The sequence below is a fragment of the Varanus komodoensis genome, unplaced genomic scaffold (genome assembly GCF_004798865.1).
Source record: "Varanus komodoensis strain SLA01 unplaced genomic scaffold, ASM479886v1 scaffold43, whole genome shotgun sequence".
Taxonomy (NCBI): Eukaryota; Metazoa; Chordata; class Lepidosauria; order Squamata; family Varanidae; genus Varanus; species Varanus komodoensis.
Genome location: NW_025335985.1, coordinates 1,541,520 through 1,613,608, shown reverse-complemented (window position 1 = coordinate 1,613,608; position 72,089 = coordinate 1,541,520). Strand labels below are relative to the sequence as shown.

Here is a 72,089-nt window from a genome sequence, read left to right as displayed (position 1 = left end):
GCTGCAAAGTTTTCTAAGTCCATGCACAAAGTTTAAGGCAGGTTGTGGAAAGGGTGAGGCAGTACTATCAAAGTCCACAACAGAACTGTGTGTGAGAAGGCCAAGCGACATTGAATGTGTCTTTGTACCTAAGATGCAGGGGATTTAAAATGGGATCAAAGCAGACTAGGAGGGGAACTGCCCCTTTTCTGTTGCAGCCCTGAAGAAAATCCCTATGATGGAGCTAATATTGCCACTGGGAAGAAAGTTCTCATAGGCACTGGCTGTGCCATTTGTCATGGCAATTTCCCCTCAATCTGTTTTCTTTTGTGTGATTAAAAATGCAGCATTATCTTTCTTTCTCTTGCTTTTATGCTAATGCAATTTAAGGGGTATTTGGGGAAAAAATTAAAACAGGGAAAGGGGGGAAACACAAGAAAAAAGCTGCCATTGTAAGCTCCCACTGCCCCCTAAACAATTCAAAACATTTTCTCTCACCCTAAAATCACACCCTTGTTTTGTGCAGAAGAAATCCATCCCCCTCCCCGCCAAAATTGAGCAAATTCCCAAGTAGCCCAGCCTCTAGGGCAACTGTGTTTCGGAAGGAACAGACTGAGGGAACCTGTTACATGCAAAGCAAAGCAAAGCAAAGCAAAGCAAAGCAAAAGACAGGACTGCATTTGTACAAGCTGCCTCTTGCTTCCCTCATGTGCATTTTCAAAATACGTTCTTCAGTTGTAAAGTATGTGGAAAGTAAATAATAATCCCCCATGGCATTATTATTATTTGCACCTACTTCTAGCACACAGCCTGAACATGCATCCTTTTTATGGGATGGAAATTAATTCAGCATCAAGCAATCGGCCTTTCTCTGCAGATTTGTCACAGAGAAACACCGGCAGCAAGAGGACAACGCCATGCAGCTCTCTGCTGCCATTCTGCAGCTTGCCCAAGGACAGGTGTAATTGATACACCAGATTCTTTCTTTGTAGCACTTGCTGATTTTTGACCGTGGAGATCTAAACACCGTCACGGCAAGAGGCGTGATTGGACTGCTGGGTGGAGAGCTCTGCGCCATTCCCCCGGGAACCAGAAGCCGGGCAGCAAGTGATCCCTGCAGATTTGCAATTGCCTGAGCAGGGATCCATCACATCTGTCTCTCCCCTCAGAGAGAACCTGTTAGATCGCAGCTACCTTACCTTTTTCCTGTTAGCCTCCGAGCAGAAGCCCAATTTATTGCTAAATGCCTGTCAACATTACTGAGATGTAATGGCACAGGCTCGCCTGCGTTCTTGTGTATTCCAATGCATTTAGCTCCATATCATTAAGTCTTGTTAAACATTTATACACAGAGAAGCCCTGAAGGCCTCACATGTGCTAAGGCAGCCGCTGTGTAAAAAAGAGAGCCTGGTTATTTATTAGTTTGTGTACTTTACAACTCTGCAGGTGAAAATACAGTGCCCATTAAAGGAATTATAGGTTTGGATATTTTTATGGCTTCTGAGACTCATGGTCAGTTGATCTATTCTGCAAAAACAAAAATGGGGGGCAGGAGCAGGTGTGCACATTTGAAAGCTCATCCATAGAAGTGGAAAAAAAACCCCTCCCTGAAGGTACAATGTTATCATGCTGATGAGAAAGTTTTTAATCTAGCTGACTCCTTGGCATTCCATTTTTCTATGGGGAAGATTCAAGCATATATGATCTTAGCCTCTCTTCTACACGCAAGCATGCACATCCATGTGAAATTTAAAAGTCCCAGGAGAAAGTTCTATCTCCTGATTTTGGTGATTACTTAAACTGGCCACAATTTAAGAATATACTCTTCTATTATATAGTGCTCTCTCACACTGGCAATCTCTCTCTCTCTCTCTCCCCCCTTCTCGCTTTTTTTTTCAAGCCACTAAAATCACAAGCAAGTTGCTTATGATCTGCAAGACCTCTTGGGTGACACCAATGATGATCTTCCTTGCCAGTGCTCTAGAGAAGCCTTTCTTGACTTGGTGTCCTCCAGAGTTGTTGAATAATGACTCCTCATGCCACCTTGGGGAAAGCTGCTCTACTGTTTCTGTAATCGTGGAATATTCAGAGGCAAGCTCCCATGTGTTTCTTTCCTTCTGGCCAGCTGCCTGCTTCTTTAATTCACTCCTGGATAGTCCTATGGGTCTCACAGCCTTCCCTTCAAAACAGAGTCAGCACGTTAGGTGTTTCCAGATGCACCTGTCACCCTACTATTCCCCAGCCTCATTTGTCGAGGTTTATGGGGGTTCCACACAGCTTGAATTTGTAGCCCTCCTCCATTTTCTCACTGTTTCACCCATCTTTTTTCTTAGTACAGGGAATCCACTAAGGGAGAAAGACTAGGACCTCTCCCCTCCTCTGGAAGCACCTATAGAGAAGAACATCAGAAGAGCAGTCAGGGCTCCATCCATCTTGGATCAGGTCAATGGTCCATCTAGATCAGCATCCTGTCCACACAATGGCCGCCCGGCCACCTGCAGGGAACCCACCAGCAGGACAAGAGTGCTGCAGCCTCCTCACGCCCACATTCCCCAGCAACTGGGGTATGGATGGCTCTATCTCTTCTCCATTTCCAGGTGATTTATCTTTATTTCTTTCCACTCATCATCATTTCATTGTCCATCCAAAACCATTCCTATCAGACATGATCCCCCCTCTCCAGCACTCCCCATTTAGCCATGGAAAGACTCACCTCGCTGCACGTGATTCAGTAAGTACATTTTAATAAGTAACTTCGCAGAAGTCAACCATTCTGCAAAAATTATCCCAATTTCTAAAAATCCAGAATAGTCCAGAGGAGGTCAAAAAGTGTTTCAAGAGACAACATGCACTGTCACTGTTATGTTTCATAAACCCTTGACATTTTCCACTCAGAAATGGAAACTTGTCAGGTTTCCCAATCCTATCAAGTTATTTTTTAAATCCTTGCTCTGTCAGTTTAAGTGGGAGTTTGATCAACACTTTGATTCTGTTTTTAGTATTCCTCCATTTTTCTCAACGCTTGTCTGTGGGTAGTTTTGTCAGGAAATCATAAATGTTTATTCTGTGAAAGCCTTTGTGTGTTCCTCTTCATATTTTATGAAATTCTGTACTGAGTCACTAGCACCTGAGGGACCAATGAAAAGACAGAGAAAGTAAAATGAAGTAGAGGTGACATCATTATATTAATTTAGGAGGGCCAAAAAATAAAAATAAAAATCCTATGTTCTGAGACTACATGCAGAACAGCTGGGGCTGAGATCTGTTGCCAGTGAAAGGAAATACAAAAATCATAGTAGTCTTGCTGGCCATAAGCAAAATTCCAGTAGACCAGATGCAGGCCAGACACAAGGGAAAATCTCCGAACTGTTGGAGCAATATGACAGTGGAACCAGTTGCCGACAGAGAACATGGCTCTTCCACACTAGAGACATTCAAGGTCAACCTGGACAGTCATCTGAGTGGGATGGTGTGACTTGGCATCCTGCACCAGCAGCGGGTTGGATCAGATGGCCTTCCTGGCCCCTTCCAACCCTACTATTCTATGAATCTATGAATCTGAATGCTAGAGCCTTATTTGAATGTCTACAGATTCTTCATCCTCCACTCCATCTGAAGGGCACACCATTACAATGATTTCAACATGTTAGGGGTGCATTGTGCTTTTTCCTTTCCCCCATTTTCTTTTGATCTGGAGGATCTTGAGAGTTTTCCATTGTCACTGACTTATTTATTTGGCTTCACCTAATAAAGGTATCACACTAATGCAGGTGTGTTAGGTGCCAATCAGATTAGGTGGGAAAGCAACTCTCTGCCCTCCTACCCCCTCATGAACAGCTGGTTGGCAGCTTCTTAAAGAACTCTGTGTGTGGCATTCCAATTCTATGAAATGGGTGTTTTCACTTTAAGGCTACATTCCTTTTAATTTTCTGAAAGTTGCAGCAGTTTTACAGGGGAGTTGACAAGATCAATTTCAACTGGAAACATTTGCTTAGTGTGCAGTTTTCTCACTGTTTTCTGTGCGGTTTCTTCCCTAGAAAGGGTGTTAGGTCCACCTCCTGAAGTTGGTGTCACTTTAAATCTATTTCCAGCAGTGTAGGCTGGTTAGTCTGTTGGAGCAGAAACAACAAAGGGTCTTGTGGGACCAAAAAGACTAACAAATTTATTATGGCATAAGCTTTCATGGATTTTACATCTATAATCTCATAGACTGTTGGAAACTGTAGGCAGAATAAATAATTCAAACCATTCTGTTATTGCATTTGTAAATGTAACATCAAATCACAGTATTAAAAAATGTTAAGACTAGAACTAAACCCATCAAAATGTGGATGCAATTTGAAATAATATGCTGCATTCAGAACTACTGACTTCAAGTGTCTATTCACTGGAATATGCAGAAGCTACCATGAAAAATGTAATATTTTCAGGAAAATTTAAAATGCAAATCTGTGGGATTATTGCCTATTAGAGAGAAGTCCCCCCCCCCGAAAATCTTACAGCCCGAGGAACTGTCGCTTGGAGGGCAGGAGGATGGAGACTCCTCCTCCCACACCCAGAGCTCACCTCTCTTCTCTCCTCCACCCACCAAAGCACCCCCTTTGACTTCTGCATGGATCTTGAAGTCGCTGTTGCAGTTTCAAAATAGAACTGGCACAGTTCCTTCTGTAACAACTGCAAGAGAGTACAGTAAGTGGAGGAATCTGATGTTGGATCCTCTCTCTTGAGGTCACAGAAGTGTCTATGGCTAGAGGAAAGGGAATCTGACATATCCTATGGTCCCTGGCCTGGGATGCTGTCCCTGGACCATAAGTTTGCTTTGCAATCTATCATCGATCTATCTAATTTTTATCCTGCCCTTCCATCCAATGGTGCTCACTGTAACAACACTAAAATACAGTCACAATCACATGCACCCAAAGAGTAAAATAAAAAGCAACTCCCTCCATAAAAACAAATCAGGTAAAACAACCAGCTAAAATCGTAATAGCATATTTACATGTCAGCTTATGGGCCCAAAACCTATGTAAATAAATAAGTCCTTTGACTTGGGGCCAGCTTTACTATTTTGAAAATATAACTTGGACCTGCAGCACTAGTAACTGTTGCACTTTTGTAATTCTTTATTCCTGGTAAAAGTGAAAGAAGAAAGTGCAAAAGCAGATCTGTGGGTGAATGTTAAGAAAACAAAGCTCATGACCAGAGAAGAATTACAAAACTTTACTGTCAAAATTGAAAAAACTGAAACTGTGGAAGATTTTGCATGCCTTGGCCAAGTTATCAGTTCAAAGGGAGACTGCAGCCAAGAAATTTGAAGAAGGCTGACACTTGGAAGAGCAGCAATGAGGGACATACATAGACACGCTCACTGGGCCAGTTTCACTCTGCCCTTTCTGGAAAAATTGAGGGGCAAGTCCAGCCCCGGGAAAGCACTGTTTCACGTTGCTGGGAACATCCTGAAGCTGCAGCTTCCCAGTATGGGTATATATTGATTCGTCTGCAGGTCCACGGCTCCTACAAAAGAGAATAGTGGTACATGTTAGCAGGAACTGAAAGAGTACATTGGTACATTAAAAGAGTTCACTGGTATACCATAAAGCCACGGCCATCCCATTCATGAAAATGAAAGGGTCATAAAACAATTTGAGTTTGGAAGCAGCAGACAGGGCAATGTGATATCACTTCCCAGTAACCTTTCCCAATGCACAAGTGAATCCTTGATGAAATGTCACTTCAGGTTGCTCACTGCATCTTGAAATGATGCTCTCCCATCCGGTGAACCAGAACGGGAAGGCCTGGCAGGCTGCATGTGACCCAGGCCTGGCAGTTCCCCCTCCCTGCTCCAAGAGGAGCTCTGACCTGCAGTCTTGAGCTCGAGTCTTGAGCATCAGTCTTGGCTCCAGCTTTTCTCCAGGCATGTACAACTCATCTCCCCCATCTGCTCCATGGCTCCCAGCTCCCTGCAATGCCTGGCAACTGGAAGAGCTGTATCCAGAGGAAAAGGATGTCAAGGAGTCATTAGGTCTACCGCCTGGGCTCTGGCCACGCTCCACAGCGTACTCCAGAAAAAAGGAAGGATCTGGGAGTGGCTGGATCAGCTCACACGTCAGAGTAGTAGCAAGGACCAGAGAGATTCTTTCAAGCCCCATGTCTGAGCACTCTGCACATCCGCACATTGCTGCTCATGCTGCATCATCAATGATGGTTAAGAAAAATCAAAGCACAGCTCAATGGGCAGGATCATCTTTTGCATCAGAGGACTGGGGAAATCAGAATTTTCCTGCTGAATTGCATCCTTCTGAAAGAAGAATCGGAAAAACGCCACAGTGTTTGTGCTGCTGGATTGTATTTGCAGAGAAAGGGGCAGCACCTTTCCTTCTGCCCTAATACCAAGTTCTTTCCTGTTTCAGAAGCCTAGAGATTAACATCTGAAAGCATTTTCATACAGGCAAACTCTTCCAATCCACAAGATAACAAAAGTGCTCACAGTGAGAATGTCAGTATATGATGGGAGCATCCACATCAAGTGACTGCAGTCCCCATGCTCCTCAGTACTCAGAGGAACATACTGAGCTCCCGCCAAGTGGGAGAAGAGTCTTCTGTGTGGTGGCTCCATTTCTGTGGAACTCCCTGCCTCTGGAGGCTTGGCAGGCTCCAATTGTACATTGTTTTTGAGACTTTCTGGAAACATCTTTATTTCAATAAGCCTTCCTGCCATGGTTTCAATCTAACCATATGTTTAATGCATTGTTTTTATTCTTTCATCTTTTTTCCCTTTTTCTTGTTCACCACTCTGGAATCTGTCTGGATATGGAGCAGTATACACATGCTGTAAGTACATGAATACTAATCAGGAGCTTTCATTTTTATGCGACGGCATAATGTTTATTTCTTTCCATTGCTGGATCGCCTGCTTGAATGGCAATGATTTGCTTGGAATGCAGTTTTCAATTCAAGAGCACTCTGAGACATAATGAATCTAGTTTTGTGCTATGTTGAGCCTTCACCAACCAGGTGCCCTCCAGATGTTTCGGAATACAACTCCTGTCATCCCCAGACAGCAAAATGAGGGTTCATGGGAGCCATAGGCCAAAAGTCCCCTGTTGCCGTGATGTGCCACCAAGTCACCTCCAGCTTATGGTTACCCTGTCTAGGAAAGCTCTCCAAAACCCCATCCATGACAGCCTTGCTCAGCTGTTGGAAATTCAAGGCAGTGGCCTCCTTGAATTGGGCCAGGGAGAGCTTGTCCTCAGCAGTGTGTTTGTTTTGGTTTCTTCCAATGAAAGTTGAATATTTGGGGAAGGGCCTGAGATATCTCTGAGTGGGGCAGCCCCACACAGTCTTCCCTCCAGCTCATACCACATTTCAGGCTGTGTGCCAAGACCAGCCCTGCCACACAGTGGAGTGAAACTGCTTGCTTCAGGTGGCATCATGTGTTGGGGAAGTGCAGGAGAGAGCTGGAGAGGCAGCTCACGTTTCAGCAAGGCTACTTAGAGTGAGGTGCCCCCCCCCACCATGGAGCCTCAGTGCCTTGCACTGAGTCAGACTTATGGGTCCTAGAGGGGGGCATTCACACAGGATTTTTCCCTAGCCCTACCCAGAGATGCCAGGAAGTGAACCTGGAACATTCTACATGCAAAACAGGGCTCTTGCACTGAGCTGTGCTGTTGGTTTGGGTGCTTCCTGAAGGTTTTCCTTTCCAGGCAAGCATTTCCTGACCAAGTAAATATTAGCCACTATTTTATGGATCTACAGGTAAGCCTCAGGTTAAGAACAAGTTCTGTTCCTGAGAACATCCTTAAGTCAAATTTGTATGCAAGTCAGATCATATGAGTAACCAAACAGTGTGTGTGTGTGTGTGTGTGTGTGAGTGAAACCTTTCTATGTATATAAACACTAAAGAAACACTTTCATGTTCACTAAAACATCTTAAACACAAAACAGCATCAGCATCATAATACAGTAATAATGGAGTAATAAGGATGACATCTCACCTTTCTCTGGTCGCTTTGTTATTTCCACTTTAGTTTTGATCATGATTGTTTTCCTTTTCTTCGATGCATCACCTACATTTGCACTGAATTTATGCTTTGGAGGCATAGTTACAAGGGCAAATGCTAAAGAAAAACCAAAGGAGAACTACATGTCTTGCATGTGCCCCCTGACTCCCTGGTTTGGGTACACTTGAACCAACACCACAGAACAAAAAGCCACAGATCTGTATCTCTAGGGAACTATGTGGCCACTGAGAGACATGTCACCAAACACATTGCATAGTTTCCTAAAGATAGCCATGACTATCTCTAGTGAAAATGGTGAATATCTTTGTTGTTGTTAGTCGCAAAGTCGCATCCAACCCATCGCGACCCCATGGACAACATTCCTCCAGGCCTTCCTGTCCTCCACCATCCCCCAGAGTCCACTTAAGCTCACAATATCTTTAGTGAATATCTTTAGTGAATCATATATATCTCTAGGGAACTATGCAGTCACTGATGACATGTTGCCAAATACATCATATAGTTCCCTACAGATATTCATAGCTTTTCTCTAGAGATATTCATATAGGGTTTAAGGCAGTCCACATGTTTGTAAGTACAGGTTGTTCATAACTTGGATGTGTGTAACCTGGGGACTATCTGTATTTGCTTTTACTGCAGCCTTTGTGCTTTTATTTGTGCATACTGCTTCAACACCTTTCAACATGGAGTCATTTATAAATATTATACTAAATGATGAATAAATAAATCAACATAGTGTTATTTCTAATGGGAAGGGGTACACCATTTGAGTTCCATTTCAGGCTGCAATTTGTTTTGGGCCAGTCTTGCTCTGGTCACATTCATTCATACCTTCATCCAAAGATTCTCATTTTGCTGTAGATGCCTTAAAATAAGGGTCTATTTTAATATGCCACCCACTGCACAAGAAATCCTGCTTACCCTACATAAGCATGCATATAAAATTGATTTTAAATTTCAAAAGCAATTTAAATATTTTTCATCCCTTGTATTTTTATTTCAGGCTTTTAATACTTTTCTTTTTGTACATCGTGGAAATCAATAATGCATGGCCCAAGAACAGATAATAGAACTATGAACCTGCTTGTGGAGCAGTTTCTCCTTTCATTGCATAAACAGTATTATCAGAAGAGATGATAAGATACAAACAGACCTTTTGCTTATAAAGTCAATCTTCCGGTTTGCATCTGATGGCCCAGTACAACAACGACCTTCAGCAACAGATGCTGAAATGATAAAATTCTTCTGTAGCATATTATAGAGTATCTACCAATGGCGAATACATTCAGCACCGGTCCTGATGAAGCCAAAAGCAGAGGATAACACCCCAAGACTACCAGCCTTCTGAGTGAAGATATATGTACAGTGGCACCTCGGTTCATGAACGCCTCAGTTCACAGACAAATCAGTTCAAGAACAAAAACTGCAGAAAAATGTTGCCTCCGTTCGTGAACTCCACATTGGGTAATGACCACAATCGCAGCCATGTTCCCTGCACGTACGCAATCACGATTGCGACCATCTTCCCTGTATGAGGACAATTGCGATCGTGCCCATCTTCCCCGCTCATGGTCACAGACAGACCTGTGGTCACTTGCTGTGGAGCTTTTTTGTGTGCATTTTAGCATAAACGGTACTGTAAGGTATTATTCAATAATAATATTGAATAATGGCTCCAAAGAAAGTGCAGAGCAAGTATGGTGGTAAAAAGAACGTGCAGAGCAGTAATGAAGGTGACCAGAACATGCAGATTTTTCACCAACATTCACCCTGCAGCTAAGAGACAAAGAAGATAGGAAACCCCTGAAGGAGATCTCCCCAATGTCTTTATGGAGGGGGACTCTGCCTCCATACAATAACCTCCCCCACACCTATTGTACTTTGTTGTTCTTTGTTACTTTGCTTCAAATTTTTGTGATTAAAAAAAATATTTACAGAACAGATTAACCTTATTTACAATGAACCTTATGGGCAATTTTGACTTGGCTCATGGCCAAAATTGGCTCGCGCCCCCGTTCATGGGGGTCAGAATGGATAAACTTTATTTACCTTGAACCTTATGGGGGAATTTGACTTTGTTCACGGCCAATTTGGGTAGTGACCAGAATCGTGGAATGAATTAAGTTTGTGAACCAAGGTTCCACTTTACCCGACATTGTTTTACACAGAACTAGCATGGTTGCATGTCAGAAGCATTCCATTGCAGTCATGAGGGATACAACCTTTCCAAAGAGAAATAAAAGCTAAGATGGTCAGGGCTGTAGCAAGTCTTTGAGGACTTCTGCTCACAATCTGCAGCTAGTAGCTTGTTTTGGCATAGGATGGCCAGCTGGGGATCACCAAAACAGAGGGTGTGCATTATCAAGAAGAGGATGCCTAAATGCATAAAATTTGACTGTGATAACTTAAAAGCATAGGTGCACATTTAGAGATGTTCACTACAATTCTAATAGAAATACAATATATCACACCATGGTGTGGAAGATTGTGTGTCTTGCTCAGCTGTGTGCCTTGCTCAGTCTACTGTCCAAGTGCTGTGGATGAGCAACTTCAAAGCCCATCTCTTTCTTCTGGTGGTTCTTTTTTTTACATACCAGACTTGGAATGGACGGTCTTTCAAGGATGCTGTCTGGCAGCCCTTGAAACAGAGAACTGTAAAAGAGGACACATGGCCACCCTAGCAGTTGCCAGAAATTGTATGTTGCCTTTATAGTAATCCTACCATATTTTACTCCAGGTGTATTTTAACAGCCAAGTTCCGATGATTCTGCTTGTTAGAAAGTCAGGTTGGTGACACTGTGTCATTGGCCATATGATAGCCCCCATGGGCCCCCTTAATAGGTTCACCTTCCTGCAACCATGCTTTTTAGGGGTAAAAAAACAATCTCTCTGCATACATATTATATATATATATATCATTATTCTGGAAAGAGAAATGATCATGGCCACCCTGTTTCTTTGAAAGACAAATTTGTACTCACCAGTGCGAGCACACACACACACACACCGTACTCCTGCAGAGGTGCCTAATCATCCATGATGGGATTGGATTGTTCTGCCCCCCCTGATCTGCATGGAAAACAGAAGGCGGCTGCATTAATATCGCGGTACATTTCATTTAGCTTAAGAATGTCTTTTCCTTTCCATATGAAATGGAGTAGCTGTTCAGCATTGAATATATTTTAGGGGTCAGGAAGGTGAGGACCTCGGTCTACTTGCAGGAGCAATCAGTTTGGACTGCCGGCAATTTGTGCCTCCACCTGTGGTCCACTGGGCAGAGAAGACAAGAAAAAAGGGGGCATCAAAAAAAGAGATGGGTGAAGAAACAGGGTTGACAGAGGGAAGGAGCCGGGAACTTTGGCTCAACCATCACTGGCAGGTGCCCTCTGAGAAGGTCATCCCTCAGGAGATGTTGCCTCAGCAGGAAAGGAAACCTGATATGGTCTGTGCCGGCTGGCACTTTCATAATATGTTTGCTTCTCTCTCTTCACCTGCTGGGAGAAACACACACAGAGAGAGCAGAAGCAGAAGCAAGGAAGATGCTGGGTCAATGCAGCTTGACCAAGGAAACAACAGAGCTCCCGTCTCATTTGTATCTCATGTCAAATCAGTTTCACACATGAGCATCCCCCTAAAGAGAGAGAGAGAGAGATCACTCCCTTTCTTGACAAGATGTCCTTGTGCGTGAACACAAATTATGATTCAACTTTAGTTTTCACAGCTGTGGCTGGATGAGCCACAAGCAGAATACAAAGTGGAAACAATCTACTGAGCTGGACAAAAGGAGAAGACTGAGCTTTGCTCCTCCCGAAAGGGCCTTGAACTACTTCTACTCATGTTTGTCCCTGTTAGCCTTTCTCCACCTTTTTCCTTTCATTAAGTAGGGCATGACCTCCTACTTCCCCTCCCTCTTCTATTTCTTCTGCATGTTCCTCACCCACACTCCACTCTCAATGTTTGGATGTCAGCTCTTTAAGGAAGAAATTTTATATTACCCTATAAACAATCATGGCTACGGATGGCACAGAATACAAATTTATTATTAATTTCACGTCTATACTGTCTGATAGCTGAAGCTCTGTGGGCCATTCAGAACAACTCATAAAATGCACAATAATTATCTGATGGAGATATCTCTAGGCCACTTCCCAACACTGCAGGGATGGGGCACTTTGTGGCCCAAGGTCTTGGCCTACAACTCCCAGCATCCCTCACAATTTGCCATGCTGCATAGAGTTGCAGGTCAAAATGTGGGGAGGCCACACCACCCCAGCTCTAGTGTGAGCAACCAACTGAGCCCAGGTCTGGTTCTAGGTGACATTTTTCTGTCCAAGTGCTCTCTTTTACCTGCCAGCAGCTTGAAGGACTCTCCCCAGAGATTTTAATGGCACTGGGAATGGAATGGGTGGCTGTGAGCTGCCCACCACGGGGACAGCCGCAAGGACCCTAATGTAGCATTACTCTGGAGGAGGGAGCAAGCCACACAAATCAGCCGACGGCCTGAGGGACCCCAGACTCACACCAATTGAGAGACTAGAGATGCAACTATGAGCAAAGATCAACCTTTATTCTAGTGCACTGAAGAACAAAGTGGAAGACAGTGAGGGTGAGTGCCAAAAGCTATGTTTTGCCCCCCAAAACGTGCATCATATACCTATGTAAGCAACCTAATTATCTAATGCACGTCTGATCCATCCCCCCTTTGCCTTGTTCAGGCGCTCCTTTCTTCTTTCAAGGACTGTCCATCTCCCATGTCTGTCCCTGATCTCCTTGTCACTCAAACTAGCCTGCATGGCATACTCCCTATGATTAGCAAAACATATTGCAACTTTTAGAATGGCAACAATTAATTTTCGCTAGTCTTTTCAACACTAACTTGAGGTTATGTTAGCCTGAATGCTGCAGGTTACACAAAGTTCTTTCCTGCTCTTATCCCTGCTCCCTTCTGCAACAGGAAGTCCAGTATGACTCTGGTGTGATTAACTATGGCTGCAGTAAGGACAAGGGAAATGTAGGCAACAGCCAATTTCGACAACAGTCCCGTTTGTTTTTTGGATCTGTGGGCACATGGGGATTAGAGAAAGGGCTGGAGGAGCACCATAAAATGGCTGCCATGAAGAAGGAGGCTAGTCACAAAAGAATTGCAGTGGAGGCCTGGCTAGTCAAGACGTGTGGGAGGGAGAAATAGTGAGGCCAAGAAGGAGGGAAGGGGGATAAAGCCCCATGTAGGTTTGGAGGCATGAGAAAGAGCAAGGCTAGAGCCTAGGAAGGGGGGTAAATTGTGAGGTAAAGAAGTCAGGGAGAGAGATAGCAAGTCTAAAGGCTGGGAGTGGAGACAAATAGCTCATGAAAGGGGTGAGTGGGAGAGAAAGAGCAAGGCTCGGGTCTAAGAGGGGAGAGAAAGGAGGAGGCCAGGGAGGGGGAAGATACAGAACTAGCAAGGCTATGCACAACCACTAGAAAGCTATATTTTCATCCAGAGACATCTTGTATGTGTTTGTTGCTCTGGATATATGCAAATGCAAATCTATATACATATGTTGGAGGGGCAAATTTTTAAAAATGCATTGCAGGAGCCCATGAAGACCATGCTGGAAACCCCTTTACAGACACCACTGGAGGCCCCACAGACCATCTGAGTCCCAAAGCTCAGGGCAATGCTTCGAAACGCAGTTCCTTTACTGACACTCCACAGGTAACAGAACAGTCTCAATAGCGTTCTACCAAGGCTGGAAGCAGAAGCCTCTGCCCCTGTAAAGAGTCGAATCTGAACAGGTAACCTCCGTTCAGTTCCTCCCTTTTGGTAAAGCTTCCAACTCCCCCCTTGGGGTGACTCTTGCTGCTGGAGGGCAAGACAGTGGGCATGCTGGAGACCCTCCACCCTTCCCCTCCTGAAGACACTTCCACCCCTTCCAAAGCAACCAGTTCTCAAGCTCTGCCTGCGAAGCTTCACTGAGCAACCCTGAAGGAGCGGCAAAGGGCTCAGGCCCCGCTTGCCCCCGCCTCTCCGCCTCTCGTTCAGAATCTGACAATGACTCCCGCTGCACAGCCTGCGATGAGCGAGAGACTGGCCTGCTCTCTACGACGTTGGCATCCACAGGCCCCCTCTTGGGGACCCAGCACTGGGGCGCTAGGCCGCTTTAAAGGGGCAGTTCCTCAGCCCCCCACTGCTTCTGCTCGGTCAGGGAGAACAGGAAGCTGCAGGTGCTGGGGACTGACTGATCCCAAAGTGAAGCTACATAGACGGTGGAGGATTGCTTCTCAACAGAGCAGCCAGGTGTCCTCTTTCACAATGGACAGTCTTCTACTGGAAGGGACCTCTGGAACAAGTCAGGCTTAAAGATAACCCATAAGATGATGGAAGAAGGGAGAAGAGGGGTCCTGAAGCTGTCCATCAGCTCTTCGCACCTGGACATAACCGGGGCACAGGTAACTCCTTCACTCTCCCCCCCCACCCCTGGTGGTGTACTGTATTTTTATTTAAATTATACTGCTTGTATCTCTATTTGCATATATATTCCGTATGCACTTTTTGTATGACCCTGTGTTCACGTTTGTGGCCATGGTTGTGGTTTTTTTTGCTAGCCTTTAGCCTTTGCTAGCCTTTAGCCTGGTCCTAAACCCAGCCCTCCCTGACAAAGGATGTGTGTGTCTTTGTGCCCCTGTTTCTTTGTGTACAGACAAAAGACAGGTGGTATAAAGGAACCCCTGTAATAAACAAGCTCTCCACAAACACGGTCTCATCATAATGATGGGCGCTTTGCGAGCAATAATAATACTAATGATAATGTTGTGCATGCAGTGAAAAATGCCACCTTCAGACATCTAGATTAGTCATGCTTCTCTGCGATTACATCTGCAGTTTGATGTTCCCTACATCAGCATCTATGCAGAGAAGTTCTCATTAATAGGAAAGAAGTTGTATAAATAGCAACCACAGATGATCTCAAATAAGAGTCAGTTGGGACCAAAAAGAAGGCAAAAATGTGGAGGTCTAGGCAGCAAGTGCCCTTCATGAACTAGCTCTACCTGTGATAGGGAAGGTGATCAGGTTAGATCCTGCACATCACGGATTGGAAAGCTCTCAAAGCCGCGTGGGAAACAGGTAGCTTTGTACCTTTATACTCCAGATAAGGTGCCAGCAACCAGGAGCTTGACATGTGAGATCAAATCCATGGGCAGTTGGGCCTCTGCAGTTCCTTGCCATGCGCCTCTTTCTCTTCTTCACCCCCTGAGCTTCTCCTGATGCTGAGAGAGAATTCCCCATACCAAGACCTCTCTTTGCAGCTTTCCAGGTTTTTAATTCCTAGGGCAGTCTTCCCCAGCATGGTCCCCTCCAGATTGTACAGCTCCTTGGATTCCTCCCCATTGGCCATGCTGGAAAGGGCTGTTAGAAGTTGATGCCTAAAACATCTGGACAGCATCAAGTTGAGGAAGGCTGGCAGATTGCCTTAAACAGCAAAACACTAACATGTAATTTCAACCATTAAAGATTAGAATGATCTATATATACCTCTCCTATAGGTTTTTCTCTCCACCAGCTAATGAATTTTAACTGCCCATTCAAGGAAGACTCAGTATTGCAACATGGGAAAATAGATGGTTGCGGGGAAAATCCTCACTCCCCGCACCCCCAGTTGTGATGCTTGCAGCTAAGCCCAGTGGGAATGGGGAACTGGGTGTGTATGTGGGGGGAAGGGGGGGTCCTCCCATGAGCCCTTGCTCTGCTACACCACCTCATTATGATACTGCTGAACAGGCACTATTCAGTACAGAGAACAATTGATCCAGGAATTTTTGTTTCTTGGTTTGTTTGTTCATCACTGCTTAGTACTTCAAGCACAATCCAATAAATGAAGTCCTACAATACTTTGACCCTAATCAAGTATTTGTACCACAGAATCCAAGAGCTGTACAGTTTTAGTGACTGCACTAATCAGCTGTTAAGTGGGGAGGGGGAATAAGCATGACCCCCCCATCCCTATTGTGAACAGCTGGTGGTTTTTGCCAATTTTCTAACAGTGCACAGTCATGGCAGCTGGATTGGCAGGTGGTGGCAAGCAGGAAGAGAGGACTGGCAGGCACAACAATGACCTGCTCCTTAAACAGTGGGGAAATGTGTCTGGAAAACTGCTGTGAGACACACACGGTCCCTCATATGATTTGGACTAGAGTGTGACACATGCAGTATTTTACTGTAATTGCTTTGGGTTGTTTTTAAAGTTTAGGGTGCAATTCTGTTGCCCTGCCTTCAGTGGATATACGCCTCTGAGCATAAAGGTTTACATGCATCCTACCAAACAAGGTGTGGTGGCAAGAATCTCCACCACTGCTGTGCCGTGTGCCCTGATTTTTCTCTAGAGAGCTGTTTTAGGCTATCTGGATAAGGTGCTGGAGAACAAGATGGAAGGGAGCTGGGATGCCAATAGGAATCAGCATTAATTCCTTGGACCCAGCACCTGGTCTACCTCATTTTTCTCCCATCTGAGGTACAATGGTAAACAAAAGGAGGGGCAACTGCTGTATTTCTTCCATTTGGCCCTTTGGCCTGCAGTTCCCAGCAGCTGCTCTACGTTATTAAAAACAACAACAACAACAACATATTGCATAGGGTTCTAGCCTAGCCTTCTTCCTGGTAAGCTGGCTTACTACATGTAGGGACTCTGTGTGTGGATGAGCATTCAGTCATGCAGTTTCCCATCTGTGGTCTATGCAATCCAGGGACAAATTTTTCATAGGATCTGCTGTTTGTGCAGGACTACTAGAATCTTGTACTTCTGTTCCAGGGATCTAGAAAACTGGTTATTGTGCTAATTAGGCCACATGTTGCATTTATTCCCCCTCCCACAAATGTCTGGCAATTCACTGGAATTCTACTTGCAGATTTGAACAAGGGGAGCCAAGAGACCTCTCACTTCTGGGTGCACAAAGAGGAATACATGAAGCTCATTCCATTCCCTTGATGACTCTGTGTGCAACAGCAATGCCTCTGCCAAAGCCGACACACAATTGGCTGATTCTGAAGGGACCTTCTCATTGGTGCACTGAGAAGAGCCCTAGCCAATCCACATCCCTGATGAAAGTATCCCCAATGTTGGGGAACCTACCTGCAGTGATGGCGCCCCTGTCAAACTCAGCCAACCACATGGTTTAGAAGCACTGTCAGTATGTGCAGCGCCATGGAGGAGGCAGAGCTAACCCTGCACATTTCCAGAGGTCCCATCACATATTCCAAGGCAGATATATCTGAAGAGGGCAAGAGCCAGTTCTCTGGAGGGAACTGATTCCCACAAAGTTAGGGTCAGCAGTTACTGCTCTGCCTCAAGTTAAAATGCTTTCCTAAGATTGTGAGCACAGCAATGATTTTGAAACACATATACTAACACAACAAAGGGCATGTGTTAGCCATGGGCAAAACAGCTTGCAATAGACAAATGTGGATCCTACCAGGTGGTGTCCTACTTGCAGTAGTTCATGCTGAGAAAGACATCTTATTGACTGCCCCCACCAAAATGTTTTCCTATAATGTGAGAACAATGCAAAGGCAGCCACAGCAGATCTTGCTGAACTGTCTGACAGTCAAATGCCACGCACTGGTCTGCATTACTAAAACAGCAGTGCTTGACTGCATGAGCAGCAGCTTTACATAATCCCAAGTGGACAGTGTCTCCCATTCATACCATCAAAGGTTAACCAGCAACTTCCAAGATGGAACCTTCTGCACTGAACCTGGCACCAAGCAATGCTCCTTCCATGCACAGTGATGGCTGGTAACAGAAGAGCCCTTCCTGCCACGTGCAAGTCAACTTTGTGAGGAGCAAAGAAGGAGTCTCCATTGTCTCCAGTTTGCTCAGCGCTTCCTGGGAATCCATGCACACTCCTGCACATGGAGCTTCTTTCTGACGAAAAGGAAAATGTGATCTTCCCCAACAAGGGTAAAAAGAGAACCGCCCAGATGCTGCTGCTGAAGTAGACGCAAGAGCGTGGCTGAGTCAGCACTTAGAGAACACTTCACCAAGAGTGCCCCCTGAGTTGGCAAATGATACACGACAATGAGACAGATTTCAAAGTTCAGCCAGAAGTGAACATCACACTGTGAGAGAGCTGTAGTTAATACAGATTTGCATGCTCTTTTGCTTCTGAACTGGCTACATTCTCTCTATGCACACTATTTCACTATGGCTGATGTAGAAAATCCTTTTTAAAGGTACATCTGGAACATGCCAGATAGCAAAATAGATCAAAGTACCTCTCAATGTCAATAATAAACAAACTTGTCAATAGAATAAACAAAGGAAACTTTTAAAACCCTTCTTACGTGCAGAACTATACTTTATCTTGCTAAAGACACTTTCACATCTGTTTGTGCCAATGTGACAGAAACCCAGCATGTTTGCATTCATCTCTTTAGCTATACATTCTTACAAGACAACTTACAAAGTTAAATATGATATATAGATAAAACAAATCAATAATAATAACAACAGCAGCAGCAGCTAAAATTCTGAATCAGCATCATCCCAGAGATTAGTGCAAGCAAAAATATCCCAAAGAGTTAAAACAATAACAAAGCCAGTGAAACTGGGGAAAAACACAGCTTTTTGAACTCCATCTTCAAGAATAAATCTGATTTCTGAATAATCAAGGTCACTGTTGCTGTACACCACTTCAATTGCAAGTATTCATTCTGAAAAATTTATTGCAACAGTTTCTGTGTATAAGTGGTCTCCCAATATGAGTCAGCCAGAGCCTACAGGGAAAGGTGCATTAGAGGGAATTTATATTGTTGCTAATGGATTTATTATTGCACTGAAGCAGGAAACAGAAAATTGTAACATAGAATAGGACTCTGAAATAATTTCAGCAACCGGGGATGTAACAATAGCCCAAACAAAACGTGGAAGCCATCTTGTCAACTCACTTTATTTCATTTCAAAATGTTCCTCACCAGAGAGGAAAGAGGCTTTTCAGGAGCTTCATTTCAATCATCCCTTCACAGATCAGGTTGGAGGCTGAAATTCACAAACTGTGACTATTCCCTTGAGGAAAACCCTGAGCCACATGGTCCATATTGGATACTAGAGAGGAGAGATTTCTCTTCACCGTTTTCTAAAATTCTCCCTATCATCTCCAAAGTTTACTCTGGATATTCAGTTAATTCATGCTGCTGACTGTAATTCATCTGTTTGGCTACTGTCTGAAAGCAAGTTGAAGCCAGATGATTTTTTCAATGTTGAAACTAAAGTATGACATTGCTTCAGTTTGTTCCCATCTTTATCATTTTGATATTATTTCATAATGTACAAATTCCAATTCATTAAAGGAATGATCGGAAGGACCCCAGACATTATATTTCCCTAGAATAGGCTCACTAGCATGGAGCACCAAGAAAAGCTCCTATAAAGCTGAGAATAAAAGCTGCACAGAATGAGAAGCTCCATTCACCTAGAAATTCCCAGCCTTACATACTTAGCTGTAATTTCCTGGCATTTGGAGGCTTGAGTGGATACGAAAAGCTATTAAGAAAACATGTCCAACAGAAAGGCATTCCGTTAATTAAATTAAATTACATTTTGGGAGGTCTGTGCCTCAGTCTCTCTCACTGGTAACTCTGAAATTGAAAATGAGAAACTCTGTGGAAAAGTGGGGGGATATCATAATTCATAAGAAATCGGAGCCAGTAGACATTACTTGAAAAATATTTTTATAGATTCTTTTTCCCATATTTACTCTGGAGAGACAGAGGAGTTCCAGTCTGAATTGGAACCCTTGCATGGAGAGAGCGAGAGAGCCGCAATTTTCCTTGCAAAATAATGGTTTGTCTGTTTTAGGAATCTAAAAGAAAAAAAATATAGCTGTTAGGTCCATCTTTAAAGTAATTGTCTCTTTTGGCTCTGCACACCATTTAGAATGGTAACCACTTACACATAAGCACTTCAACATGCATTTTTCAAGCAAACATTTATTCCAACAGGGCCTGGTTGTCTAAGGGAATGTCTCCTTCCATATGAGCCTGCCCAGACCTTAAGATCATGTGCAGGGGTCCTTCTTCGAGAACCCCCCTTGAAAGAGGTGAGGAGGGCTGTTCCGAGGAGAAGGCCTTTTCTGCTTAGCATCCTGATTGTGGAACTCATTCCTCAGAGAGGTTTGCCTGGTGCCGACACTTTATTCATTCCAATGCTAGGGCAAAACCTTTTCATTTTTAAATTATTAAATGATATTTTAATTATTCCTAAGTAGTTTTTAATTGTTTTATTGTTGGGATTGTTTTTAAATTATGTAAACTGCCATGAGATTTTTAATGAATGATGGTATAGAAAAACTTTAAATACATTACTGTGTTGCGTGTATTCTAACTAGTTATTATTTCAGGAAATGTAGTGCTACTCTATAAATGTCTGGAGTTCTAAAAGAATTTTTATTACACAATCCCAGAGGCATTAATCTCAGATAATCGGGAGAGGCTGGTGACTTATTCATTTCTATTTTTATTCCGAGCTTTATAGGAGTTCTCCACAGTGCTGATCTCTATTTGCAAAATAGGGTTTCCCACCATGAAACACCATGAATAGCTCCTGTAAAGCTCAGAATTAAATCCATAGTGGCTAAATGTCCTGCTGAAGGGCTTATACCCTTGGAAATGAAGGTCTGTGTGTAGCTTCTGGGCTAGAATTATTTTTCTTCTTTGGAGGACCCATACATTTGAGGCCTTTTCTTTTGGAGCCATCTGAGACCTGTAAATTTAGGAGCAGAAATGGCAAATACACAAAAAATAACCAGCATGAATATCTCCCAGCAAGGTACACTACTATCTCTCTCTGCCTCTCTCTCTCATTCTCAAAGAAGAAATCCTAGTGTTTCAGTAAATAAATATCGTTCCATATATGATCCTTGAGGAATGCTGGGTCTCAAAAACCACTGCGAAGGCAGGATTTCAATTGTGTTAAGTTATAATTTTAAAAGTGGTTTACTTCCTCACCTCTGCAGTATAATAAACAGTGAAATAGACAATTTCTATTTATTAGAGTTTCCTGCCCCCCACCCACAAAAAAAAAAAAAAAAAAAAAGAACCCACAAACTTTATGAACTGAGAAAGGACTTTATGAACTCCAGCTGGGTAAAATGGCCTATCATCATCAGGATTATGACATTAAAACAAACAAGCAAGCAAACAAAGACAACAATTCAGCATATATAACTGATAAAGCAGTTTAGCAGTTACCCAATGGATGCTATATAAAGAGAGAAATTGCCTGATTCCCAGCCAAATCTATGAGAAAGAAAATGGCTGCACGTCACTCATCAGACTTTGTCTATAAATATCCCCTTTCTAGCCCCTCAATACTTCCGTATCAGCATGGGCCATACTCAGATTGACCTGTCCTACATGGCCAAGTTGCAGTTCAAACCATTCTTTTCTTTATATACCATAGAAGCTGTATTATTCCCACCACTCCACCCCCAAATTACTGGTTATAATGACAGAATGGGATTCGTCCAGCTCACCTTTAACAGAGGGCCAATACTGTGGCCATGTAATTACAAAAAATAAAAATCCCTTTACATAGATTTTTAATCATTGGTCTTATTCCTGACTACTTTCACTGCTTCAGCTGAATCCACCCTGAAAATCCAGCACATACAGAATAGCGATTGTTTTGATTATTCTCATACAGTTCAATTAGAGAACACATGTCCTATTCATTACTATTACCCTTACAAAATAATTATTATTTATACGCTACAGTCCAGAAGAGTTCATATTTCTCAGTGCTGCAACAATACATATTTAAGGAAAGTTATAGGGAAGGGATGGCACAGAAATTAATCCACATTCTCCATCTGTGTTTATCTCTCCTTCATTGCTAGAGAACAACTGTTCCTTTTTCCTGGAGGGTTCATTTATCTTAAATTTGATTTAAAAGATATTTGCACTTTGATTACTAGCCAGAAATAAAATTATATTTCATCTTTGGCCTCATGAATAAATGAGGCTCAGTTTATTTAAATTCTGATGACTTAACAGGTTTAGATTCAGTTATTCCCACACACAGGAGAGCTTAGAGAATTCTCACTTTTGGGCTTCATATACTGCTTGAAAATATCCCTTTTTCTGCTTTAAAGTATTTTACTTTCTTAGTAATGCAAGCACAAGATTTCTCGAACCTCTGAGAGTTAAGGCAATCTTTTTTCTCAATTAAAACTGGAAGCCCAATAAATTAAAAGGGTTCATTTTTAAAGCATTTGCTGAAGCAACGTTTCCCAACTGTTGGCCTCTAACTCTGGTGGACTCACTCCCATCACCCCAAACCAGTATAGCCACTGGCCAGGGTTGATGGGAGTTATAGCCCAGCATCATCTGAAGACCCACAGTTGGGGAAAACTGGAACTACCTTGCAGGCTGGCCAGGTGCTCTACTTTACAGAGGAGAGTCATCTTTTTGGGAGAGCTGGCTGTGGACAGCTCTCTGTGTGATGGAGTCTTCTGTCTGAACGGCTGACCTGGCCAAGTCCCTCTGAAAGTGAAAGAGCCTTGAAATTGTCCAGCAACAGTTTTCACTGGACACCAGGCTCCACAGACACAAAGCTCACTTACCCAGGCTTCTGTCCGTACTGAGAAATGCCCCCTTTCTTTGTCCACCATCATTATTCCTTTTCTAAATTTGCAGCTACACTGATAAATTTACACATGGAAATATTTTGCACATCGGTGTCCTCTCTTTGGGCAGTGCTGAAGTGGCCACCAGACTGCCTGTCCTCAGAAAAGCCCCCAGCCTGTGCATCTCTGCCATGAGCAAATCTGGACCGGTGGCTGATGTGGAGTCTCAACAGGGAAGCTCCTTGACTGGGTCATTCAACCCCATCTAATGAAGAGACACAGCATACTTGCCAACTCCCAGGGAAGACTGACTGGAAGTAGTGATGAACCTGCTCCCCCGAATCCACCTCGGCAAGCTAGTTTGAGCTCAAAGCATATCAAAATCGAACGAACCACCTTAATGTTGGTGCAGTCTGAGATGGGTTTTTGTCACTTCCCCACCTTGCAACCCCCAGGTGGGACATTAGGGGCCTGTGTTTGGTGCTAACGTAGTATTCAGATGTTCCACTGGTGTGCAAGACACCCAGGAAATGCAGTTTGCATGGTTCCTGACATTTTATTGAGAAATGGAGGGGTCTCCTGAGAACTATTTTCCCTATCTGTCCTTGGTAAGCATGGACTCTGGATCAGAGCAGGATGCAGAAGTATGTGGAGCTTAACAGAAACCACACAACATTGGCATTTGCTCTGAGTACCGCTACTTCTTTCTTTTCAGACTCAACTCATCACTACTTAGAAGAGGACAAGTCCAGAGCAGTGATGCTTACAGAGATCTTGCAGGCCAACCTCCTGTGTCGATGGGCACTTAACTGCAGGAGTGGGCAGAAGGGAGATGCCCAGACATGTTGGACTTCAGCTCCCTGCCTTCCTGGCCATTGGCCCTTCTGGCAAAGGCTCCTGGGAGCTGAAGTCCAAAACACCCTTCCACCCTTGTTTCAGATTATTAACACTGCTAGTTTATTTTTTCATAGTGTACTGCCAGTTCTCTCATCACAGCGTCCTAAAATGACTATGCACACCATCTAGGAAGTAGCATGCCAGAAAAACCACATTTTACAAAAATGGGTGTGAAACAAGCAAACAAATAATAGTCTGAAGCCTATTTGATTACACACACACACACACACACACACACACACACATGCTATGTAGCTGTTAATTGTTATACAGTGTTGCTTCATTCATTTCAAAGCATGTGTTCCTCAGTAGTAGTTTTGACTACATCTTACTCAGCAGCTATTCACCAACTGAACTGGTTGACTCTAGAGTTGTCACTTAGCTCTCTCAATGGTAGTTCTTTGTAGACATGGAGCCACTTCAGCCCCTATTTTGCAAGAAACCTGAGTCTGTCTCTTCAGAAAGAACATACAACCAGTCCTTGCTCTGTGGTGCACACATTGTGCATGTTTACAAACACCTGATTGCTGTATTTATATTTCATAGATTTAGGTGTGCATTTTGAACAATTACACTGCATGTAGTGGGAACCTTAAAACCTTAGGGAGCAATCCTATGGCCTCACAACATTGGAAGGGCCATAGGAATTTTCAGAGTCCCAGATCCATGGTCCTGTGGCCTCCATGTGGGGACTTCCAAGGCTGTTTCCCCAACCCAAACCACTTGCAGCTGGCATGGAAAGAACTGTGCTGGCCACCACTCCAAGACTAGAACTGTGTCTTGGAGGAGACCAAAAGGGACTCCTGGGGGGCAGAGAGGGAGAAAGGCTGGGGTTGGGTATTCATTACCAATTCCTATTGGCAACCCCATGCACTCCCCTTCCTTGGCACTTGATCTGGGTGACCCAGAATGGCCATCCAGATGCAATAGATTTCATGAGGCATGGTAGGTACAGAGAACACCATTGCCACCCCCTCTGCCTTTTTCTTGGAGTAGGATGCACATAGCCTCTGAGCTCAGAGCCTTAAATGCAGCAAGGGAAGCAGGTGTGGAACTGTGCCCTTAAACTTCTATCTTTTCCTCTTCCTTTTCTAGTATAAAATACCACATAGCTTCTAGCTGGTTTGCAAAATGATGTTCTTATTTAAGTCCTTGTTTAAGTTTCAGGGCATGGTCTTCACAAAGCAGCTCACACATGAGAAATGTCAAATATAAGATGCAATATAAAAATCCCACTACAGTGAATAACAGAACAGAACTGCACTTCTTACATCATTCTCTAAGAACCTGTTAAAATATTAAGCCCTTGGATGTTAGTCTACAGTGTAATTCATTCAACAGAGCTCATGCTTGTCTTTCTTTTGTACTATTAGTGATGATTTAAGCACTGATGGTCCAGTTATTAGGCCTTGTGGATGCCAGAGATTGTCACAGGCCCAGAGAAGACTGTGGACTTGCTCCATCTTCCTCCTACTGTAGGAACTGTCCTTCTCTCAAAATGAAGGAGGAGGCATTGGAATGCATTGCTGAAATGTCAAGTTTAATGAGAGAGATGAGCCAATTGGCTGGTGAGAACCAGACCACCTCTGGTTTGGAGGACACACTGAGCAACAAGGAGTCAGGAGAGTGAGTTAATCAATCCAATGGAGTTAATCAATCCAATGATTTGTCACTGAGCCAGATGAGCCGACCAATTCAGCATTCCTGCTGTCTGGTCCACAAGCAGCACAAACCTCCCTGAGGGTGGAGCCAACCCTTTTTGGAGGAGAAAGGAAGAGGGGAGGGCATTCAGTTCAGAATCAAATCCTGACATGGATAAGAGCTCACTGCACCAATCAGAGGGATCGCTACTTTGTTAGATGCTACTTGTTAACAACTTCATTATTACTCACTCTGTATTGCAAAGCCAGCCTAGCCCAAGAAGACCTGCATTATAGAAGCCTTTCACCTTGATCTGCTGGAAAGGAAAAATAGACATGCTTATGACACCTACACCATCTCCCCACTGCATTTAATGTCTGGAGTCCATTGTGGATATTTACTGAGACAGAAAAAAGACAGCAAGTACAAAAAGGAAAGCCGGCACAATAATTTACCACGATTTCTAGGAAGAGCTGTTTGACATTTCTTGCTTTAGAAATTAAGCACTGAGCATAAAGTAGCCACAGCATTCCCTTTGGAGCTACTGCACACACTTCATGTTTTATTTTCAATTTTCCTGCTTAAAGAATGCCTCGAGCTGCCAAATGAGCTTGAAATCCAATGGAGAAGCAGTTCCAGATCCATAGAAGAGTGCAGCTGAGTTGGCCAAATGGCGTCTCTCTCTTCATACGTATCTCAAATCCTCATAACAGCACAGCATCTTTCTGAGAACTGGCTGCCATAAATAAGCCTCCTGTCCCCAGTTTTGTGTGAGTTAATCTCTGGAGAAATTAATTACAAACTTCTAAATAGCCCTTCTAAAAAATATTATTCTAAGTGACAAAAGAGAATAGCACAATTAAAACAGCAGAGGAGGAGAAAATATTAAAATAACAAAAAGATTGGAATAAAAGTAATATTTAAAAACCAGTGTAAATTGCCCTGTCAGAATTTTAAAGACTGATCATCCAGCTGTAACTGTGGTCTGATATGTGTGCATGCATGTTTATAAATATTATATATCTTAGAGTGATGGCTAGAAAAGGCTGAGCAGACCTCTCTAGAAAGGGAGGCCTTGAAGGTGACTTCCAGCATGCAAGTTTTGCTTCAGATCTTAGCAGAATCACACACACACACACCCCTCCAAAATGGAAGAAAAGAAAGATGACAGGGAATGGCAACATTGCAGAAACCCCTAGGGATGGGGAAAAACATACAGGAGAAAGCAATCCTTAAGAGAAAATCTCTAAGGCCCAAACCAAGTGCCAATGGACTCTTGGCTTTTTCCAGAAGCAACTGGGATAGATTTCCCTCAGAACTAAGCAGGGAAAAAAGAGTTAAATGACCTTTCCATGCCTGTGACAATCAGATTCCTACCTACGTTAGGGAACTATATTTTCACTGTTTTTAGATTGAACATTTAAAAGGAATAAATAAAGCATCCTTAAGCTATCTGATTGTCTTTGCAATGATAATGAACATGAGACTAATATAATTACCTCCTTGTATGTTTTTTGAAAACTTGGCTTTCTGAGGTCATGGGCTATTCTGGGCTATTTTTAAAAAAATTCCTGGGCCTCCATCACCAGCTAATTCATTAAGATATGAGCTGGAGAATTGAAATGGATACATGTGTAGATGAGAAAACAGGATCAATTAGGAAGGATTTTGAAAAGATGGTGCCTTAATATTTCTCTCAACAAAAGAACTCAAAGGACAAGTCACATTATCACCATGGCTTAAACAAACATGATTGTCCAAACCTGGCTGGTTGCCCATGGTAATTACACAAATGAGGTCAAAGCAGAACCTGAACTGGTGAAGCTACTTCCACACTTGCTAGAAAACAGAACTTTAATACTTAACAGTTGCTTGAGACCTACTCAGATATTTCTTTCTGGGGCATTAAAATAAGCTTTCCTTGGTGCAAAATTTGGGTTACCCTAGAGCAAAATTAATTTTAACATATATGTTTAAAAAAAAACATAGAGGATATTCATGAGAAACATTTGCTGCAGATTTATATAAGTACTGTGCTGATAGGCGTAGGCAGGCAACTACAGTGACAGAGAGCAATGTGTGAGCAATTTGTTGAGAATCTGTTGGAATTCTTCAACTGGCTCCGTTGATCCTGGCCTACTTTCGCTCTAGCCTAAGTCCACCCTGCCTTGAGTGTCCTCCCGGGCGCCCAGCAGGAAGCAGGTCCACAAGTCCAGCTTGTGTTTGCTTGCGCTGCCTGGCCCCCATGTGCTCTCTGTGTGAGTGGCCTTCTGCATCCACACACATGGCTTGTGGACTTTGTCGACATAGTGCACTTTGATCAAAGAAGGGGTCCACTAGCATTTCCAAGCATTCATAGACTTGATCGCAGCTTGGCTCACTTCTGGCCAGGTCAGCGTGTGAGCACAAGAGAGTCAGGTTTTGGCCACATCTTCCTATCCCTAGTGACAGATCACCAAGATGGCTGGAGCCAGGCCTAGCATCAAAGGTCAACACGGATGGGCGCTAGTTGAGAGGACACCCTCAACGGGGCCTGCCAACAAAACCTCACTCGAGTTCCCGCTCCCCTTCACCCTTGCAGTCAGCTTGCTCATCTGCTTCTCGCTCTGGCCCAGATAATTGAGGTGTTGAGAAAGAGTGGCAGATGTCCCTTGGTCATGGGCTCTGCCTACCAAGCAAGTCTGTGGTAGCAATGAGGAGGACGAGGAGGAAGAGAAATGAGAGCACTGGGGACAAAACAGCCATTTCGCTGGGAGAGGAGGCCCACTATGTGTGCCTTGCCCAACCTACGCCCGGCACAGCTGGAGCCTGTCAAGCCAGAGAAACAGTTCAAGCACACTTGCACCACCAGAGTGCCACATGGCAGGTGCTGCTAGTGAGGTGTGACAGCGCATGGCACGTGGACGCAAGATGTGTCATGGCCAGGGGCTTGAGCAAATCTTAGGAACATTGTGAGGAGGATAAAGAGGGGAAGGTTCAAAGGCACTGTAGGGGGAAAGTCTTCTTTACAGAGGTCAAGCCAGGTTGATGCCAGCTCTTTTCAATCATGTTCAGAAGGTGCCCGCAGCAACCTTATCACTCCGACTGCAGACTTTTGTCCATAGGCAAGCGAGGAGTGGATACTGTTCTGTTTCCCCTGGAAAACTCTGCAGACACTCTTTGATGGGATGAGCGAAGAGGCAGTGAAGCTCAGCTGGATATGACAAGAAGCACTTTCGCTTTCTGGAAATCCATAAAAGCCAGCAAAGGTCAATTCGATTATCAGGTGTCCAAATCCACAACAGGTCTGCTAACCTCTCGTGAATTTTTAATCCAGTGGAAGCCTTCTTTCTTCCTAGTTCTGCCTTTACCTGACTGTACCTGTATACAAGACTGATTCCATTATTTGGTTAATCAGATCACGGTCATCCATCAACCATGTCCATCAAACAATTGTACATATGCCCCCTTTAACAGCCCTGCCACTGCATCAGGCACCCAGTTCTGAAAGTTAGCAGAGCCAGGCCACTGGCAACTGGAAAGCCTGGCCAGAAGCAGAGCAGGCAGATTGGGATGCAGAGTGTATTTGAGGCAGGAGGTCAAGGAGAACAGCAGGAAGCAAGGCAGAAACCACCCAGAGAACTAGCCAGCTGTAGAGGGAGGCAGCTGTGAACCAGCCACCTGGAGGTTCCAAGGTCCATGGGGTGGTGTATCCATTCTGGGTTCTAGGCTGAACTTTAAAGGAGCTCTCCATCATGTTGAACCTTATCCTTATGGCCGAGTGGGTTCAGCACCATGGAGAGGTCCTTGAAATTTCAAGCTGCAGCTTGGAGTAGTTGCATCATCCCACTGATATTGGAGTTGCAGCCTCTGTCACCTGGCATGAAGGATGAATCAAGCTGAAGGTTGCATCAGATCTTGGAGCCATAGGAATGGCCCCTCCTCTGGACAAGTCTGCTACAATCAGAAGGCCTTAGGTTCATGGCATCTGCTTCTCCAACCAGCAGCTGTGGTGATACCAGGAGGGTGTTGTTTATTTTTAAATTCTGCCCCCAGCTTTCAATAAGAAAGGCCTCCATCACAGCTGCAGCCATTTCAAAAGACAATATATGATAAAACCACAGGAATAAAATATAATTAATAAGCAACTCCCTGTGCCTAACACTGATCGGTGGAGGGGGGATTTGTCATTAGAAGTCCAGCTGTGAGCTGCAGGGAAAATTGAGCTTGTCTGCCTACAACAGACAGTGATCAAAAGTGGCAAAATCTAGGGGATACTTTTTCCTCTACTACTATGGGAGTAGAAGAATGTTTAAACCCTTCATGCCCCCTGGCTTTTTAATATACAGGCATATCTCAGAGATATTCTGGGTTCGCTTCTAGACTACTGCAATAGGTTGAATATAGCAGCAACTCTGGTCACATGTAGTTATACTGTCGGCTGACTATTTGGTGCAAGGGGCCTACCTTTCAGCCCCTCTCAATATTCGACATGCCTTCCTCACAAAGCTTAACCATTTCTAGCTTCCCCTCACTTGAACATTTAAGAGCCATTGTAGGGCTAATACAGTAACTGGCCTAATTTGCAAATGTATTTTTGTGTCTTGGGGAATACAGAGGCCTGAGGGAAGGGAGAGAAACACCCAAAAACAAAGATCACAGTAACATGAAAGATCACAGATAACTTAGCAAATATGCTGTGCAATGATGAAAACGTATTGCACAGAATTGTGAGAATTACATCGCTAAAGTGGGGCACAGAGGCACAGTGAGCGACTCCTGTTGGAAAAATGGCACCAAGAAACACGTGTGCTTGACGTAAAGTTGCATCCAGGAAGTGCCTTCATGGCCCCTTCCAACTCTATATCCTATGATTCTGTGAATAACCGAGAAGCACAATAAAATGAGGGACACCTGTATTGCCGAAGGACAGGTTTGCAGGACATGGAAAGCCAAGGTAGTTTGGTCTGACATGTTGTCCAAACCCTGTTGCAGCATTTCAGTATCGTCTGCCACAATAAGAAACTACAGCCTGTTCTATGGTCCCCATGCTTCACCATGGTTTCTCTGGTCGCCCAAATCAGCACTGTGCTTTCCATGGTCCTGGTATGCAGCTACCACAGAGTCCCCTGGAAAGAGTGGCAGTTTCAGAAGCTGCTCCAGCCATCCAGCCTTGGGACTGAATTTCAGGTGTTGATGGCTAATGGGATACGTGCCAATAGCAGGCAGGGAGGATGAAAACCATGTTAATGTGGAAACCACTTGATCATGTCAGGCGCATCCAGAAAAAAACCCCCCCAAAAACTCCCACTCACTGTGGAAACCATACAAGGTTTGCACACTCTGTGGCTGAGGTAACTTTACTGTTTGGTGGCATTGACTTTAGCATAGCGTTTGACTGCTATGCATTGGTTGTATAGCGAAATGATACTTCTGCTCAAAAAGGTGACTGAATCTTATGAACATTATTTGAATTTTCTTCTGTAAGTGCCATTTCTAGTATTTGGGTGTTCAGGCAGGGCAATCTAAGCATCTTGTCCTGGAAGAAGTTGCAGCTGAGAAATTTCTCCTGCTACTTCAGCCTTTGGACAGTGGCCTCTGTGAAATGAGATGGCAGTCAATACTGGAGAATGGACCATTTGCTAGTCTGGGGGTCCCTGGCAAGACACCCAACTTGCTGCTCGCTGGAGCCTGTCATTCTAATTTCTTTTAATTCAAGTACAGGTTCACCCTTACCTTCCTAAAGCTTCAAATACACGTTGCCATCTTCACTGCTTGGTGAAAATAATTGGTCTCCATACTTTTCATCTCGGAAGCAGCCATTTTGGCGTTTATAAATATTTCTGTCTCACTTCAGCTCTCTTTTCCCCTGGCAGAACACTTTCTGCTCTGTTCACCTTTCCTTGTGTAGTTTGCCTCATTGTCCAGCCATCTATCACTTTCATTGCTGCCGTATGAACTTTTCCCAATTCTTGCCTCTTTGCTAACAAGCAGCGGACATAAATGAATTCTCTTTGAGGCTTATCAGTGTGAGAAACTGATTTGTTTTAGGTATGTCCAGTTCTCCCATTATTACATACCAGTGCATCATTTTTCAGCCCTGTAATGTCATTTGTCAGTTTGCACCTCATTTATTTTCCACTCCAAAATACACACACACACACACACACACACACACGCACACACACCGGTGGGGGTGGGGAGAGCCACATAATGTTCTAATCAATTTGCTGATATGTGTGGCCAAACCTGAGCTTGACTTTGTCGGCATGTATTTGGGCCATTTCATATTACTGAGTTCCACACCATCTTTGCCATCCAGCATCAGCATTCAGACCTCCCTGCACTTTCGGGGAAAAAGAAATACAGAGGCTGTGGTCACACAGCAAGGATGCTCATCTCCCATGCGTAATGTGGAGACAGAGGATCAAGTCAGTGATGCTGGTTCCCAGGTACCAGTAATGCAGCCCTAGGAACAGCACGGCAGGGAAGATGCTCTCTCAGACAGAGGCAGAAATCTGCTGCTCCCCCTGGAGGTCTTTCATTTTCTTCACCCACTAAACTGACTGCAGTTCGAGAAAGACAATACCTGTTGCTTCAGAAGCAGGGACACTGTACCTGGAGAGCAGGATCACCGGGGGAAGGTGGTCTTCTCCTTCATCACCTGCACAAGTGCCACTTCTTGAGAGGGTCCCAAGGGAAACTTCCAGCGGCCCCAAGGCACCAGGGGCCATTCTCTGAGGCAACCGGAGAACTGGAGCAACAACCTGAGAGTAGGGCTGCTTGCTTCCTGCCTGGCTGTAGGCTCTGAGTCTTCCAATCTCCACTTCCTGAGCTCCATTTTGTAGGCTCTTTTCTGTATTTGCTCCAGTGAGTTTTATGGACAAGGGGGTGGGGGGCAGGCAGGCAATCAGGAGAAACACAGATGCAAATGCCTCACCCTGCAGTGCACATTCTGTGGCGAAATCCTCCCCCTTTAGAGGCATCCCAGAATGCCCAGTTATTCCCAGTCCATCCCCTGTGGTAAGGAAAGGAAGGGATGGTGGGGTGGGCTGGGTGTCCACCCCACGTTACATGCCACCCCTCTTTGTGGCTTCAAGTTATTAAGGAAAACCTGGTAGCTTGAGAAATTCCTTTGCCACACGATTTCACCTATGCAGATGCCAGGTAGGTATATTCAAAGTGCATTATAGACTTAGGGAATACAGCACAGAAGTAAATTGAAATTCCTGTGGGGCAACAAAAGGGCAAATTTTTTACTGGTTTTAATATAAAAGTGCATAATATTATGCAGGGCTCCCCTATGAAAACCTTTCCTTTCACCCTCCCGCAATGGCAAAATCTTGGGAGGTTTTCTTCGACCTTTGCAGACTGCATGGATAATGAGAAACCTGTTGTTTCTTAATTATAAGTTGGTTTATATAAACATGCATGGCAAGATCTTCTATTCTCAGAAGTGTCCAGGGAAAAGGCAGGCAAGAGCAAACTGACTCATTCATAAAAAGTGACATTTGAAGCATGTATGAGTGTCACAGCATGGATGGTACCATGCACCATGAGAAGGGGAGAGGAGCAAACCAATTAACTGAGCCCCCCACATCTACCTTTCCCCTCCTGTGCTCCTTACTGCAGTCACCAAATTAACACCTTATTTTTGCTGGCTGCCATCTGGGTTGTGACATTTGGGTTTCCCCGGTCTTCTTTGCAATAGCAGCCAACTCACTCTATGAGATAGAATTAGATGTGCTGCAAAAAATCAAGGCATCAGGCCAAATTTAGTTTTTATGATAAGTTTTAAAAGATGGAAATATAATTGCGGTAGCTAACTGCTACATGAAAAAAACCAGAATTTAAATCAGAATTTAACTGTAAGAGCAATGAGACAATGAGAATAATTTAAGGAACATGTTTTTTTCCCTAAACCTAGATGGCTTTCCTATTTAATCCAGGCCCCAGTAATGACATTATTTCCTTCAGCTCATCCCAGCCCTTTGGCAACAGTGCAGATTCCAACCTGAGTCTTTTATCCCTGGAAACTGCGTCCTTTGTCACTCTTTCTGTTGGCCTTTTTCGGCTGATTTCTAGTTCTTGTACTGTCTTAACCACCCACTTCCCATTGTCATTTATATGATCTTTTCCAACACCCCATGCTAACCTTTTAGTCAATCAGAAAAACAGACTTTTGGTCAGTTTTTGATTATCCTAATAATTAGGTTTTTTCCCCAGCACAGACTCATATGTTCAGCTTCCTGGGTAGATCATTGTTCCTTCTGTCTCCTCTCCCTCCCTCCCTCCCTCCCTCCTTTCCCCCCGCCCCCCCCAACCCCATAAAGGACAACCTTTAAATTCCAGATGTCCTAAACATGGGAGATATGTCAGATATGCCAAATTGCTTTTTTTCAAGAGGGAGTTAAAGATGTACCTTTCCTGACAGACATTCCTCAGTCAGTTCCCAGATTAGCTTTCTGCTTGGTTTAAGTCAAAATTTGAATTACTGCTGATTTTAATCTCCTGTAAATTGCCCAGAGCCTATGGGAATGGGGTGGTATATAAAAATCAAAATAGTAAATAAAATAAAAATCACCAGTGCTCTATATTATAATATTCCAATTCTATTCCAGTGGTATAATTAAGAATAACAACAACATGGCTATACAATGCTACACATTGGGATTTTAATACCAAAGCCATATTATTGGCAAAGCATAGCCCTTATTAAAGGATCCTTTAAACACGGGCATCTCCAAATATGTGAACTTGCTCCAAGAGGATGTTCAGTAACAGTATGTACTGTGCCTTTGGGTTTTTTATGTTGCCAAATAGGGATGGAAGAGTTTTGCATCATCATGGTCTCAGCATCAGGTTTTTTTATATGCTGGTCTCCCACAAGAGTAGTGATGTACAACAACAAACTATAAATTCCAGCATAAGGAAAAAGTGCCATAGAATTTTGTATTATAAGGATGGCAATATAATCTTACTAGAGACCTGTTGTCAAGGTTTTTGCTGGTAAATTCTCCTTCAAGCACATTCCCTAGCAGTTTAATCTTAGCATGTTTACTCAGGAGTAAGTCCTACAGAGTTCAGTGCACAAAATCTTAGTTTAAGGCTGTAATCGTCTGCACTTTTACTTGGAAGTAAGCCCCTCTAGACATAGTGGGCCTTGAGCAGGTAATTGTTTGCTTTTACAGAATCCACTGCTGTGGGATTACTACCTGTTATCTTTCTTCCAACAGCAACCAAATAGACAGAAATGATTTGCTGGAACAAATAACAACTGGATTTCTTTTAAAAATAGTTGCATGATTGGAGTGGGGTGAGTAGCAAGGGCTGTGGCTCTTTTTCCATTCACAGAATGCAAAGCGAGCAATGCCAGTGAGTGTGTGCACAACTGGATAAGAGAAAGCATCAATACACTCAACTGGACGTCTGACCAAACATGTGTAGGCTCCATTATCAACACACATATGCCAAAGCAAGTAGTGTTCATAAGAGGGTTTCACCATCCAGAACACCACAATAGGTCCAGGACAATCATTAAGACTTACCCCAAGACAGGGTTGACCCTAAAACAAGCTCCCATCTTGCTCATTGGCCTCATCCTCTAGCACAAATGAAAACTCAGAGGCTGTCTCAGAGATGCTTTCACCCAATGGGCCATAGTCTGCTACTCAAGACCTTCTAGGCCAGAGGACATAGCTTTACCACACTCCAAGAACAGCCCTCCAATGTAGCTTCCATTGTCCCTGTGCCATAGGAGCCCGCAAATGCAGAACCGGGAAATGGGCCTTTAAGAAGTACCGTTCACCAGAAAGGTTACCGGCAGGCCCACACCTTCTGAAGGTCTCTGCCTCTTGCCCTTCCTGGTTGAGTTTTAGCAAGCAGTTGCCAGGGATCAGTCCAGGGTCCGGGCACACCCTCACTTGTTGGGAACCTGCATTGCACAGTAAGGCAAGGTTGATTAAATGACAATATCACCATCTTGAGAATCCTCCAGTCAGTTAACACACACCCCATTGTGGTTTCCAGTGTTGCCATACTGTATGGCTTCTGCAGAAACCTAGCAAAGGAAAGTTGTGCTCCATTGATTTTTAGCTTGAACAAATGATATCGAACTAGAAATTGGGGGTGGGTAGACACACCGTGTTTCCCCGAAAATAAGACCTATCCTGAAAATAAGACCTAGTACTATTTTTGGTACTTGCTAAAATATAAGACCTACCCCAAAAATAAGACCTAGCTGTGTTTATTTCCAGAGCCAGTGGGGAACATAAAGAGCCTTTTTAAACTTAATTTTTTTAACTTCACTTTAACTTAATGCACTGTGTAGAGGAAACATGCTTATGCAGCTCTGCTCCCTCCCTCTGTTTAAGCCAATGCTTCCTCTATAGTGCCAGCTCCTGCCACAGGCAGAGAGATACCAAATGTACCAAATGTACATGTATTCATGCTGTTGTACATGAATAAGTGTGGATTGTTGTACACATTAAAAAATAAAATAAAAAATAAGACCTACCCTGAAAATAAGACCTAGTATGTTTTTGTGAGCCAAAAATATATAAGGCAGTGTCTTGTTTTCGGGGAAACTCGGTACTTTGAAGCTAATTGATGGAAGTCGGGAATTGGGGAATTGCCCCCTCCTGGTTCTGTTGACAGAGCTGCTTCCATCAGTGGAAGGATAGCACTGGATCCAACGCCTCTCAGCTTCAAGGTTTGATTTGACCCACTGTACCATGGCAGCTTGTGAATCCTGACAATGTTCTGAGATGTAGCTTGACCTACGGGATGTTGTTGGGGATCTGGATGGGTCAAGGATGAAGAGAGGAAATGGTCAGCAACATAAAAATCTCCAGGGCTGGCAGCCAGACATAATTATGAATATTTGCTTCAACGATAACCAGAATAAAATTGAAGCTTAACTGAGCCTTGAAGTTGCTGGTCTTAAGCATGTTAGCTCCATCTCCACCTTTACTGACACTTGAACCCTTAAAGAGGCATGGACTTTTTAGCATCTTCGGGCCACAGCAATGTTGGAATGCTTGTGACATGCTACTGTTTTGTGGTCAAGATAGTAGTTTTGGGACACCTTTCCATGGCCAAGTTGTCCTCATAGGCTTTTCTGAGGATGAAGGATTGGAATCGGCTGAGGATGATGCTTCCAGGTGACATCTAACATCTCTAGTCCCATTGTCACCAAGAGGATTGATCCATAATAGAAAGATTTTTAAAACTGTGTCCTCCAGAGATGAACTTCAAGCTACACAGGGCCTAGAGGGCACACTTCAGCTTATCTATCTTTTCTCATCCTCCCATCAAAGGCTTGTCAAAAGGAAGAAACAATAATATCGAGGCACAATTCAATCTCGTCCTGCATTTACATAGGAAATAAATGTTCAACTATAGGTATTATAATTTCTATTTCTAAAAATGCATCGGTGTCTGTAGGCTTCTGGGTTATTTATATGCATAGTAGTTAACACAAAAAGGATAAGATTAGTACTAAAGCTTGTTAAGGAGCATATAAAAGATCTCACCACAATAAGCAAAGGTACAACTATAGTCTGAAAATGACTCATTCAGACCAGAAATAAAAGAGACTTGTCATAAACTGCCCTCCCCCAAGCCCATTTATTAGGAATTTTAAGAATTGTCTTGCTGGATCAGGCCAAGAACCGTCTTGTCTGGCATTATTTCTGCTTCCAAAGAAGTCCAACAAGTTCCCCTGGACACTCTCAAACATGGCACAACATTGATGGCCATCCCCTGTCCTAAACCTCTGGTTTCCAGAGATAAATACACTCCCTGTATCCACAGAGCTTCATTTTAGTAGTCATGCTGTTCCATGAACAGTGATATGGCCTGGAAAACTTGCCAGTGCTTTTTTTATGTGAAAAAGTCCCTTTCACATGTTCATTAGTATCAGTGAGTGGCTTCCAGCTGCAAGTACATTATCAGGCAAACCTGGAAGTCTCACAACTGCAAATCAGTGGTTGTCAACATATCATGCATAGCCTGGGGGTTGCTATAACCTATTTATTTATTTATTACTTATTAGTGTGTCCAAGATTTTCAGCACTTCTGCCACTTTCTTCAATTTAAACCAGACTTCTTAATGCAGAAGCAGGTACAGCTCCATGTTTCCCAGGACACAGAGAGAGTAGCAATGCTGTTCTACAGTGAATCCATCACCCTGATTAGGTCCCTTATGCAACAGTCGACCAGTTTGGAATGCCTGCACTGGTACTGGAATCTTAGCCCAGGATGGGGATTTCGGGGGTGACGTGTGGGAGATCTTGATATGCCTTGTGGGATTTTGATATGCCAAGACTGCCTTGGCGGGAGCTGATTTCATGGTCTCTGTGTTAAATATGACCCTGTCTCTGTTAACACCTGCTAATATGTTGTACGACATACTTGTCTCCTTTCCCCATGCATACATGTTTGCTGGGGCTGCTGTCAGAAAAAATCCTAATATCCATGGATTTGTGCATAAGGTTATATATTTATTAAATAAATAAATTTATTAAATTTCTATAAAAGCTGCCCCATTGGCATTACAATATGTGATAACAATAACAAAATAATACAGTTAAAAAGTTACAATAAGTAAACACTGTAAGACACAATATATACAATCAACAAAATGTAAATTAATAAGATCAATAAATAAAATTAAAATTAAAACCAGTGGCATCAATAAATAGATTAAGTAGTGCCATGTGTGTGTCAAAAGAGAGAGGTTTTCATCAGGCACCTAAACTCAATAGAGTATTTGCCCAACGAATCTCTGAAGACGAGACATTCCACAATGGGGTGCCACCACAAAGATTCATTAGAATATAAACTTAATCTATGTTGATGAATTTTTATTGTGTATTTCAGAATTCAGTTATCAGTTCCAGTCTTGATGTACACAATTAATGCTTTTGGACACCTGTCTGGTTATACTATGAATTGGTCAAAGTTGTAACTCATTGGAGATAATACACACCATACTGTGTTAGTGAATTGGCAATTTAGGCTCTGTGCAAAATTTATTACTTATCTGGGAGTTCTTGTCCCAAGAGAAGTATCTCAAACCATTAAGTTAAATTTGAGTGAGTTGATTAAATGAGATTTCAAGAGATATTGATAGATGGGAATCTATAAAATTAAGTTTATGGTACAGAGTAAGTTCACTTAAAACAAAGCCAGTTCCTCAAATTGTTATGTTTTACATGGTTTTCCTTTATTCATACCCGAAAACATTTTCAGAAGTTTACACCTTTATTTCATGCTTTCTTATGGGGCTCCATTCCACTGTGGATGTCCTTGAAAAAGATAAAACTTCCAATCAGAGAGGATGGATTTGGCCTGCCTGAGCTCTCTTTATACCACTGTTGACTTTTTCGCTCTTTCTCACTTAAATTAGATTCCTCACTCTGGTCTGCTTTGGAATCTTCATTTTTTGATCTTTTCTGCAGGTGGGTTCCTTTGGGCTCTCTCCATACTACCTCCAGATGTGGCAGATAGAGAACCGCAGCATATACTGGCAGTTTGTTTTTTCACATGCAAAATTAACTTTATAGGGAAACTCAGATTTAAAATTAGGCAAGAAAATGTTTGCTGGGTGGACTTGGACAAAGAGGATGGATTTTACTGTTTGGATCAGCTTGTTGAATCCTAATAACTTTTGCCATTTTCCATGTTTGTGCTAATTATAAATCACAAGCTACAGCTGCATGGCAATATATAACACTGAAACACTGCCTAGAATCTAGGCCTGCCCTGGTGCTTTTACAGCTTCAGAGCAGCTTGGGATATTTGCACGTATTTATTTATTTATTTATTTGAAACATTTCTATGCTGCCCCATCGCAACAAAGCCTCGGGGTGGCTCACAACACATAAATACAGAAGAATAAAATAAATAAATACTAAAATTATACAATAAATAACACCCTCCCAGTGCATTCTCGGCTAACAAAAAAAAAGTATTGACTGAGGCTGAAAAATTGCCTCAATCTAGAATTTATGCTTACAACTATTTGTAATATTTGTAAAAGAATAGGATTCTCCCACGCAAGAATGGAATATTGAACTGGAACTCCCCATATTGCCTTACCAAGGGATACATTATTATTTATTTCACAAGGGATTCTGGATGTCAAGCTACACTTAATTCAGGTTATCAGATGCCACAATGTCTCTATAATAAAGGTTTCATTAAATCAGCCAAATACTGGAGCTGAAATGCTGCTAATGCTTCTCATCTCCATGTTTTGGCAGTGCTCTGTGGCAGCTTCCTTTTGGAAGGAGGCAATAGTTCAGATAAATCTTGTGAGGGAAAGGTCTTTAATATTTAAAAATATCCATGTTCTTTTGAATTACTTACCCATTTTCTGGAACCTCACATAAGTTTAAACATGAATGGATTTTCCATGCCCTCCTGACAGCTAAAAGACCAGTGTCACAACATTGGAAGGATAAACAGCCCCCAGCAATAACAGAATGGGTGAAGGTTTAAAAAAAAAATTCCTTTTTTGAACAGGTGACCTTTAGATGTAACTTACAAGTGGGATAACTATATGGCCCTTTGGGGTGACTTTGGCCAAGTATATGTATAATTATTGTTAATAGCAATTGTGTGTTCTGATATATGCCAACATATTGGGATACACAGTATAAATGTAACTAGTGCTGTGGATCTTTTCTTAAACACTGTTTGCATATCCTTCCTTCCTTCCTTCCTTCCTTCCTTCCTTCCTTCCTTCCTTCCTTTCATGGTGTGGTTTTGTTGTTTTTATACTGCACAATAAAAATGCTTAAAATGTCATAGGACATGCCTTGTAATAGGCTAGGTTTCATTGTATGAAGGTCACATTACAGAAGAAGACATTGATGTTCAGTGCTAAACTGATCTATTTAGGAACAGCTTCTGTTACAGCCCCTCCCTCAGTTTGCTCTTAACTCCTCCCACCTGCACTAGGGATCATGTACAAACTCCTCTCCCTGTGTTCTCTGTAAGGAAATGTCTCCAAAGTACAACAATCACTACCTACCTTAGATTGGGGTGGGGGTCTGATGGACATGGAGAGAATAATCTGTGGATAGAAAGCTAGTAATGACTCTCCCGGCATGGGAGGACCATAGCCTGATCAATGTTGATCTTCAAGCTGCCCTTAGCCTCCTTTGAATATATCTAGGAGCAGTTTTTGGATCTTGCTGGAGCTTGCCTTCTACTGCAGCACTGCTTGAGTATACCCTAAGGTCCTTATCCTGCTCTAAGATCCTGTCACCCCAAGGGGTTGCAGGGATGATCAGTTTTACCTGGATGTCACATCCTCAGTGACCCTTGGTGATGAACATTAATATGCAATCCAGTGACCCCACTGATAGTTGTCACCTACTGAACAAGGAATACTAAGGACTCTCTTGAAGTGTGGCCCAAGGCAGGGCCGTGGGGTGAGAAACTGGTATTCATGATTTCCTTGGTCTCACCCATATCAGCTATACTTGAAACACTGTGATTATATTAAGCAAATGCACCTGACACATCACTGCAGTGAGTCCAAAGACACAGAAGTTTGATCTAGCTACTAAAGTAATAGAAACTGCTATAATAGGCAGCACTTTGCATGAGCCGTGGGAATAGTGGAGCTTGGAATTGGCACTCTTTCCACCTTCCTTCTAAATCGGTGCCACAGACTTCATGTATTCCTCTGCTCCAGCTCATGGCACCTGAAGCCCCTTTGTACAGGACTTTGACAAGTATTTATAGAGCTTTGTCCGTGAAACCAGCAATAGGATATTGCTGGAGTGAACCAAAAGTCAATCCAGTTGCCCAAGGAAGGAGGGAAAAGTGCAAGAAGAAATATTGTTGACCAGGTTGAAATAAGGGCCAGGGTTACTGATTTTTAGGCATCCTTATTCCTCCCTTAACTTGGCAACTCTCTGCAATAGGAAAAAGTTTTGATTTAACCACAAATCACAGTTTATGAGAAGGGCACGCTTTGTTGTTGTCTTGTATTTGTATATGAGAACCAAGAAACAACATCAGCACATGGCACCACGAAAGGGCTGTCTGTACATAGACAGCACGGGAATCTTTGAGTTGGTGCTGCCCCAGTGAATTTGCCTTTCAGTCATGTTCAGCCAGTTTTATGTAACTTCTTTCAGTGGGCGTACTTTTGGTGTACTTTTCGGCACCACAGCAATAAAAATAGCCAAAGGAATAAGAGGATGCTTGAGAAGATGCATTGATTGATCTGCGTGACTCAGCAATCAATGTCTTGATTCCAGATGAAAAACAGACTTTGCGTTCATCAGAGGCAGCCAGGTGGGCTCCCCCTCACCTCCTGCTACATCTTTCCACCTTGTCCATTGCGTGGTGCACCTTCAACATTTTCTGCTGCTGGAGAAGGGGGACAGCATCTTTGCTCGAAAGGCTGCCGTAGATCAAGTGAGCAGGCCACCAAGGCAAAAGAAGAGGGGAAACGGTGTGGGAAACTGCATGCATGCTCAGCACAAGCCTCATTGTGTCAGAAGTTCTCTGGGGCATATGCAGAATCTGTCAAGGACTGGAAGTCCAAAGAGAAGGAGGCTTCCTTGGGGAAGGAGGGAAGGAGGGAAGCAAGCTCCAGCAGGAAGGCTAGATTTGCAAACTCTCAGCTTTGAATGGTTAGCAGCCAGGAGGTGCTTAAGAAGCGTGGCTGCTTCCATCTGCCTCGTTTCTCCAGGCTCACCCTTCTTTCCCCTTTCACTGCAGCATGTGAGACTTTGGTTGTGCAGTCCAAGGAAGGAGGGGAGGCAGTAAGCTCTATGAGAGGATGAAACATAAGACATTACCAGTAATATGTTCCCTTTTCGTGCAGCGCTAATGCTCTTAAATGCCCATGACTTTCCCTTGGGTCCAGAGTAGATTGCAAAGCATTCTTGTGCACGGAAGATCCATTTAGGAGTTTTCCTTCCCCACAGGCTGTCTACAAAAGAAAAAGCACCTATCAGTTTTCCTCTGTATACTGAAATACCTCTGTGAAAGCCTATTTTTGGTGGACAGCAGAATGATGAGAAAGGACAGTGCTATGTTTCCAGGATGTATGTTTTCATCAATCCATACAAAATTGCCGGTTTATCCAGTTTAATTAGAAGAATCTGCCAAGTGCATTGTTTGTTTGTTTGTTTGTCCAGGCCCAATGATTGTGTGCAGTCCTTGCAGGGTGTAGACATTTTGAATGGAAGTGTCCATTTTTGCCTGCACCACAAGGTCGTGAAGTTCCAGGCTAGGCTAACAGAGATCTACCGTGAAACCATTTCACACAACCAAGATGAAGGGCAGAGAGGTTGCTGGACACTTAAATGCTTTGGGACCCAGGGCCAGAAGATGCAAATCTGCATAGAATTTCGATGTGTTGTTACTTAGAAACAATTACCGGAATTGATAAGTGGTTAAAAGTGGGACTGGGACTCAGGCGATCTGGGTTCTAGTCCCTGCTCTGGAACCAATTGGGTGGCTTTGGGCCAGACATAGTTTATCAGACCCACCTACCTTGCATGGCTGTTGTGGAGATAAGACTGAACACAGGGGGAAGAAAATGATGTAAGCCACTTTGAGTATTTTGTAAGAAAAAAGGTGGAATATAAATCAAATAAATATGGATTCAATCCATTTCAGATTTGGTCTTCCCCTTTTTCCTTTTCTTCTCCTGCCTTCAACTTTCCCTAGCATGATTGTCTTCTCCAGTAAGTGTTGCCTTCTCATAATGTGCTTATTTATTTATTTACATGTATTTACAGGCTACCTATAACTGCCGAGGCCTTCCTATGTGTTCAAGGTAGGATGGCCTCAGTTTTGTCATTTTTGCTTCAAATGCATTTTTGCAAAATCTAATTCTATTTATGAACAGATGACAGAATGAAAGGTGTCTTGCCATCCACAAAACATGGATGGAATGGATTTCACAGGGTCCATACTCTTCTACCCCAGACTATTCTGAATCAGCACTTCCTCTCCTGTTCAGTTAAAATTGCATTGTGTGATGTGGGAATAAAGCAAAAACGGAAGTAGCTGGCTGGTCATTTTCTTCTGTTTCTTTTTAATGAGCCATTTCTCTCTCCCTTGCACCCAGCTTTTATAATTTCAAAAACATTAACAAGAGTGCTGATAATCCAAAAGCCAGCCAATGACAAATTAGGGGGTCACCGTCCCAGTAAATATCCCAGATTCCACCCAGATCCAGCTCCAAACTTTAATTAATTCCCTTTCAGTTAGTTACCCCATTCAATCAATCATTGTCATCTCCAAAAATGGAATTCAGAATAAAATAAAGCAGCACATGATTCTCCCGGGGACACAATGAAATTGCTGGAGAAGGGGGCTGGAGTGTGGACAGGAGAGTGGGGCAGAACAGCTGGAGCAAAGGGGGGCAATGCAAGCTAAGGGGGAAGTTGGAAGGGGCAAGTGGCTTGAGCTTTGGGGCAGAAGAATAGGAAGGTCTAGGCTCTAGACCACCTAGAGGGAGTCTGAAAAGGAGAGAGAAAGTGGTGGCAGAAGGACAGATGGAAGGGGTAGAAGGCTGTATGTACCTGTGGGGTCTGGGCAGGTGGGAAACATTTCGGGAGTTATCTCTGCATGTGGCGTGAGCCTGTGACTCTTCATGGAAACATGGAGAAAAGACAGCGCCGGCTGATCTGTCTAAGAAGCCTCACCACACCATGCCCCACTGCTTCCTCCCCACACAAGTCAGCTTAGAGGGCTGCCAAAGGCAATCCCCTCTGGGAAACACTGGATGCTTTTTCATTTGAATTAATGGTGGATCACTGCTATCAAGTTAGATTGGGAACATACTTGCTTTGCTGTAATGCTCTGAATGGGGCATTGGTGTTTTGTATATAGTGTTACTTTCCCAGATTTAATGGAATTGGCTGGGCCGAAGCAAAGAACGAACAAGCAAGCATATGAGTTTATGTAAAAAGTCAACCCAAATAAAATTAATTTAGGTTTACCCAGAATCAAGTCCCACTGAACACACCTAGATTTACTTCCTAGTAGTCATGCACAGGATTACACAGTTAATTTTTTTAGAATGGCATATATATCAGTGATCTCCATGTGTAAGATTTTGGGTAAGTCAAGGTAATAATCCACAAGGAAGGAGTAATCAAAATAACTTTTTGATGTGGGCTTATTTACAACAAACCTTCCTAAACGCAGCTTGAATGAAAGCGTTGCAAATTTAATATGGTTAATTAGAGTTAATTAAGTCTAATTATACATATGCCATATTGTGGGGAGTTGTCTAGAAACAAGTAGGTTTAAAAGCTGCAAACAGTAAGTATAATCTTGAATTCTGTGATGATGCTCTTATGATGCAAAGCATTAAAAGTAGAGAGTGGGAAAGAGAGAGAGAATGAGAGACAACAAAACCCAATATAGTCTCTGGCTGCTGTAATGTACCAATGTCTCCTGAAGACCCTGGGGCAAGAATGGTTCCATTCTCTTCTCTTGCAGTCGGCCAATGTGTGTACGGCCCCGGTTCTCACGTACCCATTCTTGCCTCCTTTATTCAGTCCAGTTCATCTTTCCTGTGAACACTGCTTAGCTCCATGGCAGGGATTATCAAACAGTGCAGAGGTGCATTGGCATGCTACAGGGAAAATGCTCCCAGGTAAACAAAATACCCACCATCAGAAAGGCTGTCTGTTACAGCTCTGCTCAGGGCTTGCTTCCCTCCAATCCCCTCAAGAAAAATTGAGTAAGTGTGAGAACTGCACAAAAACTACTGGAAGATATAGAGGAGGATGCCTGTTGCATCCCTGCATGAACAGGAATCGCTCTGGGATTTGCTTATTCCATTTCATGCATAAACTCAAATCCTAAAAAAATTCAAATGCCTTGTACAGCCCAGTCCTATATACATGTTTACTCTGAAGGAAGCATGGTCATACACACATCTGTAAATGTATGTACGGATCAGTTTTGGACTGCTATCTACAAACCCACAACAATCATAGCACCCGTCTGAGCATAAATCACCCTTCAAAAGGAATTATCTCATCACTGGGACACCACAGGATACTTTGCCTTGAGGTAAACTTAATTATCTCAGTCCAGTAAAGGAAGCCTGTCTGAAGTGCCAGTTCTAATAAGCATCTAGACTCAGATCCACATGTGCACTGTAATTCTCATTCAGGCCCCATTAAACCGAATGGATAATCTGTTGACGAAGGTTAGGATGGCCACTTAGGAATCATCAAAAATAAGATGAAAGGGAATCACGGTCTAGAAGTGCACCATTTCAGTTCTGATTATGCTCTGAGATACCGCTTGGGATGCAGGATTCTGCTAGGGATCAGATCTTAAGCAGGGGTCAGCATGAAAGATTTCAGCATCACAGAAAGCTCCAAGGGATACTGAAAGCCAAACAGAATTGTCTATACAGGTGGTTCCCGGGTGAAGAACGAGTTCTGTTCCTGAGAATGTCCTTAAATCAAATTAATTTGTAAGTAGGACCACATGAGTAAGCTAAATGTTTGTCTTAGTATGTGTATATACTTTACCTTTCTGTGCAAATAATACACTGAAGAAACACTTCCACATTCAATAAAACATCTTAAAGCACAGTACAGCATTATAATAATGATAATCTTACAGTAATAATAAAGTAACGTCAGGTACTGAAGAAAGAGAATCTGTATGTATGTAGGTATACAGAATTGGAAAAACAAAAGAATGAGTTTAGAACATTCTTTCAAATCACTGTCTTATAGAGTTACGCTAGGTCACTATGATTCTTACATAGATTATAACAAAATCATGAATATGAAGTGTCTTGAACAGTACTATATGTTGTTTATTCTCTGTTTGTTCATTTTCTGAAAATATTTCTGAGTTGCTCTGCTAATTTACAATAACCCATATGAATAATAAAATGTCGCAGTTCCAAACAAAACAAAAAACCTAAACCAAAATGTTACCTCATGGATTGGGAAGTTAGCAATAAAAACAGGATTTCAAGCTTTAAAAGAACAACAACAAAGGAGAAGGGAGAAGTCATTGGCCCTTCCCAGAAACTGTTTTGCTGTGGTTCTGCTGCATCCTGGAGGCCCTACACTTGCCCTGAAACACACTGGCTTGGATATGCTTGAGTTGACACTGAAAAACGAAAAGCTGTGACTACTGTATCTCTAGGGATCCTGGCTGCCACTGATGATGCACCACATAGTTCCCTAGAGATAGGCCATGACTACTTCTAGGGAACTAGGCTTCCACTGATGACCTGTTGCCAAACACATTACGTAGTTTCCTGAAGATATTCATGAATTCTTCAAATTTCCTTAGTGACTTTTTAAAAAAATCATAAATTGGGGCCGGCTTAGAGGTGTACGTTCACACAAACTCCCTGACTCTGCCTGCTGCTGATCATCTGTCAAGCTCAAAAGAGCCAGATTTCCTAGCATGGGCACATCTTAACTTACCTGTGCAATCTGCTTTCTGGGTACTGTGACAGTACACAATACTTAAGAACAAAGGAAAAGCCATGCTGGATCAGACCCACGATCCATCTAGTCTACATACACAGTGGCAAACCAGCTGCCCTAAGGGGCAGAAAAGGTGCAAGAACTTCTCCTGCCCAAACTCTTCAGCATCTGGCACATGCAGATATGCCTCTCGAGGTCATGGAGGCAGCACTTAGCAAGCAAGGCTAGTAGCCACAGATAGCCACCTCCCTCTTTCAGAGCCATCCAAATTGGTGGCCATCACCACTTCCCCTGGCAGTGCATCCCATAGTTTTGCTATACACTGTATAAAGAAGTACTTCCTTTTATCTGCTCTAAACCTTCCACCAGTTTCATGGGATGAGCCGGGGTGAGTGTTATAGGAGAAGAAAAATGTCTCCCTTTCCACTTTTTCTACCCCATGCATTATTTTAAAGACCTCTATCATGTCTCCCCTTCCTTACCGTTTTTCCCTAGCTAAACAGAATCAGTTGTTGGAGTCATTCCTCATAGGAAGGGGCCCTTTGATCATTTTATTGCCATTCTGTGTGCTTTTTGCAACTCAATAATATCCTTTTTTGGGTAAGAAGACAGGAGCAGAACCAATATTCCATGTGAGGTCATGACAAAGATTTGTATAAGAGGCATACAGCCTTGGCAGTTCCATTTTCTATTCCATTCCTAATTGTGCCTAGCATGAAGTTTGCCTTCTTCACAGCAACGCTGCCAACATTTGGACCAACATTTTCCTCAAGCTGTCCAGCATTACCCCAAGATCCTTTCTTGCTCAGACACTGCTGCTTATAGTTCTTCATCTTTAAGCTGGAATTATACAGGACAGCCCTTCAAGAGGATGCCTTCAAACGGTGGATGGTCCTTTGTAAAAGAGAATCTGCAACAACTCTAAAGGCTATGTGTCCCTACCTGATATAAGCAGTTGCATTTAACTTATGTAGGAATCCCAGGGCAGCATGGGCATGTACCAGGTATGAGAGGCTGCCTTTCCCTGAGTAGGAAGAGCACATAAGGAAGTCAGTCCTTCCCTCATAAAGGCAAGTGCCATGACGGTTGTGCCGGCCGGCCGTTCTCATGCACTTCAAGGGTCAGCCCCCTGGCTAGGGACCCTGAATTCCAGCTTTGCAGGGCATGTAGCCACCTTTGTCATCTCTAGGCAGCCACCATTGTCTTCACTGCAAGGAGCTCAGAGGGATGTGAGGACCGCTGGGCACTCAGCAGAGCTGTGGATTCAATGCACTGCTTGACAAGAAGCTGAGTCCTCCGTCTAAGGAGCAGCATTAAGAGGCCGGTATCTTCCCTAGGTGACTCACAGAGTGGTCTTCCTTAGAGAGAGCCCTCAGCAGACTTGCAGGAGCCAGGAGCCCGAGGGAGATGCCTGCTCACCTTCTTTGAAGTCAATAAAAGAGCTATTGGGAGCACAGGACATGAGGCCAGATTCTGAAAGCTACTTCCAAGGGCAGCTTAATGCTGGTTTAACCCAGATACCCCTGGATAATGAATTATTTTTGCACCTTGGAAAATGAGCTATTGCCAGTGACCTTTTCCCTAAAACATTGCTTTTCCTAATGTTCTTCAGAATAGCATTTTGTCTTCCCAGCACCAGATTCTTCATGCAAGGACAGGCATTTGGTGCCCAAACTGCAAGCACCTGGTTTATTATTCAGCACTCTCTAGGGGTTCAGTGTCACTCTGAGTTAGCAGAATTCCTCATGCAGTTGTGTCACACATTGCAGTCTAACATGCATGCAAGCAGAGGTGATGTTGCATACAGGAAGGTCATGGATCTCATATGCGAGCATTTTCTCATTCTGCTTTCTTTCAGCTAAAGCTCTGGAAACGCCAATATTTCTGTTATGCTCCCAGTAACTGTAACAAAGTTCAGTGCTTATAGAGTCCCCGTCCTTCCTCCTGTTTCAAGAGATAAATAAGCATTAAATAATCTGTACCTTGGAGTGCACAATTCATTATGATACATCAATCATGAGCTTTGGTAGCATGCACAGTAAATTATATGCTAACAGCTAAAAAGATGACTGCTAATTCAGAAAGCTTTCGCTCTACAGGCTACTGAACTATCTTTAGCTTGGTCTGCAAGGCAAAAACATGTTGTTGTGGTTGCTGTCATCGTCATCTAGCAAACTGAAAGAAAATATATCTTGCCTCTTATTCTCTCGCTAATGACTATACACAACACAGGACATGCTCTTTTCATCTAGAAAGCTAAGAACACGATCCTACAGCCTCCTGATTGGATCTGGGAGGCCACAGGATTCTTCAGAGTCCTGTGATCTCAGAGCTGGGACTCCAAAGGCTGAGCCCCTGCCCTGTCTCCCTGCAGCCAGGATGGAAAGAACCATGCCAACTGCCCTTTCACAACAAGGTGGAAAAGGGGGCATGCCAGGGAGCAGAGACGGGAAGGAGCTGGGGCTGTAGCCTTACACCAGTTCCTGTCGGCTTCCCAGCTTCCTTCCATCCACCTCCCTGACACTAAAACTAGATGTCTGAAAATGGTTATCTAGCTAGAATACGCAGCACGAGGCATGGTGGCCACAGAGATCACCCCTGTGGCATCTCATGCCAGGCACAGGAGGCATGCCAGCCTCTGGGAGTTGGCATGCGTCAATGGCATGGGGCATAAGACTGTGGCCTAAATATGTCCCACTGGACATCCTTCAGCTAAAGCTAAATGCCCAGAAGGCCTATTCATCTCAAGGGGAGATCAGTACGTATGTCCTTAGCTCTCCCAGTTAAACCAGTGGGATTTCCAATTGCCCCACTCTGTTATAGAATGTACTTATTCACCCTTTCTGTTTGCTGCTTTGCAATTATGAGTCCCACCATAAATCAACACTTAAAAATTATATCAGTTAAAAATGCCATTTGTGTGAAAGAGATTATCTGCAAATGCGCAAGTAAAACAACCCAGCAATGCAAAATGAGATGAACAACAATGGCACACTCTCCATCCTCCCAAATTGCCAGGTAAGATCAAATAAAAAAGGCACAAGGAAATAAGTGGACCTCTAAATGAAGGGAGGGTGTGTGCCAGACTTTTCTCAAGAAGGAAAGGGGCCATGCCCAAAAAGGCCATGCCACCCAGTTGAAGGCAATCTCAGTCCCCTAATTGGCTGGGCATGGAGCAAGATGAAATGAACAGTTCTTAACGTCAAGTTTTGAGGAGGAAGATGCTCCCTGAGATAAACACTGAATTTTGAACTCATGTCCAATATTTGCACTAGCTGAATCCAGATTAAATTTATACGAATCATGATGGAACCCAACAGTAATAATTTCATGCACAATATATTTTGAACCATATGTAACAGATGAGATTGATCAAGAAGGGGATCCATATGTGGAATGATTGATCACACCATCCAAAGTCAAATGTTGGTAAGGGCCCACCAAACACCAAAACACTTGTGAAGGCAGGCTGGGGACTTGTGTGGGTGGGTGGATAAATGGATGGGTGTTTCTTCTTTGCACACTTAATAGCATGTTCCCATTTCAAATGCTGGACAAATACAAGGGAATAAATGCATGCTGTGAGCTGACACATGTAAAAGGTTTTCTTTTAGGAAAAGTAGCCCCAAGAAGACCAGATAGATAGATAGATAGATAGATAGATAGATAGATAGATAGATAGATAGAAACCACAGAGCAGTTTTGCACAATAGCAAATGGAACAGCCATTCCCGGTGCGCTTTTTTCAGCAATCAACAAGAAAGAAAGAGGTACTAATCCTCTCAGTGGCATATTGCTTTGTGCAGCCTTATAATTCCAATGGAAGATAAAAAGGCACTTATCAGACCTCTCTCTCTCTCTTGCCTACCATGTCAAAAATAGTATCCTTTAAAAAAAAGGAAATGGGTGAGTAGAACACTGGCCTATATGCACCCTGTCTGATCAATCATGCCAATTTATATTCTTGAGATCCAGATCCTTCCAGCAAGACTATTTTTATTCTTAGATAGGGGGAGTATAACATCTCCATTCTAATTATTAAAATGGAAGTGAATATTTTTTCGTTAGCTCAAAAGCTTGACATGTGTTCTATCAAACAACTGTAGTATAAACGTACTGTTTTTCTTGTTGCAATGAAAAATGCTGCTGAAAATGGGCATGATCCAGCCAAGTTAAACACTTTTTAAACTTTTTTTAAACACTTTTTTTACAGAATTTTACTCCAAGACCAGGCAAAACATTCCGCGACTTATCACCGTCTTGCACCCACAATTTAGTCTGTCCTTGTTTCCAGCAGAAGACACTCCACTAAAGAAAAAAAGTTCAAATAGCTGCACGGTGCCAGCAACTTTCCATTGGGAAGCACCCTCGGTTACTGCAATCTGTAGGATTTGAAAGTCATTCATTTGCCTGGAGTTTGCCTAGTGCCAAGAAGAAATGACACGGAGGGAAATCAGATACATGAGTCTCTTATTCCCACATACATTCATGCCCCCAGTGGTTTTCCACTTGCATTCCATAAAAACCTGGGGAAATTTCTCAGCTTTACAAAGAACAAGAGCTGTGCCTCAAGCACAAAAGGTCCCTGTTCAGTCCATGACATCTTTAGATAGACCTCCTTCCTAGCCTCAGGGATACGAGCTGGCTGGAGCCAGGGGTCAGACTAGATGGCCTGGGAGGACCCTTCTGACTTGCTCTGTTTCTAAGTTTCTTTACTCCTGGATTCATCATGACTGCTGGATTCTGAGCAGCAATGGTGGCTTGGACAGCTTTTTACCAGCTCTGGTCAATATGCCAAGTACAGTCTCCCCAGGACAGGGATAGCTTTGCCCCAGTGGCACCCAAGCTAGTAACCCCAAGCCTGGAGTAGAGCAACACTTTCTACGGGGGCTACTCTTCAGGCTGGGCCGAAGCTGCCGCTAGTGCACCATGAGGCAGTTCAGCTGTTATCGAGAGCTGCCCCTTTCCAGCAGGCAGGTCCTTTGCAGGGGGAACTGCACTTAGCTGCGTGGCCAGAAAAAGTGGAGTCCTGGGTATTGCAGGAGCTGCACACACCTTCCTTCCAGCAGAATGGCTCTCGAAAGGTGGACAGAAGATGGGCAGCTTCCCTCCTGTTGAATTCTACTGTGGGAGAGCAGCTGGTGAGACTCTATTGAGCACCTGCTGGAGGCAGCAGATCAGCAGTGGAGGGGGGAATGACACTATTGGCTGCTCTTCTGGCTCTGTGCCTTATTATGGGCACCACACCTTGCTTCATGAATGGGCTGGCCCAGGCCAGATGTGCCAAAGGTCTCACCGCTTTATAGCATCTTCACCTGTTCCTTCCAGGTTCCTCAGCAGGAATATTAGTAGTGACCCTGGAAGACAACTTGGCCATCACTTTGGTCAATAACCAATGCTTGGGAAAGGCATTTCAGGCTTTCAGAATTGGGAAACTAGGACACCACCAAATGATTGGTGACTGGGGGAAAGGGGCAAGGCCAGAGGAAGGCGGCATGGGCACCTGGAGGACAGGGGCATTTGGACTCTGGGGTTTAGATTCTACACCCCCATTGCAAACGTACAGAAAAGCACCCGACATGCTACTTCTGGTATGCAGCAGGGAAAGTACAGTCATGATGGCCAATCTGCCTTTTTGGCAACGTTCACGGAATCACCACCCCTAAGTTCTCCCTTTCCCCTACATTTTGGCCAAACGTATTTCATTCAGCACCAATATTATTAAATCAAAAATGTAGCAGCAGAGGCCCTGTTTAAATCTCAGGATATGGGCAAGGCTGTGGAGAAATCTCTTTGACTTTCACAGTGCCCTCTCAGTCCCACAAGTCCTCCATGTCATCAGCAAATCTGCTATTCTCTGGAGATCTCTCTCCCCAGCCATGATTACGAGCAGCAAGACTCTGACAAGGAGCAGCCTCCTGCTGGAATCAACGGGGAAAATATCTCCTGAAGAATTGCCACTAGGTGTGTAACACTATCTCTTGCGGCCGCTAAACTGATTGCTCGTGCAGGAGGGGGACGAACGCAGAGTTTCAGGAATGGGTATATAATAGCCAACTGCACCTGGAGTGTACAAATAGGGGCAGCAAAGAAGCAAATGTGACGTCAGGAGTTATTGAAAAAGGAACTGGAAATAAAACAGCAAGTGTTGTAACGGCGTTATATAAATCTCTGATGCAGTCACATTTAAGATATTGTATTGGGCTCTTCTGAAAGCCGCAGGTAAAGAGTGGATGCTGTAAACCTGCAAATGGTACAGAAAAGGATAACCAAGGGTACCGTTCGAAACATGCCTACTGGGGAGTAAGCAGTGTTGAACTCAGTGAAATTTACTTTTGAGTAAATATGTGCAAGATTCTGCTGCTACATTCAGAGGATTTTGGAGCAGGTTAAAAGATTAAAGGGATTGGGAACCTTTAAGGCATATTTCTGCAACCTAGTGATAGAGCAGTCTTCCTCCATCAGGGACCCTTCAGATGTGGGGGATTAGAATTCCCATCATTTGCAGCCAGCTGCCACTGGCTTTGCTGGTTTAGGATGGTGGAATTGGTAGCCCAACTCATCTGAAGTGAATCAGGTTGGTGTTACAGATTGGGAGAGGGGAACATTTTTTTTCCTACCGATGGATTCTTTCTTTCTGAGGGTTCCTCAAAAAGGAATTCCTGCTAGGCAACCCCAGTCAGGACGAAGTTGCTGGCACATCCTAGGCCAGTGGTGGCAAACCTCTGGCACGTGTGGCACAGCAGGCACACAAGCCAAGTCGCCCCAGCATCGCCCCAGCAGCCGAGCATCAGAGAACAGTGCACATGGGGGCCATGCACAAGCTTGGAAAGGACTAGTGGTGCCAGGCGATGACATCAGTCATTAGCTGCGACTTGTCTGAGCTTTCGCATGGCTGGCCAGTGCGCTGCCAAGGATATTGCTTGGACTGGCTGTGAGTTATTTTTTCTAAACTAAAACCTCGGTATTCAGGTTTTATTGCAGTGTTGGCACTTTGTGATCAAGAAGTGGGTTTTGGGTTGCAGTCTGGGCACTCGGTCTCTAAAAGGTTCACCTTCCCTGTCCTAGGCTGTCCATGGATGCCTGCCTTCAGGCTGGCTCTTGGAGATTAAAAAGAAGAAGATTGGCTGAATTTTCTTGCCTAAAGCCTAGAAGCACAAAAGAACCTTATAAACATCCTAAAAACACAAATGGGGGTTTTGTAATTGTCCATGTCTTCACATGGGAAGGGTTTTGTGAGAATTCCCACTGCAGCTAGATGTCCACATATAAAAAAGAGCTTATTTGAAGGGGAAGGAAATACAAGGGAAGAACAAGTGGACACAACAGAGAGAATTCTAAATATAAGCTGGAATGTGGGGGGGGGGGCAATCCCATGGCCCCTACGCATCGTTTGCAGAGGAGAGACTTAGGATTCGGATTGCATTCTCAGCTATGTACGTGTCCTGTTCTTGAGAGGGTCCCGGCTTTGAGAGCCTTCTCCTGTTTCATTGCAGAGAGGATGGCCTGAGCATGCAAGTGTGACATGGAAGGCTGAGGAGGAGTGCTCAGACTCTAGTTTGATGGGAATCTGCATTCAGCCTTAGCAAAGACTGATGGTTATTTTGTCTAATCATAGAGTAGCCTCAGCTTGAATCAGCAGTCCAGCCAGTCAATCAGAAAATTAGTGCCTGTGCCCACCTTCCTAATGACTCTAAATTTACATCTCAAAAGACTGAAGCAGTTTGAACCAGTTAGTCTATCCCTTTATTTTGCTGCTCCACTGCAGTTTTTTGCATGGGGAAAATAGGATAAGCTTATCCAACATGGTGCTACATTTCCAGACACTGTAGGGAACACTGTTGAGCTACATGAGAAAATAAAGGGTTTGTCACAGTTGGGTAAGGATATGATAGGGGTTCATAAACCATGAACAGAGAGAAGAATGTGTCACAAACACACGGTGCAGGAGCTGTATGCACGAGACTCAAGACGGGCAAAAGAACCGTACTTAAGATTACCCAAGGCTGGGGATTGTTGGGAGCCTTTGCGGTGGAGGGAGGGAGTTTTGTAGAATCATAGAAGAGTTGGAAGGGGCCAGAGGGCCATCAGGTCCAACCCCCTGCTCATTGCAGGACTCCCAGTTGGCTGCCCAGCTGCCTCTTGAACACCTCTGGTGTGGGAGAGCCCACAACCTCCCCAGGTAATTGGTTCCATTGCTGGAACAAGTCAGGAAGTGTCTACACATGTATAAGATTACACTCTTGTGGGATTTATTGCCACAGGGTGGCATAGGCCACTAGTTTAGACTACTTAACAAATACACACGCGTCCTCATGCACACACGTGGCAAATTCATGAAGCAGAAGTATGCCAACAGTTCTCTCTCATGGTCGGTAAATGGAATTTCTAGATGCTTCCAAGCAGAGCTGCTAATCCCAGAGCTGCTGATCAAAAGATATTGTGTAGCTATTCTGTTTTTCCCTCCTTGATGGATTTCTTGTAGAAGAAAGAAGAAACAGGAGGTGGGGGAACATGGTGGGTTGCAAGTTGAAGACAATGATGCTGGGACTCTGTAAAATTCTGCAGATGAGGCCAGGTGGTTGCACAATCATCATCCTCATCATCGTATCTGGAAGTCCCCTCTGTGTGCAGAAGCCGCATGCACCCTCTAATAGGGAACTTCGTGAGTGCCAGGGTAAAGGAGTGTAGCCAAAATGGGGCCACTGAGAAACAGGAGGGGGACATTAGCATGCTTGGGGGACCCCTGAGGGTTTGCAGATATAAAAACAGGGGGAAACATTGTAAGGGGGCAGCTCCACCTGCTGAGCCACACAAGCTAACTTGCCACATGAGGACAGAGCAAATGCAGTGGCCACAGAATGCTGGTTCTCTGGGGATGGTGGGAATGAAAACTGAGGTGGGGAGTGGAATATCCTTCATGACCATGCAGGGAGCTGGCTAGACTCCTGAGCTGCTCCACACTGAAGCATTTGATTGCAGATCTCCTTTCTCGTTGCATTTGTAAGAGATGGGGTCTCCGGTACAATCCCCATAGACACTGATGTGCCCACAGAGCCATCTGTTCATGCCCCCAGGCCTCCCTGTCCCTCCTCAAATTGCTTTTATTTCATGATTATTTTTTTAATGGAACTGAGAAACTTGCATGCTGCAAAGCAAGGAGCTCTGTTCCAGTGGCATTGATATTTGGGTTCAAAAGAGTGGATGCATATTTCAATGCTCAGATATTGCCTCTTCCTCATATTTTGGTTCCTGACCAAGTTAGTGTCACTGGTCTGCCTTTTATGACTGTGGGAGCCATTTTATGAATCAGAACCCTGCCCCCCACAGAAGCCATTTTGTGAGAGTGCCCATGACACATTCTTAAAATTCTGCTCACCCAAAAAGTTTGGGACCCTTTATGGTTGTTCTTATATATGAACCTAAAGGTGTGGAGGGGGATGGCAGGAACTTGATACAGATGACCACAAATCGTGTGTGTGTGTGTGTGTGTACGCACGTAAACCACTTTGAAGAAAAAGCCATGTAAAGCCTCCTTCCCAGCAATGAGAGACTTATGATATTTTTGGAGGAAGATGCATACATGCCTACAAGGTATGAGGATATGTGTGAATAATTATCCCACATGAAACATCAAGTTTGCCACTGTGTGAACAAAATGCTGAACCAGTGGCCTCTTGGTTTAATCCAGCGGGGCTCTTCCATTATGTGCCGTAACTGTGGATGATTTTACTAGACATGAAGCGAGCAGAAGATGTTTGCCGGGAGGGAATGATGACAGGCACACTGAAAATATGGGATCTAATGAGGAATACAGGGCGTCCCCAGGTTACAAATGACTTCTGTTCCTCGGAAAATGGAAATTCATCTTTAAGTCAAATTTGTAAGTAATTTGTATACACGTATAGTCAGCCCTCCACATTTGGGGGTGGGGGTTAGGAGTACAAGTCCTCTGTGAAAGTGGAAAAACTACACATCTCTGTACCTCACCCTCCATCAAAACTCACCAGCACATCCTCTTTGCAGCAAGGAGATGCCAGAAGGATTTCCCTGTCAGATGGATGGAGCGAGAAGGCATGCTTTGAAGGCCTCCCTCTCTCCCCTTTTGCTTCCTCTCTTTCTTTAGTGATGATTTTCTGCAGTAATTTTTTTTTAATTAATAGACTTCGTGGCAGTTTGCAAAAATGGGTTATTTGTAACTTGAACATTCATAACTCGGAGACTATGAATGGCCAAGTGCTTGTGTTTTGAAAGTCAACTTTGTTCCAATGCGGGGGGGGGGGGGTGGACCGGTACAAGTTTTGGTGGTCTTTCTTAAAAAGGGTCAGTTGAGGAAGATAGTTTGGCCTTGCAGATCTTAGCAATCACCATGAGCCTTTTTCTCTTCACAGGACTCTCAGTTATTCTGAAGCTTGGTCCATCTCTTATAGCTATTAGTCAGAAAAATGCCAGTTTTACTATTCAGTAGCTGAAAGTGAAATTGCTCGTTCACTATTTCAATTGCCGACCTGGAATTCAGCCTCAAAATGGATGCCCTGGTAGCCTTGATTTTGGAAGGCACCAAACATGGAATTTCAGAAGCAGTCTGCCATGAAGTCCCAGCCGCACTGCATGTTAGCTTTCAACTACCGACAAATGCTAAACACCCGTCAACATCAAAGGCACTCAACTAGCCGCTCTTAAAAGCAGCACTCTGAAGTAGAGATGCACCCTGCTTTTTAGCAGAAAGAGAGTTCCCCTCTTTGCCTGTTACCTGATGACATGTGAAGGGAAAGAGGAGTGGTGGGGAGGGGGAGTTGAGCACTTCAGCCTTGCCGTGTAATGGTTGGCCCGAAAACAGCATGATCTTTTCAATTTTATTTCATTTTTTAAATCCCATTAAGGAGAAGGGATGTGCGGAAGGGATTGGGCTGATCTCTCGAGAGTGCTACAGCAGCAGGACAAGAAAAGAAAGTCTATGGGGAGCAAGCAAAGGAGAAGAGCAAGTGGGGGTGGGGGTGCAGTGTGGAGATGACGCCCCGAGCACAGGCAAAGCTGATCCCCGTCAGGAGAACATCAGAGTCATGTCACTTTTCCTTCCCAGGAAACTGTGTATCAGTTGATTCACAGGCACTGCCTACCTGGAGGTGGAACAGCCAGTCTTGGGGGTGGGGGTTGCCTGCCCCCCCCATGCACACATTCAGTCTTGCTTTCAAGCAACACCACCCTGCCTGGATCATGCTTGGAGCAGACCCTTTTCATTCAAAAGCACTTTATTAGGCATGACTAACCTGTCCCATGAATCTCACCCCCTGGGCAATCCGCGTGACCCCCAACAGCTCACCTTCATGGGCCCACACACAGCAGCCTCCCACAATGTGGTGCCCTCCAGGTAGGCTAAACCACAACTTTCAGCACCCCCAGGCTAGGGGATACTGAGTTGTAGTCCTAGAGGGCACCAGGCTAGGGATGGCTGAACCGAGTCCAGCTGTTTCTTTTGTCCTCTGGCTTTTAAGCTTTCTCCCACATCTTTCTCTCCACCTCTCAAGAGCACAGCACTCAGGCAAGGGAGGAAGTAACGCTTGCCTGCTTCGCTCTGGCAGTGTCTTGCCGGCTCTTTACCATCATTATTATTATTCAAGAAGAAGACGGCAGGAGAGGTAAAACAATTATCCAACAGCAACTGGAGGGAGACGTGCTGTGCAGGCTTATGCATGCACGCTTGAATATAAATCCTCAAGGAGTGCAATGAGGTGCACCTGCTTGCAATCCGTGCTGCTAACTCTGCGCTTTATTTGTAGGACCTTTTCTCTCCCTGCACATTTAAGATTGCATCGTAAGCCAGTTTAACATTTACAGCGTCTTCCCCCAAAAGGGTGCTGCCATTCAAGGCATGTGTGTGTGCTTAACAGAGCCTTCCAATTGCCCTAGAATATTACTTTCCGTCACTGCTTGAGCAACACCACAAGCTGTTTTAAGGCTGATTAAAGTGCAATCCTGTATGCATCAACTTACTTCAGAGGGAGTATAAGATCACAGCCGGGCTATATTAGTTCAATGCCCTCCTTTGCAGGCCCAAGATGCTCAGAGCTGCACAAAGAAAGAATTCCCTTTGACAGATGCTTCTTTTGCTCATTCATCATGGAGACCAAACTTCCCCAACTTCACAACCCCAGACATGCCCAGCTAAAACTCTCTGCATCCCCAAATAGCTGCTGGTTGGAAATGCTGGGACTTACAGATCACATCTGGAGTGGTTGGGAAAGGCTGTAACATTGCAGCGCTTAGAAAAAAACGCAATCAAGGGGAGGCATAATCGAATTGTGCAAGGTATGATTTACAGAATCATAGAATAGTGGAGTTGGAAGGGGCCTATAAGGTCATCAAGTCCAACCTCCTTTGGAGAAAGGAAGTCACTTTTCTCCCTCTACCATGATACTTGAATTCATGAATCCCATGGAGCTGGTAGGAGATGCAAGACAGAAAAAAGAAAAAGTATCTTCAAACAAGCCAGTTAAACTGTGACAGCTACCAGAAAGTAGTGCTGGCCACCAATCGGGATGGCTTTAAAAGAGGAATGGGCCAATTCCTGGAGAAAAGGACTATGAATAGCCACATGTCCAGACGTCTTTATCAGTTCTATGCCTCCATAGGCCAGTTGCTGAGGAGCATGAGCAGGAAGGTCCTGTTTGTGGGTTGGCCACTGTATGAACAGAGCACGGAACTGGGGGGCTGAGGTCCTGATCCGCAGGTTCTCGTGTTTGATTTGGACCCCCATTCAAAGGAGGAGCTGCTCTCCACCCGTGGAGCCTGGAACTTGCACTTGCCAGGAGGATCTCCAGAAGCAAGACCCGGCAGAGAGAGAGGGAAGGGGGAGGAAGTCAGCCTGAGCCCTTACCACGCTGCTGCCCGCCTGAATGAATGAATGAATCCCTAGGCCAGGAAGTCCAGTGGGTGGAAGGCAGCTTCCTCCCTTCCGAGCGGGCACGCCACCGAGCAAAGCCAGGCACAGAAGCAAAGATGGGATTCCCTCGGCGAGTGGCCGGAGCGCTGCGAGGCTGCAGCTGAGCGCCTCGCAACTGCCAAGGCAAAGTCCGGGCGCCTCTCGCTCGCACGGAGCAGAGCAGCGCTCATCGCTCCCCGAAGCGCCTCGTTTAAGCGAGGTGCCCTTGATTTCAAGAAGCAAGACAGAATCTGCGTGCTCAGGATCCCTCGCCTGCGTTTCCGACACCGGGCTGCTCGTAAGCATGCACGGAGCCCCAGCCTTTCAGGGGGAAATAAGTAGCTCCACACTCACCCTGCCTCACAACACCTCCCTGACGGAGAGACTTTTCGGGGGCAAGTTACCCCATAAGGTATACGCCTAGAACCCAAACCGTGCGCTTCGGGTGCCTTCTCAGGCCGCTCAAGCATGGCTGTTCGCGCCTAGGAAAAGGGACCGAGCGACCAACTTCAGCCGCTTGGTGCCGCCTCTCGGCCTCCTCAGTGCGCAGGCCGCCTAAGGCCACCGATGGTTCCCAGCTCTCCACTCCTTTCCAGCGCGCTTTGGAAGGGATCGGCGCCGTCGCGGAGCAACTTGGGCAACGCGCTCCGCTCGCTTAGGGCCCTCCTCGCTCCCCGGCTGAGCGGGTTCTTCCCTATGTTTAAAAATCAGACCATCTCGCGCGTGTGAAACCTCCTGCATTCGGTGCTAAAAGGAAAGACAAAAGAAGCGGGGGGGGGGGAAGGTGCGCGCATCAGAGCAACTTGTCACGATGCAACGCGCTCTTTCAAAGGGGCTGGGAAGGGCAAAGACGCGCCCCATGCTGAGCGCGAGGGGGGAATCTTCCCTCCGAGGCAGCAGGAGCAGCAGCTACGAAGCGACGGGCGAGATGCACGGGTGGTGAGAGGCAGGGAAGGAATGAGTCGTGCCGTTCATGAATGAAAAGCCCCCCCACCCCTGCTTTTGCTGCTGCTGTTGCTCCTTTTAAAGCTAATTCTTGACATCTCCGGGCTGCATTTCGGCGGGGCTGGCGGCTGGGAAAACGGGAGAGCCCCTCCAGCTGCGGCAACTTTGGCGCCTCCTTTTGGGCGCGAAGGACTCTGCCAGGCGTGAGCCGGATTCGAAGTTCACACTCCGGAATGGGGAGGCGGAAGGGGCGCTACCACTGCCGTGGGGCGTGCGGAAGGAAAGGAGGGGACTACGGCGGCGCTTCTTCCTTGCCAAGCGCCCTCGAGGCAGCCAGACGGCGCGAGTCCTCTCCAGCTGCCTAGGATTTTGCTGGGCCGGTAGGTGGCGGCCTCCAAGCCTCCTTCCCCGCCGTCCAACACACAGGGACGCAGTCGTCGCGGGGAATGGACGGCGCTGGCTGTGCCACGCGCGCCCCGCGGGAGGGCAGCGGCGAGAGGGCTGTACCGGCAAGGCCCTCTTCCCCCTGCCCCGCACCCCGCGGCAGCGCGGCCCCTCCCTCTGCTTGTTGCCCCTGCTCTACTCGGAACTTGCAGCCGTCAATAATTCATTGGCTCCCAGCAGTGGCGGCGGCGGCGAAGAGCGGGCGAGAGCGGCGGCGGCGGCTTCAATAAGAAGAGAGGGAGGCAGGCGGCGGGGCGGGGAGGGAAGCGCGTGTGCGCAAGCCGCGCTTGCCGGCTGCTGGCTGCCTGCAGAGGAGAAGGCGGCGGCGGGCGGCAGCAGCAGCGGCCGCCGCTGTGGCGGTGACAGCGAAAGCAACGGCGGCGGCGGCGGCGGCAAGAGAAGCGGCGCATTTGGAAAACTCCCTTCGCAGCACCGTCACCATCATTATGTCCCCGCAGCGCGCGGCGGCCACCTCCCCGGCAAAGGCCGCCGGCGCCGAGGAGGACACGGGAGGATGAGGACAGGAGGGCGGCGAAGGAGGAGGAGGAGGAGGAGGCGCAGGCGGTGGGAGGCGGAGGAGGCGAGGCAGGGAGGAGGAGGCGCAGGTGGCGGAGGAGACGCGGAGGATGAAGTGGAGTGTCCGGGGAGCCTGCGCCGCGCTCTCCAGCTGCCTCCTGCTCGCCTGCGCGCTGAGCGCCGCCGCCGTGGGCCTCAAGTGCTTCTCGCTCGGCTCCGAACTCAAGGGGGAGCCCTTCCGCCTTGGCACCGCCGCCGGCGCCTTCTACTCGGGGCTGCTGCTGGCCGCCGGCCTCTCGCTGCTGGGCTCCGCGCTCTTCTGCTGCCGCCAGCCGGACGACGCGGCGGCCGGCGAGAGCGCCGCCGGGGCGCACCGCCACGGGCGCACGGGCAGCCAGGTGGCGGCGGTGCCGGTCACCGGGGACTCGCAGCCCGCGCCCCAGGCGGCCCCCAAGGCGCCCCCGGGCGGGAGGCAGAACTTCCTCCTGCTGGGAGTGCTGGTCTTCATGCTGGGGGTGCTGAGCGCCTTCGCCGGGGCCGTCATCGACGGCGACACGGTGTCGCTCGTGGAGAAGAAGTACTCGCACTACTGCCTCCTGCAGGCCGGAGGCGGGGCGGGGGCGCCCGCGCGGGCGCGGCCGGCGGGGGGCCCCGACGGCTCCGCCGCGGCGTTGCGCTGCCAGAAGCTGCGGGACTATCAGCGCGGCTTGGTCATCTCCACCATCTTCAACGCGCTCGAGTGCCTGCTGGGGCTGCTCAACCTGCTGCTGGTCAAGAACTACAAGGCCGCCCAGCAGCGAGGGCTGCGCCGACGGCGCCGCCGCAGGCACGAACAGAATTTCTCGGGGGGCCGCCGGCGGAGGCGCAGGGGCCCCGGCGCCGCTGGGGGCGGCGGAGGCGGTGGCTCGGGCGGGGGGCGGCGGCCGCAGCGCCAAAGTCAAGGCTCCATCTTCTCCAGCGAGGACCCGGACCTGTCCCCGGGAGGCGACTGCACCTTCCAGGCCGTCTCCTACATCAACGTCGGCGTCTTCCACGTCTTCGACGAGGCCGGCGTGGAGGTGCACTGCGGGGGCCACCCTTCCATCGAGCTGCCCGGCTACTCTCCCATGGACCCCGACCTCAACGTCTCCTACCCGTATTGCTACCCGCTGCCCAACGAGCAGCCTCCTGCCTACGAGGACATCTATCCCCGGGAACCCTGTGCCAACCGCATCTAGGCACAGGCCCGTCCCCTCCGGAAGCCTGCGGGGCCAGTCGGCCAGGGCGCCCGGCGGGGGCAGCAGGTGAATGTGGGCAAAGGGGACAAAACGCTTATTGGCAGGACCGAGGTGAGGCACAGAGCGTGGGCAGCACGGACTCCTCCAAGAGCCTGTCAGAAGAGGTAGATGTGAGTAAAATGCCTAGTGTGTCCCCAGGCTGGTGTGTGCTGTTCCGCTGGATCTGGTGGCAAGTTGGAACAGTGGCCCAAACTGCTTTGCCTTCCTTGTTCTGAAGATTAGCACACTTTCTCTTCATCACCTCTCTGATGGAGAAGTCTTGAACAGAGTTTTAGAAAGTTGCCCGCGTTTTGCAACCTGTTGGAGTTTTCTCCACTATGATCTTGTCAAGATTTCTCTTTCCCCGTTTCTTTTGGTTCTACCACTGAAATCTATAGCTACCTACTAGGGTTAAGTGAAGTGCATTTTTTCTGGGGTTCCTTAAAGATGGCTGGGGCTGCTGAGGGATGACACTTTTAGGACCTTTTAACTCTGCCTTCACGGTCTGGTGGAATCTTTCATCTCTTCAGTACTGATTGAATGGTGAACATTTCAGGGTTCGTTCTCAATCATCATTGGGTTTGGAAATTTTGCTTTTGCTTTTCTTTTTAATGAATCAAAAGGTTCCCTACCGTTCCCCTTCCAATGAATCGTCATGGTATCCTCAGCTTTAAGAGTGCAAAATGTATCCTTAGAAAATCAGCCTGAACAACAACAAAAAGATAGAAGGAAGCATCTTTATCTCTCAAGCAAATATATTTCTAACCAATGAAGAGAGGCCAAGAGCAGTTTTGATCAAAACCTCTTATGTTTACAATATTCCTGGGAGATTTTAAGTTTAAAATTTAGTGAGAGTTAAAACCATAGTTGATCTTGTAAGATGCACATGATAAACCTGCACTTTCAAAAGGAGAAAAAATATCAACAGCAACATTTTTGTACACTAATGTGCCTGCTTTTGTTGATAATTTCTTACTGTAAAAGCTTTCAAAAAGTCTCTAGTGCAAATGTTTGGTAAAGTCATTGCAATGTAAATTTAACAAATCAGTTCCTTTACTGAAATAGAAATGCTATGTGGAATAGAAGGAAAGTCAAAATGTCTCATACATTCCTTTTTGTAAACAAGTTCTGTGTTTTTAATGCAAAGCAGGGCTTTTATTTTTGTTTTATTTCAAAACAGTTTAATCCTATTTTGTACAGTCAGTTATTCTTGTAAGTAGTTTCATTTTAGTGTTACCAATTAATCAATCTGAGAAGCTTGAATATTAAGTTTTTATTTAAATACAAATATATAAATATATATATATTATGCTTTAAGCAGCCTTAACTGATGGTCACAGTTTTCAGTGGAGTTGCTAAAACTCCAACAAAATATGTTTTTTAAAACCATATTCCATATCCTTTTAAACAAAGAACATTCAACAAGTGAAGTTGAAAATAATACTGCACAGAAACCCCTTAGATTGTACACATTAATCGCTTTCATTTTAAAATTTTAAGCGTTTCACCAAAAAAAAATTGCGATATTTAAGGCCAAGCCCTATGTAACATGGGAGACCTCACAGTGTTTCTTTTTCCTTCTTTTTTATTTTTTAAACAGGTTCAGGGGGCTCCAAATTTGCTTTGAATGGTGGTGCTTGGCAAGGGGAACATTTACTCCTTTTTTCTGGGTGCCATTTCCCTGCTCTAAATACCTCCACCTGAGCTGGCCATTTCCCCAATGGGGAGAATGAAATTTTCTATTTGTGGAGCTAAAAGCTGTTTTACAGCAATTTCGACTGGGGGGAACTTTGCTAGAGGAAAGAGTAATGCATGCACACTCCCTCACCTCCACCAGACTACTTGCACTGATCAAATCCAAAGCCTCCTGCGCCTGTTTTAAAGTAAAATAAAGAAACATTACGAGATCAGATCACATATTTTCTGCATGTTGCGTGGCTTCGCCCTAAGTCTGCTAGAGGAAGTCAATAAATCGGATAGCACGGGGAAAGTATTTTTAAAAAATTGCTTTGGAGTGCTGGCATAAAAAGAAAGGCTTAATTCAACATTGTGCACAAGGATGAAAGAGAGACACTTCAGTCCATATTATTCACCTATTATTCCAACTAATATGTAGAATTCTATTTACAAAACCATCCCTTCCTTGGAGCTGGGATCTGTCTTTTGTTTTTTGTACTTTGTAAAGTGCCAGGTACACTGAAGGCACTATATAAATATTAATAATTCATCTTGGAGCCTGCTGTGGAATGCAAATGTTATTAATGCAGACAGTGTTAAAAGGAAACAGTTTTGTCCTATTTTTGCCATGTACAGAAGATTATTTTTTAATTAAGGAGCCTAACAAAGTAAATGTGCAGCCGTAGATTAAAAAAACAAAAAGGTCAACCCAACTGTGGTGATAGCCTCTCTGCACTATTTTGTTATCAGAAGTTGTTTTGACTTGCACACTTTGTATAACTTAAAATTCAGAATGCCTTAGAATGTTTAAAAACAGATTTAAAAGTATATCTTTTAAAAATAATCAAAATCTTTAACCTAGCTAACTGGATCAAAAAGTAACTAATCTAGTTTGCTAAATAGCTTGAAATGTTTAGAAGGCTAGAACTATTCATTCTTAGTAGTATTAGTATAATTTTCTTTTCTTCAAAGATTAAATTCTCTCCTTTGCAGAGAGCAAGCACAAACATACTTAGTACCTAAGACCTAGCTTGGAATGGTATGCCTATCACTCCCTCTCTCTTAATTTGGATGGATTCTGTTGGTAAGGATTCTCTGCTTCAACATCTCTGGCACACACCTCTTTGAAATGAGTGGCAGTTGTGCAACAAGTTGGCTGTACCTTTCCACAACTTCCATCCACCTTAGTGGGGCTTTCGAAAGAGAAATTGCTAGGAGGAGATTGTGCCCTTTCCCTGCAGTCCTTATTCAGGTAGCATTTCAGATATAAATATGGCCAGGAGTTCTGCAACATAAACTGGTGGCTAAATTAATTTTTAAGATCCCTCTTTAAATATTTGACTCAAACAGCCTGATTTCTTTGAAAAGCTTATATCCTGTACATCTTCCTAAATATAAGTTGGTCAACATATTTCAATAGGATGAGACTAAGATCTAGATAGACAGCTTGTCATGTGACTAAAACTTCCTGACTACTGTTTCCAGTTGTAGGCAGGGATTGTATAATTCCATGTTGCTTCCATGTACTTTTTGAATGCACTGCAAATATTAAGCAAGATATTAAGGAGGCATCTTAATTTTCTATACTTAGGCTTATACTTAGTTTGTTTTACATTGCAGGAGCATTCAGATGTATAATTCCTCAACTGAAGTCTGAAGTAGTACAGTCCAGGAACAGTAGATTTCATGATGACCTGTTTATATAGACCAGACATGAGCGGGAAGTGTTTTAAATATGACAAATTTCCTACATGGGAAGCATACAAACTGAGTGTGATAATCTACTTGTGTTTTGCATGTTCTTTCCTGCATGGAAATACTATATGCATCGGAAATTTGTCACATTTAACTGGCCCTTTAGTCCCATCTGCTTTAATTAGCTTGGCTTTAGCAAGCTGAACTGCACATTTCGTGACTTCCATAGTTTGTAAAGCTTGCTTTATAAGAAAGCACTCAGTCCATTTTGCAGGGAAATCCTACTTGAATTTCTGTGAATGGAATCTTAAAGAAGACAGAACCTCAAAACAGAGGCTTGTTCTCACAAGCAGTACCTGAAAGGTGAAGGGCTGCAGTCCAGACAGATGTCTGTCACCACATGTGGTTTGTGAGAACTAAGTCTAAACTTCACTGTGAAAGGCATAGAAAGGGAGAACTTCAGGGATCCGAGTTTTGAAAACGGCACCCAATTTATTGAAGTGTATAGAAACAAGATGACCTGTTACAAACAATACCACTAGGCCTCAAATGGCATTTGAGGGCCATATTGTTAAGAGACACACTTGGCTTTGGACCCTTGAAGATCTACTAAAATAGCCTTCTCTGACCTGGCGCTCTTCAGATGGGTTGGAGTACAAATCTCAGCATCTCCCAGCCAGCAGTGTTGTGTAGGGGTCACTGAGAGTTGTAGTCCAACACAACTGGAGGGCACTAGTTGGAGGAAGGCTGCACACAAAGGTTTCCAAGAAGTTTCAGGATGGGATGCAGAGGCGTTGTTGCACATGGCACGCACACACATGTCCGTGGTCCTGCTATGGTCTCTGCTAAAACAGGTTTTGAGGTTTCTAAAGCACTGCAAAAAACTACAAAATCTGTTGGACCAAAGATGGCAGTAGGATATGTAAAAGCATCTTCAGCAGGAATGTCTTTTACATCCCACCTTCAAATCTGAAAGCTGTTGCTGCCTGCCAGTAATCTTAGTTTGGTGCTTAACCTAAACCTCCAGCTAACACCAACAGCATAGCTTTCTCACACTCACATAATAAATGGGGTGCGGTTGTGTTTGGGTTGGGGTAGGGAATATGCCATGTTTTCAGGCATCGCCACAGACCTGGTGGAGGGTTTTTGGTTGTTTGTTACATAGGTGGAAAGGAAGTAATAAAACCAGGTCAGGGTCTCACTAAATGCTGTGGCATTTTTGTAAGGGGGGGTAGCCTTGTTTACATTCCGATTTCTACTGCTGCTGTGTTGTAGTAAAGTATTAAGAGCATTTGCTGGATGTGAAATATGATTCTCATAAAGGTTGGTGAACACAATAGCTAAGGAAGCCTCAGCATTCTTCATCTCAGCCCCGCTCAGTTTTTGTCCATGTGTCCACTGGGTTAGAAGGCATGTGATAGCCTTTCCCCCTGTAATATCCAGGGATGCCAGAAGCAGTGATTCTCCTCAGTGGCTGTAATGCTGTGGGCCAACAGGGCTATTCTCAAATGTTGGAAATAATTGGGGATTGTGAAATTCATTTTCCTTGCTTCTTTAGGAGTTGGTTTGTTTGTTTGTTTGTTTGTTTGTTTATTGGGGATATTTCTAACCCGTCCAATCACTATGTGTCTCTGGACAGCTTACAAAATTTTTTTTTTACTTCTTTGGACCAAGACCTTTGGGTTGATCCAGGCTTAGTGATATTTAAAGTTGACTTTAGTAAGTCTCCTATAGTAGGGAGATCCCAGTGAGTTGTACAGTGTCTACATCTGGATCCAGCCCTCCGTAACCAGAGTCGACACTATTTTATTACTTCATGATTTGTGACCCATCAAACCCTTATAGTGGGAGAATACAGCATAGTCCTAGAGTCAACCATAATCATCAACTGCTTAAAATAATTTCAGGCATCAGGGCTGCGAAAGACCTTGAATTTCTGCACAGTCCCCTGAGAGCTACTCACAATCAGACTAGGCATTACTAGGCAAGGTGAATAAATCTGAACTGGTATAAAGCAGCTTCATAAATGAACTGTTAAGTGCTTTGGCTCATTAGACAGAAAGGATTTAACAAGCTCGTGTTAAACTGTCCAGTGTGAAAGGTTGCAAGTTGAACAGGCTTGTTTTATTAGTGTTCACTTGCAGAAAATTCATCCCAAATTCATCCCTGCTCAGGAAAGAAGTTTGCCAGCTCCTATTCTCTGTCTTACTTGCTTTTTCTCATTTGGAATATGTTGATTTCACCAAAAACTTTGTTATTCACTTGCAATCCTATGCAAGTTCAGACAGAAACTAGTCCTACTGGTCCCAGTGGTAGGCCTTGTTTTCTGTCCAAGCTTGTTTAGGATTGTGCCTTTAAACAGCAATCAAATTGAAGGCGTAACCCATTCTCTTGCAAAAGTATGATTATCTCAAGGGGAGCTGTTCATATTCCCAGAGATAGGAGGAAAGAAGGCCCATTGTGGTTGCAGCCCCAAATCCTTCCTGGGCCCCCCAAATCTCTATAGCATGATGTGCATGCAGGCTACCTTATGCTAATGTTACCTTTGTATTTCTTTTCCTGAGGGAAGAGTAGAGGAGCAAAGCAGCCCTCAGTGATCATCTGGTGCTCAGGAGTGTGTGTTTGTTTGTGTTGCATTGATGATAAGACTTATTTTGGGGCTCTCTAATTGGTTGCCATGGAGCCAGTCAGTGGCTGCCACCCCTTCCTATGGGGCCTCAGTGCAACATGGCTGAATGGGACCGTCACACTTATTGGAGACATAGCTGACACTGGGCAGGAAGATTAATCTGGATCAAACCCACTGACAGCATCACCAACTTAGCTGAAAGGGGTGTTTCCTTGCCTCCTTTCCCCCTCCATGAGCCCTCCTCCCTCTCCCTCTGAGTTGTTCCAGCCCCTGTTGGTTGGTGGTGGTTCAGTGGAACAGAGAAACTATAGAAATGTTAGGAATCAAGACATAAATGTATGATTCTTTTGGTTTGCTTTGTCCAGAAGTAAAATCAAGCAGTGCAGGGAGAGACCCTGGATTTGTATGAGGATAATGATGGCACAAGCACATGGGGATGGTGGAGGGGAAAGATCCTTCTTGCTGGGGTGAGAATTACATTCTGCATGTGCTCAGCCACCAAGCCACTCATGGGCACACAGCCATCCTCTCCCTCAGAGCCCTGGGAACTGTGGATCTGGCTCACCACCTGCCCATTTTCATAATCTGTGGCCGCCACCGTGCTTCTGTGTCTCTCTTGGCCATGGTGAGCTAGTGGCTGTCTTGGTCCCATTCCCCACTCTGGCCGGGGGCAGCCAAAGCGAGTATGGAGAGAAGGAAGTCCCCAAGAACTGAATGACAACTTCTAAATATTATTGATGCTTACATCATAATGTTAATAATAAATATATGCTCTCCTTTTCTACAACAAAACAGTGCCTGTTCTCAAGTAAATGTGTTCGGTATCAGGACAGCAGTGACAAATCATATTTTCTTCCCAAAGTTGTGATTTAAGGACAAACTCCTGTGGGGCAGACACTAAGCTCCAGAACTTGGAGGTTATGGGCATTCAATGCAGAGTGAAAGGAGCAGTGAAGGGAAGCTTTGCCTCTCCGTTCCTTGTGCTCTGCCTTTTCTCCAGAATGCTGCTTTTAGCCCACAGTGGCACTTCAGAAGAGGAGGAAAGGTGGCTGGAGTGGCTTGGGGATATACAGTATCCCAGCTACCTCAGCCTCTTCCCCTTCCTGGCCCTTTTGATCCCTCTCTGGGGTTGCCATCTGACCTCATCTGGCACCTTGTTCCCCGTTTCCCTTTTTTCCCATCATTGCGAGTAAGGAGGACTGGAGTTCTAATTTCAGGCTCTGAGGTCGGAACTGGGAAACCAAACTATTCTTTGGCCCCCAGAAAATGTCCGCTGCTCAGGATGTAAGGGAGCTTCTGGACACAGAAGCCCGTGTGCATCCAATGCAGGGCGCAAGGTGCGGTGGTTGCAGCTTCGATGCCTTTCACCCTGCGTTCCATCTAGACATCCATTTGCGGGAGACTAGATGAAGTGCTGCAGATGGAGAGGGAAGGAAACTAGGATGCTGTTTGGATGCGGCATAAGCCATTAGCCCAAACTTCTCCCTGCCTCCCAACATGCTCCTTTAATTGTCCTTGAGGCTGATTTCCAACCTCAGAGAGGCAACCAGCATGGCTCTTCGCACTGACTGTAATGGAGGCACAGTAAGAGCTCAATGCTTGGAGTTCCAGCTCCAAGGACACAGGACCTCAGCTGGATCTTTGAATAATCCTGTGCACCCACCCCCCTCCAATAATGTGAAGGACCATGGGATTGCAACTAAGTAAGTTTAAAATTCAAAATTGCACGTCCTTAAATTATATCCTTCCAAACTCAGTTGCAGTAGACAGTGGAACCATAACGGCGAAGTTACTGGTATCATGGACTTAGAAATCCTGCTCTCCATCTGATCTTACACTTGGCCTGTCTTCCTAGGTATACTTATCTAGGCGTTGTAATCTCTACTGAAAATAATGGGGGTTACTTCTAAGTAAACATGCGTATAGTTGTGTGGACAGCAGAATTCCCAGAAAAGGCATCTGGAGAATGAGTGACATATAGAGTGTACAAAGGAGCAGCTGCATATCAGTAATGAGCTAATTGGGATAGTGACATGGCTATAGAGACCTATGGGGTAGAAAAGAGCACTGAGATGGTACAGGAAATTAAGTGGTATAGGGGAAAAAACTGAGGCTATGGAGAGACCTGTGGACAGGGAAACAGTGTGGGATTATATAAAGTTTACTGTATAATCCTAAACATATTTACTCAGAAGTAAATCTTTAAGTTCAATAGGAATTCTTCCTGAGTAGACATGTAGAATTAGGGTCTTACTCCTTAGAAAATATGCTGCGCTCCATTTTGTCTTCCCTTCAGTGAAGACAGTTGCACTATCTAGATCTGGAAAGAAACATGAGGATTGCTAACGTTGGTACTAATGGCAAGAATCAGATGTTGTGGTGCTGGGCTGTGAGGGGAAATATAATCCCCAAATCCAATGCTGGGCAATACCTTTATTAGGATCATTCCTAATATCCAACTATGCATTTTGGTATTTTAAGAGTCTTATGATGAGGAGATTGCTAGAAATTTAATCTGCAACATTTGGAATTTTAAGGAAAGCTAGAAACCAAGAGCTGTAAAAATATCAATTTAAAACTTTGAAGAATACTAAGGAGCCATCCTCAGCAACAGTGGTGGTTTCTGCCTCCTCTCTTCCTCTGGTGGCCCAGAACAGCAGAATGATTTCCACCATTTCTGTGCTCTTGTGTACCGTCCTGGCTGTTAAATGATGCTGGGACAACTCTATGCCTCTTTTCCCAGGGCTCGGAAACAACAAAGTACATCTTCGGTTCAGCCTCTGGGCTTTCTTCTGGTGGTGGTGGTGATAAGGAACAGGAGCAAGTAAGGACACGCTCGGAAATAAACATGACTTCGTTCAATGGAGGTTGAGGCCTAGTAATTTGGCAGCCTAAGAGCATGGGTGCCGATAGACTGGAATAAATTCCCACATGTCTTGTTGCCAGGGTGCCATGTCTGGTTTGAGATTAGCACATGCTTCAGGTACCATCCAGCTCTTTGCTGGTCCTAGGCACTGCATCCTTCCTATCTGGGTTTGGAAAATTTGGATTTGCCTGAAAAAGCAAGGAAAAGTGCAGGAGCATTGAGGGTAAGTTTTAAGCAAGCACAATTTGGGATACTGCCCAACTCACTCCTGACAGCAAGCAAAAGATTATTTAACTTGTCTTCTATCAAATTTAAATTACAGGAATTAGTTCTACTGATGCACATATATTTATGTATGGAAATTAGCATGTGCAAATTTGTGCAATATTTTTGCTTGTTTGTTTTGTTGTTATGAGCCCTGAGCCCTGAACCTTTAGGTACCTAGAAGTGATACTGGACACTCCTCCCAAAAGCTACTGTGCTCTTGTGTAGCTACCATTCCTTCCAGTAGGACTTTGATGGGAAAATTGCCTGGCTGGCTGTGCTAAATCTGTGGTTTGGAATTT

At 44.7% G+C, this 72,089-nt stretch overlaps 1 protein-coding gene across 1 annotated transcript; it reads left to right on the top strand.

Moving 5' to 3' along the window:
- Window positions 1–61,510: 61,510 nt before the first annotated feature.
- Window positions 61,511–62,617, top strand: TMEM271 (transmembrane protein 271). The gene has a single exon (XM_044443860.1). It carries the CDS (start codon window positions 61,511–61,513, stop codon window positions 62,615–62,617), a length of 1,107 nt encoding a protein of 368 aa, XP_044299795.1.
- The last annotated feature ends 9,472 nt before the right edge of the window (window positions 62,618–72,089 follow it).

What these genes read in the sequence shown, in the direction of transcription:
- TMEM271 (XM_044443860.1), top strand. Translation starts at nt 61,511, where the DNA reads ATGAAGTGGAGTGTCCGGGGAGCCTGCGCCGCGCTCTCCAGCTGCCTC.